The sequence below is a fragment of the Chionomys nivalis genome, chromosome X (assembly GCF_950005125.1).
Source record: "Chionomys nivalis chromosome X, mChiNiv1.1, whole genome shotgun sequence".
Taxonomy (NCBI): domain Eukaryota; kingdom Metazoa; phylum Chordata; class Mammalia; order Rodentia; family Cricetidae; genus Chionomys; species Chionomys nivalis.
This window is the reverse complement of record NC_080112.1, coordinates 77,912,685-77,984,773: the sequence shown is the minus strand read 5'-3', so window position 1 is coordinate 77,984,773 and position 72,089 is coordinate 77,912,685.

The window sequence follows — 72,089 nt, the reverse complement described above, 5'->3', positions numbered from 1 at the left end:
TTCTATTCCTGTGATTAAAATACCGTAGGCAAGGTAACTTATATTAGAAAGAGCTCAGTGTGGAACTAATGGCTTAGGAGGGCTAAATTCATGACCATCGTGGCAGGGAGCATGGCATCAGGTATACAGGCAGCCAAGGCACTGGAGCAGTTGTTGGGGCCTTATATCTTTGAGGTACTACCATGAGACAGAGAGAGCTAACTGGGAAGGGCTGGGTTTTTGAAACCTCAAAGCCCACCCTCAGTGACACATCTCCTTTAACATAGCCACACCTCTTAATCCTTTCCAAGCATTTTAAATAACTTGAAACCAAGTCAATATATAAGCCTATGTGGGTCATTCTCATTTAAACGACCACACACACTGAGAATTCAATATAGCCAGGTAGGCCAACAGATGGTGAATTGGAATGCAAATGATGCCAGAAAGACAAAGATTACAAAAGTTGGTTAAAGGGCTATAAAAACTTGAATTGAGAGAATGGACCATGGCGGGCAGGATACTGAGGCAAGTTACAAAAAAGTGGAGTACAAGATTATTTAAATGTTCTATGTACAGTTAGGGACACAGGGACACCAAAAGCAAGAATGAAGCTTGATTTGCAGGCTACCCACTTTCCTTAGCTCAACTGCAACTGTGTTATTTTTATTCTGGGGAGAAAATTTCCCAGTTTGTCTTTCCTGGAGGTTGTCAGACAGTAGTAAGTAAAAACACATGGTAATAGTACGTATGGAGGAAGAGAGGGAGTTCTGGGCCGGAGGAATTGCTGTAATGTAGCTAGAAATGGGTCCTGAATAGGAGCTCAGAGCATGTGAAGTTCCAAAGGGGAACTCATGTTCCATGACCAGAGTAAGGTTTAAGAACACTTAGCTTCTGTTACTCATGAGTGACTCGTAACCATGCCCAAGCTGCCAACATACTCAGGAGCCCTTTTCTCTTTCCTTCTATATTGAAAATTAATTTCCATTTTCTAAGGAAGCATTTCTCTACGTTTCTAGAGAGAAAACAAATGTGTGCATTTGTACCGTCCTGAATGAGGAGCACCAGCACCTGTGACAAGAATCTGCTTCTCTCTGAACTCCTGCATGATTTTTAAAGCATATTATCAATCAGCTTTAAAATATTATAGCAGTGTTTCTATTAGTTCAGTTAGTGTCACTTATGTCCCACAAAGAAATTCTTCCTAAAGCTTAAGGTTCTGATCAAATGAGAACAGTTTAAGCATCTTTTCTACACACCGAAAATTAAATGGTGTATGAATTCAACGTGTGGGAGTCATTTTAAAGGATTATAAATGCCCGCTCAGTTGGAACCTCCTGCTTGCCCTTGCATGATCTGGGAAGCCCCATTTCTCCCCCCTCCAAACCCCACCCACTGAGAGTCTCTGAACAAAGGGAAGGCACCAAAAAGCCCAGTTCTACATTCTTAGTGGCTACCGCTGCTTCCTCTTCTGAAGTTGACAGCCATCCACGTCCCTGCCTAAAGTGCTCAGCTTTTGACCATAGTTGGGCATAAACACAGCTTGTAGAGTATACATCACCACCCCTAGCCTGCAACCTATATAATCTCCCTTCATTAGTCAGGGTGGGCAGCTTCTCAGGTCTTGATCTCTGGGACTGAAGAACTTTCCCTGGGTGTTGCTCTGCTCAAATAAACCTGCTGTTATACTTTTCCAGTTTGATGTGTCTTACTGCATTGGTGGAGAAGCCTATTATCGCAGGGAGGGAGGGCAGAATACCTATTAATATCTCTGGAAAGCCATTGTACAGTTTTGTAACATTTGTTGAACTGCTATTCTGCACTTGCTGACAGGTGCCTGCCGTTCAATTTTTTAAAACTGGAACTGACTAATTAGATTTGCTCTTAAATAATGAAGGTGAGCTTTTAAAAAAAATCACTGCAGTCCCGTTGCTATTTATTGTACTAGACAAACTCTATCATCAGAAATATCAAGACACTGAGGTTTATATATGCTCACATTATTTACACGAGAATAAATCTATTTAAAACTTATTATGTTTTCTTGCATTATGTGTGTGCATTTAGCTACAAAACATGACGGAATTAATGAGATGTTAGTTGGAAGGCTAAGTGACATTTTTCCTGAGGGGCTCCTGCTGATGAGGTTTTCCATTTATTTCTTTCTGAGTACCTGAATGTTTTCATGTTTCTTATTGTTATTTCAGTGAAGAGTGTTGTTGTTGAGTACCCTGCCACTGACCTTGAGAATCAAAAGCGGCAGAAGAGATTTCTCTGTTGCTAGGAACCATAGTTTCCCAATATTTCTGAAAGGACAGTTACAGACCATTACAGTTGTCTCTACGATTTTAATTTCAGGAAAAAATATGATCAGCTTGGGAAGGGGCATGGTGAAAGAGGGCCTTGGGAGGTAAGGGTGCTGGAGTAACTGCACACTTAAATTAAGAAAGTACAGGAATATTTTTATTTATGTACTATAATTTACAGGAAAATATCACATTTTGTGACTGTTGACTAGCAACTTATCATGTTTTCTTATCATTAAAAAACTGTCACAATTATTTCTTCTGAAGACAAAAAAATATTACCCCCATTTTGTGCATGAGTTAGCCAATGTCAAACAAGGAATGTGAACTATACTAGGTATTATTTCTGTTTAATTTGGGGGGGTGATGTTTGTTTTGAGACAGGGTTTCTCTGTGTATCGATGTACATCTTGGAACTCACTCCAAAGACCAGGCTGACCTCGAACTCAGAGATCTACCTGTCTCTGTCTCCAGAGTGCTGGGATTAAAGGGATGTGCCACCACCATCAGGTCACAAACTGCCATTTTCACAGGTGAGTTTATCACTAGGCATTCAGATCTCTGATCAAAGTAATTAGTGATGACCAATATGAGCATGTGGTACTTATAAATTATCGGTGAGAGGAGGGCAGTTTATACTTGAAGCTTGAAAGCTGTGTCTCATCAGGCTTTGCCCATGCTGTTTAAAAACCTGTGAGCTTGCTTATGTCTTTACTCAGCCAGTTAGTAATAAATTATTCATATTTGATTCATAAGTTCTAAGAAGGACGTGAAGCAAAATGAGTGGCCACATCTTGTGAGGATGACTAAGGAAAAGTTGCATTTCAGTATTTGTGAGCACCATGATGACAAGAAGAGTCACTTGGAGAAAACTTGTATAACTGGGATGGGTTGGGAAGAAGAGGAATGAGACAGCTAACCCAAGGACTAAAGACTATAGTAGAAGCAATGCCCTAGATTCTGTCATTCCACTTTTCTTTATCTGTGGAATGTGGCATTAGTGGAGATGATTACCAAATTCATTCCTAGCATATCTACCATTTTTCTCTGCTATTGCCCCGGCAAGAGCATCCTCAAACAATTTAAAAAGACTTCTTACGTATGCAGATCTTTTACATTTGTACTTCATAACCAGCCTCCGTGGATGTGTTTTGGGTTATGGCAACCACTGAAATTCTTTGTGTCCTTTTGAAAATTGAAAGTACTTGGCATTTCAAAAAATACTCACGGGCTGGAGAAATGGCTCAGTGGTTAAGAGCACTGACTGCTCTTCCAGAGGTCCTGAGTTCAATTCCCAGCAGCCACATGGTGGCTCACAGCCATCTAGAATGAGACCCAGCGCCCCCTTCTGGCATTCAGGCACACATGGAAGGAATGTTGTACACATAATAAATAAATCTTAAAAAAAAATACTCACATGCTATTATCTGAATTCAGAAATGGATTAGTGAGTAAATAAGAAGCATTTTTTTTGTTTTATGCAATCCCATTTGCCCATTCTTGGTATAATTTTCTGAGCTCTTGAGTCCTTTTCAGAAAGTTCTTGTTTGTGCTTATTTACATTGAAATATATTACCATTTTCCCTCCAGCACTTCAGAGTCTTGCGTCTTGCATTAAAGTTTTTGTTCCTATTTGAATTGCTATTTTTTGTACAGATTGAGAAACATGGATGTAATTCCTTCCTTCCTTCCTCCCTCCTCTTTCTTTATCTCTCTCTCCCTCCCTCATTTCTTCCCTCTTATCTCTCTCTCTCTTGCTTGCTCTCTCTCTCATCTAACTCTAGTCTTCATTGAAAAGCTGTCTTTTCTCCAATGTGTGCTTTTTACATTTTTTTTTTTAAAAACTTGGATGGCTGTGGCAGGTGTTTTTGAATTTATTTATAACCCCAGAATTTGAAGAGCGAAAATCAGAGGGTCAGAAGGTTAAGGCCAACTTTTCTATGTGGTACACTGTTTTAAAAATGACCCCAAATTATAGTGTCTGTAGATGGTAGGTTTGTTTCTGAATCTGTTATTGTATTTCTTTGGTCTATGTGCCTACCACTCTGATTCTGGCTCTTAAATATAACCGAGATCATGCATTGTGATACTGCCAACATTGCTTTCAACTTAGAATCACTTTGGCTATTCAGAATAATTTTTTTCTTCTATATGGATTCTAGGATTTTTTCTAGCTCTTTCATGAATGTATTTGGAATTTTACTATTGTATTGAGTCTTTTGATCGCTTTGAACTCAGTTATCTTCACAATATTACTTCTATGAACATGGCAGGAATTTCTATCTTCAAGTATCCTCACTTTCTTTTTTGTTGTTGTTTTTGTTTGTTTTGTTTTGTTTCAAGACAGGGTTTGTAACAGCCTTGGTTGTCCTGAAACTCCCTCTGAGGATCAGACTGAACTCACAGAGATCTACCTGCAACTGCCTCCCAAGTTCTGAGATTAAAGTCATGTGCCACCACTACCATGCTTCACTTCCTTTCTGAGGGTTTTTTTTTTTTTTTTTTTTGACACTGTTTCTCTGTAGCTTTGGAGCCTGTCCTGGTACTAGCTCTTGTAGACTGGGCTGGCCCTGAACTCACAGAGATCTTCCTGTTTCTGCCTCCTGAGTCCTGGAATTAAAGGTGTGTGCCACCACTGCCTTAGTTTTTAAGGTTAAATTTTTTATTGTATAAATATTTCAGCTCTTTAGTTCAGTCTACTCTCAGGCACTTTTAGACTTATGTGGTGCTGGCCATAGAACTCAGGACTTTGTCCCTGCTAGGCGCTCTACCACTGTGCTGTGTTTCCATCCAGCAGCTACTGTGAATAGTGTTGTTCCCATTCTTAGAAAAGTCGTTATCACTATTCTACTATTTTTTTTTTTTTTTTTGGATTTTTCGAGACAGGGTTTCTCCGTAGCTTTTTTTGGTTCCTGTCCTGGAACTAGCTCTTGTAGACCAGGCTGGCCTCGAACCCACAGAGATCCGCCTGACTCTGCCTCCCTAGTGCTGGGATTAAAGGCGTGCGCCACCACCGCCCGGCTCTTCTATTTTTTTGCACACTGATTTTTGTTACATATTTTGCCTCATTCTCACTGACTGAAACTTAACCTGGCTGAGATGGCAAGGGAAGGAAGAAAGGACAGATACACAGACACAGGTACAGAAATTTGGGAGTAGGTAGGCTGTGCTCACTCTGCTGGATCATCACTAAATCTGCAGCAACCAGGAAGCTCAGCGTATTTATTATGTACAGCACACGGGTCAGAGTTTTGGTGAGTGGTCTCTGCAGGCAAGCAGTTTTAGCGGCCATTTCTAGTTTTGGCACACACTGGTCAATCCTCTGTAAGCCATTCGCTCTTTATACTCAAGGGTCAAGGCTTCCTCCACTCCTCCACTCCCACACTATTATTTGCTGAAGTTTCATACAGAACGGAGAGTTTTCTGGTGGAATATTTAGGGTCTTTTTTTTTTTTTTTTTTTTTTTTTTTTGGTTTTTCGAGATAGGGTTTCTCTGTGGTTTTGGAGCCTGTCCTGGAACTAGCTCTTGTAGACCAGGCTGGTCTCGAACTTACAGAGATCCGCCTGCCTCTGCCTCCCAAGTGCTGGGATTAAAGGCGTGCGCCACCACCGCCCGGCTAGGGTCTTATTTTAAGTATAAAATCATGCCAGCTGCAAATAGGGATTTTTTTTTTAATTTTCTTGTTCCTATTTGTATCCCATTTTATTTCTTCCTCGTAGCTTACTGTTCTATCTGAGATTGTGAGAACTATATTAATGGATTAAGAGTGGAAAGAGTGGACACCGTTGTATTGTGCCTGATTTTAGAGGAGCTGTTCTCGGTTTCTCCCATTTAGCATAGTGTTGGCTATAGGGTTGTCATATACAACCTTAATTATGGCTTTTTGGTTTTTTTTCAGTTTATAACTCTGAAAAACTGCTCAATTTTGTCAAAGACAAATATATATATCTATTGAGATAATCATTTGATTTTTGTCCTTATACCCATTTATGCATTCTGTTAAACTTGATGATTATACATGTTGAATCATCTTTGCATTCTTGAAGGAAACATATTTGGTCATGGTGTATGATGTTCTTAACATGTTCTCCAATTTGGTTTGCATTTTATTGAGAACTTTTGCCTCAAGCAGGGCAGTGGTGGCACATGCCTTTAATCCCGGCACTTGGGAGGTAGAGGCAGGCGGATCTCTGTGAGTTTGAGGCCAGCCTGGTCTACAATAACTAGTTCTAGGACAGAGAGAGAGAGAGAGAGAGAGAGAGAGAGAGAGAGAGAGAGAGAGAGAGAGAGAGAGAGAGAGAGAGAGAGAGAACTTTTGCCTCTATGTTAATCAGGAAATTTGGAAGGAGTGCTTTAATCATTCCTTTTGTTCAGTTTTTCTGCACTTTTGTATCAGGATATGCTAGCTTTACAGAATCAGATTGGTAGTGTTCTTTTCTTTCCTACTTTATGAATCAGCTTGAAGAACACTGCTCCGAGCCTAGCTCTTCTATAAAGATTTGGTAGAATATGGCACTGATTCTGCTCAGTCATAGGCTTTCCTTTCTTAAGAGGCTCTATTTCTACTTCAATGTCATTACATTTTGTGAATTCTGTTAAGTTTTCTATACTCTATTGACTTAATTTTTCCAAGTAACATTTCTAAGCATGTATCTATTTCTATAATATTTTCAAGTTTATTGAAAGATGAACTTTCAAAGTATTCTATAGTGATGTTCTAAAATATTACAGGTTTTCTTCTAGTTTTTGTTTTATTTGCTTTTCTTAGTTGGTTCAATGTACTGTTCTTTTATTCTTGTTTCATTAATTTCTTTCCATATCTATATCATTTTTTGCTCTCTGCTGCTTTTGTAGCTCAATTGTTTATTTAGGACCCTGAAGTTCATTCTTCAACTACTGGAAATATTTATGATTTTTAGATATGAGCATTCATAACTATAATTTTCCAATTGCAATTGCTCTTTTGGCATCTCAAAGTTTTTCGTACTATCATTTTTACTTAATTGTAAGAAAATTTTGTTCCTAATTATTCAATCACTCACCAGCCACTCAAGAATGTATTGTTTGATCTGTAAACATTTGCAAATTTTCTGTGATTTCTCTTGTTCCTTATTTTCTAATTTTATTCCACCATGATTACATAATATACAAAATTATTTCACTTCATTTCTTTCATTGCATAGATTATGACTTATTTTAGAGCAAGTTCTATGAGCTACTGAATATGCTTCACTGATGTGTGAGGTGAATGTGTGAATGAAAATAATTCCCCTTGTGAAAATGGCAAGGAAAGCCTGCTTACGAGCATCATCGTAGGAGTCAAAGAGACTCTCCCTGTAGGGAAAAGAGATTAGGCTCAACTGCAACACATCAAGAACAGATATGGACGTATAACCAAGAAGCATATTTGAATGGGTGCTGAGCTGACAATATAAGTAAGAATCACCAAGTGCAGGGGGATTCTTGTTTATCTGGCTTGCGATTTTTGCTGAATGCAGGCCAACTGTGTATCTCAAAGATAGAAAATGAAGAATTTACATAGTTATTTAGAATCAGAGATTCTCTCTTAATCATTAGATTTTTTTTTTAATAAACATGGGCTCAGCAAGCACAGATGAAACACATTTAATATATAGTCAAAAAGTCTGAGATAAATATGGCTAATGTTTGGTAAAAGAGAGACTCTCTGTCAAATATTTTAAAGACTACTTAAAGTAACAACATTTTCGTCCATATCAACTAGGTATTTCCAGTAGCTTTTAAAAATATTTAAGTGTGGAGGTGGTGGTGTATACCTTTAATTCTAGCACTCAGAGGGTAGAGACAAAAGGATCTCTGTGAGTTCGAGACCAGCTTGGTCTACAGAGTGAGTTCCAGGACAGCCAAGGCTGCAAAGAGAAATTCTGTCTTGAAAATTAAAGTAAAAAAAAAAAAAAGGTAAGAAAAAAGTTTTTTAAACTTATGGGTGTGGATGTTTTGCCAGCCTGTATGTATGTACTCCACTTTCACGCCTTGTGTACTTTGAGGTCAGAAGAGGGTGTTCAATGCTCTGGAACTGGGGTTACAAATGGGTGTGAGCCACCATGTGGGTGATGGGAAATTGAAACCATATCCTCTGGAAGAGTAGCAAGACTCCTTACCACTGAGCCATCTCTCCAGCACTATTTATTGTAGCTTTAAAAATTATTATGTGTATCATCATCATCATCATCACCATCATCATCAGGGAGGGGTGTGCCTATATGGGTGTGCCTATGGAAGTCCTGGGAAATCTTTGAGAAAGCAGCTCTCTCTTATCTTTAACACAGATTCTGAGGATCTAACTCAGAGTGTTGGAATTACACAGCAAGTGCATTTCGCGCCCACCCCCACTCTGAACCAGCTTGCTAGCTCCTCTTGTATCCTTTTTGATAACTGCTTTCTGCTGTAATACTAACTTCAATACTAACTGATGTATTGAAGGAGTTATAATTTCTAGATAAGTGGTTGGGAGGAAACTTGGTTTACTATTGATTGCAAATTCCACCTCCTACTGCTCTAACTCCTTCTTTGTTTCACATGAATATAAAGGGTAGTTGACTTCCTCCACCTGCAGTGCCTTCCAGACTGCAGAACTCTGAGCTCAGTAGCTAACAGCAAGTCCTGACAGGCTTGATTTGTCAAACTCAGGGAAGTCACCTCAGCAGAAGACCCAAGGCTCAATTAAATGTCATCACCATTCTGTCAAGGTTACAATAATACAACGCATCTCCCCACAAACAGCAAGTTAAGTAACAAAGACTGAATTATAATAGCTCATGATAAAGCTAATGTGAGCCTCAAGAAACAATGGCGTCCTTTATCCCCAGTTCATGTCGAAAACACACAATGCAGGAAGAATAGCTGGGATTTCAGTGTAAACTGAAGAGTGAAAGATCAACGCTGCCTGAAAGGGAGACATGAGGTATAGCAGATGTTGAAGTTCAGAGTCACCCCTTTCCCAAACCATGAGCCAAAGGGGATGTTTGCTCATGTTATTATTGACCAGGAAACTTAGAAACTGGCAGTCAGGTTAATGGGCAAAGATACTGCAGTTTAGACAGAAGCAAGATATGAATAATAATATAGGATGTGAGTGGAAAGCCCAAGGAATCTAATTGAATTCTGCCCACATCTGTTTGTAGATCACGACAGGGTGAAGTTAGGGACCTTAAAACATCGTGGCCACGTTGCTAACAGGAGTATCTTGATGATATTAGGGGATTCATAATGAAAGTTGTTGCATGAGCACAGATACAGATAAAGGAGTTTCTAGAATGAATCAGACCTATTGTGCTGCAAGTTAAAATTCCTACGTCATTTTACAACTTTTAATTTCATACTGCCAGATATCTGAAATCAATGATGGTGTATATCTAGGCTAAGTTAAAGTTAGACAGTGCCTCTCAAAATAAGTGTAATAAATTCAAGCCTGTTAAAGTGATTAGATTTCACTTTTTTATTTATTATGTGTGTGTGCGTTTGTGTCTATGTGCGTGTGCACATGTGTCATGACATGCATGTGGAAATCAGAAAACCACTCTCAGGAGCTAGATCTTTCCTTCCACTATGGAATCTAGGGATTGAACTCAGGTTGCCAAATTTGCACAGCCAGCAGTTTTACCCACAGCGCCATTTCATGGCTCTCAATAGGTTTCCTTTGAAATGACATTGATTTTTCCAAAACTGTTTAATCAATAATACCTATTTAGCACTAAAGAGTTCTGGATGAAGAGCTAAGAGGCCAGATTCAGGGCAGACCTTCTGCTTCTACAGTCAGTGACTTCCCAGCTCTGAGCTGAAATGTATTCATCTGTAAAGTATAGATTATAACACCTACCCCACAGAGTTGTTATGGAAAATAAAATCTGAAAACCTACGTAGTACTCAGAATATAATAAACAGTCCATAAATATCATCTTCTCCAATTCCTTTTCCTTGCCATAATTTCTCATTTGAAAACAAAATTCTTAGAATTTGTTGTGACTTTGAGGTTACATTACATTGTAGGCAATATCTTAACTCTCAGGGAATGTTGCTGCATCAACTTTACATTTTGCAACATATTGCAGTTTCATATTCTATCTGCTTGTGTCATTACTGGAACTACGCCTGACAAATCTATCTTAAGTGTGTTTAAGACTAGGGAAGTTCAAGTGAGGCATTTTGGGTGTAAATTTTAAAGATTTTTAAAGCTAACAATTGCTTTATTATAATGAACTCTCAAATAAAAACATCACACGCTAGATGCTATACAGTTCAATGTTCTCCATTCATGATCTAATTCAATGAAATTAGAATCATGATTCTCAAGTCATGGAGTCTCACCTAGAGCTTTACTCTTTCACTATCTATTACATTTTTATCTATAGTTTTATACTTTTTGAGATTGAGTACTTGAATACTGTACTTATATTGTTTCTACCCCTCATTTTCCCTTACATCTGTCCTGTGATCCCTTTTGAACCCATATCCTCTTTTATATGTATTATTATACACACACATGCATACATGCATACATGTATGCATATAACCTACTGATTCCACTTACTACTATTTAGTGTTACTCATATATGTGTGCTTAGGCATGACCACTGAGACTGAATATTCTAAAAGATGGCTTTTCCTCAGAGAAAACTGATTCTTCCTCTTTTAGCAGCCATTGATTTCCTGAAGCTCTTCAGGGGTGAGACTTGTGAAATTCCCCTTATTCATGCCTTGTGAAATTTCGCTTATTGACATTGGTTTATCAATGGGTGTTATTGTGAAGATCTTATTTAGGAAATCATATCATTGAAATTTAATGGTTGATAGCTTCCTCCTTGTCATGTCCAGAAGATACTGTCTTGCTGCAGGCATCTTGGTCATCTGACTCTTATGGTGTTTCTGCCTTTTCCTTTGAGGTGTCCCTGAACAAGAAGTGTAGGGGTTGTATTGAAGATGTACTTATTGGGACTCGGCAACCCATGCTCATTTATTCCCTGCAGTATGACTGGCTGTGGATCTTTGTAAGTGTCTTCATCTGTTGGAAAAAGAAGACTCTTTGAAGAGTATGAGGACTACACTTATTTGTGGATATAAGTATTTTAGAACACACTTAGAAATTGTATTGGTTAAGAGAAATGACAATAGGAGGCTCTCCTCGTGGATCTATGATGTCTCCAGCTACAAGTTGGCTCAGTTCAGTACCAGGTTTGAATTTCCTCCTATTGAGTGAGCCTTAAGTCCAATTGGATAGCTGTGGTTACCTCAGAGACACCAGGGAGAAAGCCAAGCACTGTGATTTGGCAATAGTTTGGCTGTCACCAAAAGAAAATAAACTTTCTGAAACCTTCTAATGGTTGTGTCTTGGGAATAATGAGACCTCCAAGGTCTGTCTGAGATTTAGAGGTTAATGGAGATGAAAAGTCCAAATAGTCAAGTTTCTACAGTTCTGTCATTTAGAAACCAAAATGTCTTTAAGAGGAATGAGGTAAAACTTTCTCTACTTACTCCCCGGTGAAGGTCCAATGAGTAAATAATTGCTGAATATAGCTATATGCCTTCCAGTAAGTCAACAAATATTTCTTGAGTCCCTGCTATATGGCATCGTCTCTGTTGTATAAAAAAGGACTAATATAGACTGAAAACATGAATCTGTAAAACCTCTGTTAATTCACCAACTACTGATTCAGAATGAAATCTCTTTTGTGACACTAAACTTAATTTTAGTTTGGGATTTGAACTTCATTATTAGTTGGTAAGTTTCTAGAGTACTTTTTACCACAAAGTTCTTTTCCAACGGTACAAGAAAAAAGAGCAATGCCTATTTACAGATATTATAAATAGTGGTAAAAGTTGCATTGGAAATCTAAATTTGTGCTTGTTATTTCTCCTCTATTTTTCTGTTCCTAGTAGCTTGAACTCTGTTTACTCAGTAATTTGATGAAGGTGTCATAGAATCCTGTCCAAGGTTGACAACCTACTAAGAGCTGTTGTCAGAGAATGAAGTGAGGAATTATTGTTTTATTGAAAACAATTAGGCCTCTATCCAGGGAAATACACTAGGGCTTCTTCAATTTCTTATAAAAAGTTCTCAAGGAAAACAAGTGAGAATAAAGATTCATTGGGATGATTGGAAAACACAGCAAGTTGAGAATAATAGAATTAGTATGCATTTGGACAGTAAGGAACCTGGGAGATTAGTTAGACCCATTTCCTTAATTTTATAGACACAGAAAGTGATCTTGAAGAAGAGAAAGTGTTGAACTAAGCACCTTCATTAAGTTAATGGAAAACTAGAAATCTAATCGCTCATACCCCATGATAGACTAATCTTCCACTAAGTTAAACAATTCTGTAACTTCAGAGCTTTAAAAATTGAATCTCAGGTACAATAAAGAAAATACGTTTAGCAGATGAACAGTTTAAAGTCACCGAGGCGAACAATGAACTTTCTGCAAGGGTCAGTGGCAGGAAATGAATAGGTTCACAAGACCCAGACTTCAGAGCTTGGAATTGCAGTCAAGGAACTGGATGATCTTCCTGTTTTATAGATGACAGCTCTTTATTATTATTATTTTTGGTTTTAAAGCCTCTGAAAAATAATCTTCAGTTTGTTCTAGGCATTGGTTTCCATCTCTAATTTGCACAAGTTTTACAGTTTAATTCACATAATATTTACATATTTTCTACCAATTTTAAGCAGATGACTAGCAACAAATTATTATTATATTAAGCAATTCATTTTAATGAAAGGGGGAGGTATTGAGATTTTCTTTCCTTCCTGGAATTGTCGAAGCCTACCAGACAGTTTCTTGCCTGTCAATGCAAGACTGACTAGAAGTTTTGGTCAACATTTACCATGCTCAGTGTGACTTGAAATATTTCTTGTCATAAAGACCAAATTACCAATTTCCTGCAGAAATTCCCATTGGTCATATGAAAATCTGGTGGCTACTTAACTAGACAGTAGGAAGTTACCTTTGTCCACTCCCTTCATTACCATAGCATTCCCTATTTGACAAAGTATAATTACTTGAAATTTCTCACTTTGCATTATTACCTATATATAATTCAACCATATTAGGGATTTGAGTTAACGTGACAAGTTTTAGAAATACAAATTTTACGAGTAATACTAGTGTTTATCCATCACTCACATCTAAGGGTTTACTCAGACTGTTTTCTTTCCAATAATTTCCTGGGATTAGCAAAGTGAAAGTATGAATAGGAGTACATTGGGGGTGAATTTGGAAGCATATTCTTGTATGAAAAATCAAGAAGAAGATATTAAGAAGATTTTCAATGTAGATGATTACATGAAGTATTGCTCAATGGTAGATGGTAGTGTTGAGACACGTATTCTGCTGAGGATGGGTACTTTTGGTATCCTAACATTCTGTGTGATCAGTATATTTTAAGACCTATTATATTGTTTCATAGTTATCTGTTTATTTCTATTTGCAACTGAACTGCAGTTCCTTGACTGCAAAACTTATGTCATATTTGTCACTTCATTGTCGGTACCTAGAATGGGTGCTGGCACATAACAGGCAGGGAGTAAATATTTGTCAAGTTAATGAATGAATGGAAAAGGAAGCTGGAAGAGTGCCAAACATTATAATTATTTAAACTTTTCCAAGGGAACTTCTAGTCAGGCAGCTGTTTTTCTAACCCTTCTTTAACACTTGACAGATCTAGATTGTATAGCTTTTTCCTATCACAATAGCAACACACACTAATCCGAAATACCATGTTTTCTATTATCTGTTCTGGAAAATAGTCTTGTCTTCATGTACGTGTGTGTGTGTGTGTGGGGGGGTGTTATAGTGAAAATATGTCTGGATCAGTGGTTACTGGATAAACAGCTTTTGTATTCATCGCTCTTCTGACACTATTGGACTGAAGTAACTTTGCAATTTAGAACCCTCCTGAAAGTAACCCATGGCAAATATCAATATCAATCAATTTCTGAGTATTTCCAGAACACCTCTGCTCCAACATGTAGCTAGATACCCTCTGTGGGGAATATGAAAATGATATCATATGAAGGACTATGCTTGGATATGTTTCATTGCCAAATTAACCTTTGACATCTCAATGGTTCAAAATAAAAAGACAAAATATGCATGTTGTTCATGTTTTATGTCCTTCCTTCTCAGCAAGTCTTCTGCCACATGATCCGTCAAAGATGTAGGCTGACGGAGGCTTTACCGTGCTGCAAAAGTACTCTCTAATGACAGCAGAAGAAATTTGATAGCATCAGACAGTGATTCTCAAGTACTTTGGCTTGGAAATTAATTTGGATTCACTGCTTATTATTGGTGATGATTAGTATCACAGTCTCACAGGATTTTCTGTGGGCTTGGAAGGGAGAACAAAGATCTTTCATGGTCACTAAATACGCACATTGTAGACCTTTCAACTCTAAATACAAAAGAGTTTCTGAGAAGGGAAATAATAATTGCATCTTTATCATAAAGCAAGGAAATGTAAAACACATTCATGATACGCCTTACATTTCCTTAAGTCCAGGAAAACCTATACATAGCTTGGAAACACTTTTCAGAGACTCCATGTTTCAAGTAACGAGAACCAGAGAAGTGCAGGTAATAGGGTTAGGGCAGCAAAGGGCAGTTAAGGTTGTTGCCACCCAGGTTAAAGCTACCACAGGAAAAGATCAAAGGTCACCAATGGTTTATTTGCTGAGGAAAATGAAGTTGAAGTCTGGCTTTGCAATAATGGATAATTCTGCTGGATAATGAGCTCTAAGAGCCAAAGTCCTTTGAGTAAATCTCGGGAATTTATGACCAGAGTGGAAGAATCATGCCCTATTCCAACAAGGTACTTGAGCAGAAAAGTAACTTAGAAGAATCTTTGGAGCAAATAATATTTTTAATAATTTTTTGAAAGTTGAAGCTATTTTAATACCTTCATTATATTTTCAAAAATATGCACTTAGAATTATAATAATTAAATCTTATCAAGCCAATAAAGTAAATAATAGAAGAACAAAAGAACACAATTATGAAAGCACAGGTAAGCGAGAGTATTAGGAAAGAACTAAACACATTTCAGTAATTCACCAAAACCCTAGATGAATAAGGAAGAAAACAAAGAACAGACTGTTTAAAACCACCAGACAAAATCCAACAAAATGACAAGAATTATTATGCTTTACAATAACATTCCAAGTGTACATGAACTTAATTGCCTAATTCAAAGATATGGAGTGGCTGTTGGATTAAAATACTGTTGTTGTTGTTTTCTTCAAGAAACCCATCTCATCAGCCAAGATATTATAAGACTGAAACTAAGGGTTGGAAAATGAAATTACAAACATATTGTATCTCAAAGTAAGAAGAAATAACCATTGGTTTCTGGCAAAATTTACTTTATACAAAAACTATTCAAAAGAGACAAAGAAGTTCACGATATAAGGCAGAAGAGAACAGTCTATCAAGAAGACATAATTATAAATGTACATTCATCAAATGTCAGTGTAAGCAGTTTCACAAAACATGCTCATTTTCTATCTTTTTGTCTCCCTAGATCTGTTCTGAGCACTTCATATGAGTGGAGTCATATATATGTTCTTTTGTGATTGAATTATGTTACTTATTGTAAAGTATTTAATATTTATTCATGTTGTATCATATGTATTTAAAATAATATATGCACACAATGTTGCCACATGGCACATTGGTACAGGTCATTGGTATCAGAGTGATAGATATCTTCTTTAGGGGGTCCAGATGAGGGAGTTGCACCTGTTTTCAAACTGGTGTACCCTGTAAAGTATCAGACCTGGTTTTCCCAGTATGATTTTGATATGATCACATGACTATATAGTCCCAGTTCACTCTACTAAGTGTAAAGGATAGAATAATTTCTACTGCTAGGCAGTGGTTATACACACCTTTAATCCCAGCACTTGGGAGGCAGAGGCAGGTAGATCTATACTGGGGACTGTGGATCCCCAGACCCTGAATTTCCTGTGACCCCCTTGCCTGCTGGAGTAAATAACTTGTTATGCTTGCAGCTACTCTGAGCAAAACAACTTGTTTTCCTGTGTTTGCAGCTGCTCTGAGCATAAGACCCTCAGGAGTTTCTGATGGGAGGGGAGTGGTTTCTGGTGGCTTGCAGCTGAAGGATCCCAAGAACTAGGGTGTGGCCATTGGTCAAGGTAGGCACTATATAAGCTGCCCTGGGACACTATAAAGCTGGAATTTTTGGGGAATTCAAGTATGACCCATGTCTCTGTCTGTCTGTGTGTCTATGTGTATTTCAATTTCCAGCCCCTTGGCCAGCTTGCGAACTGTACCATAGCACATAGAGCATAGAGCAGGTGATGCGCTATAAGCAGAAGCTACAAGTAGAGACTCCCAGCAAGATCGGGATCTAAGGACATGCTGAGAGATCATCCTCAGGAATGGTGAGGGTGGATTGAAGGTGGTATTTGTCTATATGTGTTTTTTTATCCCCAGACTCTTGCCCAATAGCAGTTCCAGGTGCAGGCACCACAGGAGGCACAGTTGAGATCAGGAACTAGAGACTCTTTCTGAGGGATGCCCTCCAGAAGACTGGCCAGCAGGAAAGTAATAAAGAGGAGGTAGGAGGATGAATTGAAGGTCTCAATGGTTTAAGAGGAAAAAAAGTAAAGTCTTTAAAGAGACAGAGTACAGGCAGTCATAGATTAAAAGGAGTAAGAAAAACAAGCCACAAAAAGATGGAATATGCACAGAAAATTTGGATTATGTGTGTGTTTTTTCATCTCCAGAGACACTCTGAGGGATGCCCTCTGGAATACTGGCCAGCAGGAAAGTAATAAAGAAGAGGTTGGAGGTGAATTGAAGGCTTTGAAAATATGGAATGTGCACAGATGTATATTATTGAGTTTTCTTTTGGTTTTTTAATTGAGAAAGATATTTGATTCTGGGAACTGCTAAGAAAAGTATCTTGACTTTAAGGATTTGTTGCTTTGGAAAAGAGGTTCTGCTTTTGTTTCCACAGAGGATGAGAACCTGTGGATTCATTCCAGGCTAATGTGGTTGGATGTGTCAAGACCCCCTGAAGGTCACAGTGAATACCTCCAAATATACTTCACCCCATAAATATCAAGAAGTAGTTTACAGAGAACGACACCCAAGTTCCCTAAATGATTGTAAATTGGAGGTTGTGGGGCTGAGGGGGATGCCCTAGGCAGCGGCGGTGCCAGGAGTTGCAGCAGAGAGTGAGGAGCATTGACAACAGCAGCAACAAGTGCTGGAGCCGAGGCAAGCAAGGCTGCTCGGACTCCACTCGGCTGCCCATCCACACATGGCATAAGGAGAAGGTGGCAGTCCCCGGCTCTGTGCGCCCAAATGTTTGTGGTGTGAGCAGCAGGCAGGCTTTCCTTCAGGCTATTGTCACTGCTGTGGCCTCCGTGGCAGCTGGAATTGCCATCAGCTAGGCTTCTGTGACTATTTTGTAGCTGGCACCAGCATTTAATATCATTCATGTTGAATGTAGAATGAGCATGTTTGCTAGGGCATTTTCCAACTTATTACTATCGTATTTGTGCCATGCCTGGGCCAGTTAAGAACATTAGTGTTAATTATATAGAAAAGAGGGAGATGTTGGGGACTATGGACCCCCAGACCCTGACTTTCCTGTGACCCCCTTGCCTGCTTGAGTAAATAACTTGTTATGCTTGCAGCTGCTCTGAGAAAAACAACTTGTTTTCCTGTGTTTGCAGCTGCTCTGAGCACAAGACCCTCAGGAGTTCCTGATGGCAGGGGAATCATTTCTGTTGGCTTACAGCTGAAGGATCCTGAGAGCTAGAACTTTGCCATTGGTCAAGGAAGGCACTATATAAGCTGCCCTGGAACACAATAAAGTTGGAATTCTTGGGGAATTCAAGAATGACCCATGTCTCTCTCTGTCTCTCTCTGTCTCTGTCTCTGTCTCTCTCTCTCTCTGTGTGTGTGTGTGTGTGTGTGTGTGTATGTTTCAATCTCCAGCCCCTTGCCTGGCTCACAAACTGTACCATAGAGGTAGGTCATTTACAGATCTCTGTGAGGTTGAGGCCAGCCTGGTCTACAGAGAAAGTTTCAGGACAGCCAGGGGTACAAGGATACACAGAGAAACTCTGTCTTACAAACTCGAAAGAAAATAAAAAAACAAGGTACCAGATGGGGACATCTCCCTGGACACCTGCGAACCCCTCTAGAGTCAAGTCTCTTGCCAACCCTAACCCTTAGTTAGGATATATACTTCGCTGCTCCCGTATCCACCCTTCCTATATCCCAACCATCCCATTCCCCCAAGCTCCTCCCATCCTCCCCTTCTCACGTTTCTCATCCATTTCCCCTTTGCCCCATGCCACCTCACCCGCAAGTTCCCAGTTTTTGCCCTGCAATCTTGTCTACTTCCCCTATCCAGGCGGCTGACTATATGATTTTCTTTGGGTTCACCTTCTTATTTAGCTTCTCTAGGATCACAAATTATATGCTCAATGTCCTTTATTTATGGCTAGAAACCGATTATGAGTGAGTACATCCCATGTTCCTCTTTTTGGGTCTGGGATACCTCACTCAGGATAGTGTTTTCTATTTCCATCCATTTGCACGCAAAATTCGAGAAGTCATTGTTTTTTACCGCTGAGTAGTACTCTAATATGTATATATTCCACACTTTCTTCATCCATTCCTCCATTGAAGGGCATCTAGGTTGTTTCCAGGTTCTGGCTATTACAAACAATGCTGCTATGAACATAGTTGAACAGATACTTTTGTCATATGATAGGGCATCTCTTGGGTATATTCCCAAGAGTGGTATTACTGGATCTTGGGGTAGGTTAATCCCAAATTTCCTGAGAAATTGCCACACTGATTTCCAAAGTGGTTGCACAAGTTTGCATTCCCACCAGCAATGGATGAGTGTGCCCCTTTCTCCACAACCTCTCCAGCAAAGGCTATCATTGGTGTTTTTGATTTTAGCCATTCTGACAGGTGTAAGATGGTATCTCAAAGTTGTTTTAATTTGCATTTCCCTTATCGCTAAGGAGGTTGAGCATGACCTTAAGTGTCTTTTGGCCATTTACCTGAAATGACCCTATCCTATACTGATGAATATCTTACATATCACCTTAGAACCTTCATCTGGCAATGGATCGAGGTAGAGACAGAGACTCAATTTGGAGCAACGGTCTGAGCTCTTAAGGTCCAAATGAGGAGCAGAAGGAGGGAGAACATGAACAAGGAAATCAGGACCACGAGGGGTGCACCCACCCACTGTGACAGTGGAACTGATCTATTGGGAGCCCACCAAGGCCAGCTCGTCTGGGACTGAATAAGCATGGGTTGAAACTGGACTCTCTGAGCATGGCGGACAATGAAGGCTGATGAGAAGCCAAAGACAAATGGCACTAGGTTTCAATCCTAATACATGAACTGGCTTTGTGGGAGCTTAGCCTGTTTAGACTCTCACCTTCCTGGACGTAGATAGAAGACCTTCGTTTTCCCGCAGGGCAGGGAATTTGGACTGCTCTTCAGTATCGAGAGGGAGGGGGAATGGTGTGGGGGTAGGAGAAGAGGAGTGGGGATAGGGGGAGGGGAGTGGGGGGAGGGGGCAATATTTGGGAGGAGGGGAGGGAAATGGGAAACGGGGAGCAGGTGGAAATCTTAATTAAAAAAGAATAAAAATAAAAATTAAAAAAAGAAAAAAAAAGAAAATAAAAAAACAAAAAACAAATCCTTTCTACTTCTTGGAATAAAACATTTATCAGTCTGTAGCATGTCTTCCTTTGAGCTCCTTCAGAGCCTGATCTGAATACCCTCCCATACTTAGTAGCCTCATATAGTATACACACACATATATTATTACATAATAATATATAGTTAAAGCTAATATTTTAATATATTTAATATTGTTTGCATCTCTAAGTATGGGTTATACTAGTTAGTTTAGTGTTTTCCAGGTCCATAGATAATTTTCCTTCATATTTCAATTTTATTTATGGTTGAATAAAATTCCATTGTGTATACATACTGTTGTTCCTTTTGGAGACAAGGCTGCACATGCACAGAGAATACAGCCTCCCAATGAACTACAAACCCCAGCTCGATGGGAAGCCACGCATGCGCAGGACATTTTCTCCCAGACGCACTTGGAGCCCCCCTTAAAAATGGGGGACGCCATAACTCGCCCCTTTTTTCCCTTTCGTCTCTTTTTTTTTTTTTTTTTTTTTTGGTTTTTCGAGACAGGGTTTCTCTGTAGCTTTGGAGCCTTTCCTGGAACTAGCTCTGTAGACCAGGCTGGTCTCGAACTCACAGAGATCCGCCTGCCTCTGCCTCCCAAGTGCTGGGATTAAAGGCGTGCGCCACCACCGCCCGGCCTCCCTTTCGTCTCTTCACCCCCGTCCCTCACCTGTCATCACCCCCCCATTAAAGTTTACCCAGGTGGGACCCTGCGTGTCTCGTGTTTTTTTTCCAACCCCACAGAAAGAACGACACATACCACTTATTCTTTACCCATCCAGCTGTTGTTGGATTTCTAGCTGATTCTATGTTCTTGATATGGACCAGTGCAGTATTACAGTATGACTTTTTCCTCTGAGAATATTTGCCTCTTTTCCATTTTAGAGATTTATTAACCATGGGCAGAGCAACACATTGATATGATTGTGGTAATGGAGCTACTGACATTCTCTGGTAGATGGAGGAGGAGAGGGTCACAGTACCCTCATGGGGGGAGTCCAGTTATTACTCCTTGATGTCCTCTCTCAACTGCAAGTGATTTAGAGAAATGCTAGAATATATAGGAAATGAAAAGTGCCTGAAAGGGAGGGACTCCATGATACAGCTTCCATGTTTTTCAGCCATGATGGAGTGGGGCTTAATGATGACAACTATTTTGGCATCATCTTATTCTAAGTTACTCTATACTGTGTAAAACAGCTGTTTTTTTTTTTCAGGCTATGCTTTTCCCTGGCAGACTCCATTTTAATAAGTAGCTTTCAACTCCGATTTGAGGGTAGAGGATGATTGAATATTTTGATAATTGTGCAGATACTCCCATCTGTCGAGCACCAGCCATGTAGCACAGATTGATAAATGACCTTCCTGGGAGTAGAAGGGGTGCTACTCTATAAAATTATTGTGGCAAATTGAGATTGTAGGATCACATTGATGTATCAAGGTCATATCAGGGAAACAAGTCCACAAACTTATCAGACATTCCAGATCAAGGAAAGGGTAGAACACTCACCAGGATTCCACAAGGTGGTCACCATTCACTGTGATGACCTGACCCTGCGGATCTGGTATCTGATGGGCAGTGTGTGTGTTTCAAAGACTGAAGCTACAACTGTCATTCTGTAACCCACACCAGAGTGTCATAAGTGATATAAGAGTTAATATCAGTAATTCGGATAAGAATAAAATAACCTGCCTTCACTGTGGCCAATTTACTAAGGTAAGGATGATCTGGCACTGCTACATTTGTAAATTTGTTGTTACTCAACAAATTCTAACACTGTGGAAGGCATTGAACATGCTTGCTCTTCTATGTTTCTAGCATAGTGTGCTCAAGACGCCTCACTCATGCTCTGTAAATAAGCCCAACAAACTCATTGGTTAGGCACATGGAACACTGCTGGAATTGGTGACTACACATTTGTTTACCTCTTCTTAGGAAAAGCTAACACAGCATGTAGCAATAATCACAAAAGTGCATGCATCTGTGGTAAGATGCAGTGTTTTTTTTTTTGACACACTGTATTTTCCTTTACTTCATCTTTATCTGGTTTTGATAGTGGGATAACACTAGCTCTGGGGAAATCACTTTGGTAGTGTTTCTTCTCTCTCCTTTAGTTCTTCTTTAAAGGTTTGGTCAAATTCAGCAGGAAATCTGTCAGGTCCTGAAATTTCCTTTTATAGGAGACACTTAGTATTTCTTCAGTGTTGTTGAATAAATGGGCAGAAGCTTTCAAGGAATTTATTATCTTCCTTTAGATTTTTCAGCATGTTTTGGAATAGAAAATTTCTAAATACTCCCTATTTGATCTCTAAAAAAGTTTGAAATCTTCTATGGAGTCCTCTTTTATATCTTCAACTTCATTAATTTTGGCTTTCCCTTTTTAAAGTCTGTCTAGTGGATACTTTGTCAATCTTGCTTCTTTTTTCAAACAATCAACTCTTCATTGATTATTTTATGTATTCTTGGATTCCCCATTTCATTACTTTCTGCTCAGACCATAGTATTTCTCTCCATCTCCTGCCTTTTTGTTTGGCTTGTTTTAGTATAGTTTGCTAAGAGTGTGAGGTAGATCATCAAGTTTTTCATTTAGCAATTGTCTGCTTTTTCCTTTTTAAAATAACTTTCTTTCTTTCCTTCTTTCCTTCCTTCCCTTTCCCTTCCCTTCCCTTCCCTTCCCTTCCCTTCCCTTTCCCTTTCCCTTTCCCTTCCCTTCCCTTTCCCTTCCCTTCCCTCCCTCCCTCCCTCCCTCCCTCCCTCCCTCCCTCCCTCCCTCCCTCCCTCCCTCCCTCCCTCCCTCCTTTTCTTTCTTTCTTTCTTTCTTTCTTTCTTTCTTTCTTTCTTTCTTTCTTTCTTTCTTTCTTTCTTTCTTTCTTTCTTTCTTTCTTTTACAGTCTGGCCCCTCCCTCCTTTCTTCCCAGTCTCCCCACCCGACCCTATTCTGTTTCTACCCCTCCTCCCACTCCATTCCTCCTGTATTTCTGTTCAGGAAAGGGCAGATTTTCCATGGGTATCAACAAAACATGGCATATCAAGTTGTTGTAAGACTAAACACCTCACTTTATTTTAAAACTGGGTAAGGTGACCCATTATGATGAGTAGGGTCCCAAAGCCCGTAAAAGAGTCAAAGACAGCCCCCCTGCTCCCACTATTAGAAATTCCAGAAGAGGATCAAGTTTCACAACTGTAATATATATGCAGAGGGCCTAGGTCAGTCCCATGCAGGCTCCCTGGTTGTCCGTTCAGTCTCTATGAACCCCTATGAGCCCAGGTTAGCTGATTGTGTGAGCTTTCTTCCAATGTTCTTGACTCCCTGACTTCTTTAGGATTCCTTAGGCTCCACCCAATGTTTGGCTGTGGGTCTGCTTTTTTAATATGAGCACACACGGCAATGAACTTTCCTCTTAAGACTGCCCTAGCTCTAGCCAATAGTTTTCAGTAATTTGTTGTTTCATTTTCATTTAGTTGTAGAAATTTTTACATTTATTTTGTTTTTTTAATCACGTGTTTGTATTCAGCAGTGCTTTCTGTCTTCAAGTGTTCAACTATTTTCTCTAATTTGTCTTACCATTGATTCAAGTTTATTATTGTTGTATAATACAAAGTAAATTATTTCATCTTCTGTATTTGTTAAGATTTGTTTTGTGCACTACAATTTGATGCATTTTGGAGAAGATTCCAGGGGCTGCTGAAAAGAATGTATATTCCTATATTTTTCAATGGAATTTTCTATGTATACCCATTAAGTCCATTTGACATGTGCTGTAATTTAATTCTGAAATTAATTGCTGATGTGTAGTATAGATTACCTATCTAAAACTGATATTTTGGTGTTAAAGTCACCTGTTATCGTTGTACTAGATATTCCCTGAAATTTTGTGCCCATTTTTACCTCCAAAGTTTTTTTTTTTTATTCTGACTCTTATTCCATTTCACTGGGTCACAAGTAGGCTACAGTTTCTAGACTGTCATCATATCCAGGAGTCTCAAGATGACCTAATTTTTTAATCATCCAAACAAATCAACTTTACTTTAAAAATGGTTTGCATTAATTTTATTAACTTATATTCCTTTCCTTTGTTTTTACCTTGATAATAACTAGTCTGACCTTATCTCACTTCTTTCTGCATAAATTTAGAGAATTATTTTTAATCTTTTAAATTTCTGAGCACTTAATACTATAGATTTTCCATTTTACAATTACTCGCTTGTATATACAAATTTGAATAACCTATGTTCAGTTAAAAATACTTGTTTATTTAGGAAATCAATGTCTAATTTAAGAATATTTTAAACTTCCCAGGGGAGGAGAGCTCAATAAAAACAATAAAAAAGAAAAACCAAAAAAGATTATTTTAGACTACCCTAGATATTTTACTCATTTTTAGTCCCATAACATTTATATAACATACTCTGTATAATTTCATCTGTATATTTTTATTTTGGAGTGGGTTTTAAGCCAATGTCTAAGTGTGAAAAACTTACCATCCTCTGCCTCTGCTTCCTGAGGGCTTGAGTCGTTATGATGTCCTGATAAACTAAGTTGTTCAGTAATGAAACAACCTTAAAAATACTTTGGCAATACTCCTTGTCTTAAAGCCTATTTCTTTGACCCCAGTAAAAATATGCTAGCTTTCTTATGTTTCCATTTTCTACCCATTTTCACTCTTTAGAAAAGTTTATGTGTGTTGCTATGCTTAGCTGAGATTAAACTCACTTTTTTAAAACCAAGGTTAAAGTATTCACTCTTTGCGGTGTATTTCTTATACCATGAAATAGCTTCTTTGTCGGGGCTGTGTAGTTAAGTATGATGCTTTTGTTCTCAGAGTGGATAACAGTAATGTTTAATAAAGCTCTAGGATTTTATAATTTGAGGAAATTATAAGCAACATCTTCATAAGATATTTTCTCCTACTTTACCCTTGTATGCCTATAACTTATAGTGTATTATATCTCATATATCACTTCTCTGTCTTGATATGTTTATTCATTTTTTATCCTCAATCAGTAATCTTATCATCTCCCTTTTTAAAAAGTTGATTTTTGAATATCCATATTGGTCCTACCACTGAACATTACTGCACTAGGGACCATGCATGCAATATGTAAGTCTACAGGAGACATTTTAGAATAAACCCACAAAATAATATAAATATATTGTAGAAAATAAATATAAATATAAATGAAATATTAATGTCATTTCTTTTCAGTTTCATGTTGCTGTAATTGAGCGCTGACAGTAGTATTGACTTAGATATATTTGCCTTACCATTAATCCATTCAGTCTAGCTCTGTGGTGTTTATTTAGAACAACCTGCAAAGGTAACATTTAAAATGTATTTTTTCCCTCTGATTAACTTCAAGATGTTTCCAGCACATTTAGTGAGCTGTTTCTAGTACTATGGGACATAGTTTTTGTAGGTAAAGGCTAGGAATCCTTTTTGAAGTAGGGTAATTCTTAAGACATTACTGATATATTTCAGAAGTGTTGGGAAATAATCTTCGACAAAATGAATGTAAGAGAGACACAGAGTCCTATACCTATAGTTCCCCAATGAACTAATCCTACACTAATTGGTATTTCCTTCCCAATACTAAAACTTCCTGTCTTCATATCCTGCCTTAATCTAGGTTGTGAGCAACCAGTACCTAAAGTGTTCTAGACTCGATTGTCTTCTTATCATCAATTATCATTTCTGGTTCATGAGCTACTCCTTTTTAAAATAATACAGCCGAGTAGGCATGCATTCTCAAGTTTATCTGCAAATAGTTTTCTTGTTACATAGCAGCAAATAAATGCATATTGAGTGACTAAATGAGTAAGGAAACAGAACCATATACTGTAGTTCTGAAAAAATTTCTGGGTAGATCTGATAGTTCAGTTGTGTGCATTTTATACATAAGAAAATACAATTTAGAAAAAGGTAGTGAATTTCCTATAATCATCTTTGGATTTGATAGGAGAGTGATGTTGAGAACCTGGAGTTTCTCATCTTCAATGCTACATTTTTTGACACCCTCTTTTACCTCTCTTGGTATTATGTGCACCTGGAGAAAATAGGGATCTCTAAGAAGGCAATATAAAAGCAAATAAGTGGAGTAGCATATGCAACTACTTTTTATGTTGAGACTTAAAATGGTTTCACAAAAATGTGAGGTGATTTTGTGTTATTTGTATATGTCTGTCTCCGTTGTTTTCTGTGCTATATCATATGTCAGAGCCTGGAGATGGGCCACATGGTCACTTTTACAATGATTTTGAATGAACATTTAGATGAAACTAAATGAATACCGTCTGCTGTTTCCATGCTTGATATCCATATTATTTACATATGTCTTCTCAGTAGATTAATTAACATTTTTTTGGCCTGATGACAAAGCAAAAATGGTATAGCCACTTCAGAAAACAACTGGCAGTTCTCAAAAAAACTAAATGAAAAAATATAAAAATCTTTTTAAACAAAAACAAGGAAGCAAAAAGAAAAAGAATTACCATATTGCCTGGAAATAATGCCAAAGAAAAGAGAAAATGTGTGTCCACACAAAACCTTGAAAATAATTATTTTAACTTATTATACACAAAAGATTAGCTAATAGAAATGTCCATAAGCTGATTAATGATAAATATGATCTTTCCATACAATGGAACAATGCAATAAATCTAAAATGAAATGATGTCATGGGTCTTTTCTTCAAGTTCATACGCTAATCATATCTTATAATCCTCCCTTTTTCCAATAAACATACTAAATTAACAGCACTATACATACTAAAATAGTTTTGTAAGAACTCTATTAACTACTTAAGGAGATATGGCAGCCAAGTGAACACCTAACTAAAAAAGTTGCACTCAACATTGAAGAAAATGTCATAGTGGTTTGCTCAACTTTGCCGTAATTCCTCCTTAGTATAGCAAGGCACTGTTGGGAGCCTCAATTTTTTAAGTCCTTCCTCAGGATAAAAAGGAAAGAGTAGAATTCACTCTAAATTCCTGGCAACACTCTTGACTTGTCTGGGAACTGCTAGAGGAACTGGACTCTGTCTAGCTTAACCTTGAGTGCTGATTAGGACAGTTGTAAATACTATCTGCCAGGCTAGAGGCTGCTGAAAGAAATGGCAGACACTCCTGCACAAGAGCAAACTTCTGGAAAGCTGTAGACCTGATACAGACAGAAGGATGCAACAGAAAAAGACAGGAAATGCGTAAATAAAAATGTTCAAAAGATCCCTGTTCAAGAGGGAAATGATAAAACACTATGGAATCAAGCAAGATGAAACCCTGGGAAAACTTTGAGATGCCCTTGCACCTTTATCTCTGGCTGATTAGTAATGGCATTTCTGTGCCTTACATCAGTACACAAAAACTGGGAGAGTCACTATTTTATCAGGTGCCAAATTCTCAAGTAGAGATAAGAATGCCTACAGCAATAGGGAAATGTCCCATTCAAATCAACAAAATGAATCTCCAGAGACAGAAACTAAAGAAACAGGGCTGAGAATTACTTCTCAAAGACTATAAAATAACAGTCAAATATTTTCAGTGCACTAAAGGAGAGCATAAAGAGGCAAGTAAACAAAATCAATACAACTGCATATGAACCCAGTGAGAAAACCACAGAGAAGATACAACTTATATAAAAGAACCAGAGTCTCTGTGAAGGTTACAATGTCTAAGTGAAAAGCTTTACTGGAGGGTATAGCAGACTTGGTCAGGCAAACAAGATAAGAAAAAAAGAATACAGGTCTCTGGCAATTCTAAAACCCAAAGCACCAACGGGTATCATTATCAAACAGACCACTATGTCCCGCATAGGCCTTCTAGGATAAAGAGAAAGTGAATGTTCACTTATCAGAAGAAATATAGCGGACTATTTCCCTAATTTAAGTAAGATATAAACAGAAATACAAGAATCTCAGTGAACTCTAAGTGAGATGAATTTAAAGAGATTAATGTTGAGAAAAATAATAATTAGACTGTAGAAAATCAAAACCAATGAAAATGTTCTGAAGCTGACAAGAGTAAATTAAGTATGCTTAGCCTTTATTAACAACAGATTTCTTAACAAACAAGAAGGTGGTAGGGATTTGCATAATTAAAATGCCAAAAGAAGGTAAACTGTTCATTTGAAATTAGGAAACAAAATTAAGGGGAAATTAAGATGTTTCCAGATTTAAAAAATATGATGATATCTACTTACTCATAAGTGGATTTTAGACATAAAGCAAAGAAAAACCAGCCTATAGCCCACAATCCCAAAGAGTCTAAACAACAAAGAGAACCCTAAGAAAGACATACATGGATCTACATAGGAAGGGGAAAATGACAAAATCTTCTGAGTATTGGTAGTGTAGGGGGCATGAGAGAGGGTACAAGGGAAGAGAGAGGGGAGGAGCGGATTGGAGAAATATGTATAGTTCAATAAAAACAATAAAAAATCTGATGAATTTAATTATTTCTCAAAGAGAAGAGATAAGTGGAGACCCTAAAATTGATGCTAAGTTTCCAGAGAGTAAACCAAAAAGAGATGAAACAAACTCCTTTAGCAAAATTAGCAATATGGAAAAAGATAAAAATCTAAATTATTATAATTTGAGTCAGAAATCCACTTTTATGTTTAAATAAAATTTAAAATAAAATAACTATACATGATGTTCTTTCATATATAATATATAAAGCTGTAATGAACTGACATCAAAACTATAGAATGTAAGGCTACAAAGGATTATAGGCTTTGTAAACAATTTCATCTAATGTATTATCAGTTTTTAAACACATAAGATTATAATTTCAGGAGAGTTTGTTCAAACCAAAAAGGAATAGAACATGCATAAAAGGAAATAAAAAATAACTTAACATGTTGCCACATAAAACTTTGTAAACACCAAGATGCTTATAAGGCACTAAAGAAATTAAATAAGAGATAATAATATAAAAAACAGAAAGGATCTGGAGATATGATTCTGCAGTTAAAACCATGTGATTCTTTGCTCTTACAGAAGACCCTAGTTCAGTTCCTAGCACCCACATCACGTGAAGCACAACCACCGGTCACTATAGCTCCAGAGATTTCTATGCCTCTGGCCATGTGTAGACACACAAAGCAGTACATAATTAAAAATGATAAAAACAAGTCTTTAAAAAACCAAAGTAAACAATTAACAAAATGTTCATAGGTTAATTCTTCCTTATCATGTATTACTTAAATATATGAGTATTAAGTTCCTGTCTTAATATATTTAAACTCTTATAAAGTATTATACGATACGTAGCTAACTGCAGCATGAATCTACTTCTCACAGTTCTGGGACTAGTAGTCCACCATTAAGACTAGACAGTAGCAGACTCATTGTCTGGCAAAGATCCGCTTTCTGATTCCCAGAAGGCAATGGTAAGGAAACGGAGGCTTTGAATAATGATATTGGCCATCAACAGTAGCATATACATTATCCTCAAGTACATGTGACACACTCTCTACATATTACCATATATTGACACAAAACAAGTTTAACGAGTGAGGAAACATTGAGATCATGTGACATATCTTTTATATTCAGAATGGAATATAATTAGAGCTAATGACACAGGAATAACTAAAATTCACATGTAAGTTAAAAATTTAATGACAAAATTTTAGCCAATGTATCAATAAATACATTGAAATGGAAACTAGAAATAAAACTAGACAAAATTGCAATATATTAAAACATATGAAATGTAGTAATTCAATTTTAGAAGGGAAATTCACATATATGAATTATATATTTACTTAATAAGAAAAAAACTTAAAATTTGTGTGTGTGTTTATATGTGCATCTGTGTGCACATTTGTGTGCAAATGCATGTGGAGGCCAGAGGCTGACATGAGGTGACTTCTTCAATCTCTACTCTACCTTAAATTTTGAGGGGGGGTCTGTCACTGAACCTAGCGTTCACTGTTTTGTCTATATTGATTTGTTGGTGAGTCTGTCATCACTTTCCTAGCCATGAGTTAGAGATGGGTGTAATGTCACAGCAGCCTTTTGTGTGGGTTTTGGGGATCTGGAGTCAGATTCTCACACTTGCAGAGCAGCCATTTGTACTCACTCACTGAGCCATTTTCTCATCAGCCCTAAAATAACAAATCATTTTAAGTAATTGATCCAAATTTCTATTTTAGTCAGTCTAAGTTGTAAGTAGTTATTACAACTTGTTTGATAGGAGAAAGGATTATAAAGTAATACTCTTAATTTTATATGTCATCATATTCAGTAATCTAAGTAAGAACAATGGATTTCTTTTTTTTTTATTGAAAAAAAATTTCCGCTTCCTCCCCGCCTCCCATTTCCCTCCCCCTCCTCCTGCCCCTCTCCCCCTCCCCCCACTCCTCTTCTCCTCCCTCTCCAGTCCCAAGAGCAGTCAGGGTTCCCTGCTCTGTGGAAAGTCCAAGGTCCTCCCCCCTCTATCCAGGTCTAGGAAGGTGAACATCCAAACTGTCTAGGCTCCCACAAAGCCAGAACACAAAGTAGGATCAAAACCCCGTGCCATTGTCCTTGGCCTCTCGTCAGCTCTCATTGTCCACCATGTTCAGAGAGTCCGGTTTTATCCCATGCTTTTTCAGTCACAGTCCAGCTGGCCTTGGTGAGCTCCCAATAGATTGGCCCCACTGTCTCAGTGTGTGGGTGCACCCCTCGTGGTCCTGACTTCCTTGTTCATGTTCTCTCTCCTTCTGCTCCTCATTAGGACCTTGGTAGCTCAGTCCGGTGCTCCAGTGTGGGTCTCTGTCTCTATCTCCATCCATCGCTAGATGAAGGTTCTATGGTGATATGCAACCTGAAATGAACCTATCCTATAGCCATACTGATGAATATCTTGCATATCACCATAGAACCTTCATCTAGAACAATGGATTTCTACAAAAAATACACTATGGATAAATTGTGAAGTAGAAATTACAGACTCATAATTAGCAGAAACTTTGGGTCAGTGTCCTTGTTAAGTTGACACAACCCAGAGTCATCTGAGAAGAGAACCATCATTGATGAACTGCCTAGGTCATATTGGCAGTGTCTTCAGGGGATTGTTCTATCAATTATTTCATGAGTGCCCAGCTCACTGTGGGTAGCCCCATCCCTAGGCTGTATAAGAAAGTTGGCTAAGCATGAGTGAGTAAGCCAAAGATCCGGTCGACATGCAGCTTCCCTCCGTGGTTCCTGACTTCAAATTTTGCCTTGAGTTCCTGCCCCGACTTTCTTCAATAATGAATTATACCCTAGAAGTGTAAGCTACATTAACCCATTCCCTTACCAAGTTGCTTTCACTCAGAGTATTTCATTAAAGCAACAGAATAGACCCAGCAATTTAAACTTCTGAAGAAAGGGGCACCAAGGACAGGCCACTTTAATTTATTAATCCTACCAAGCCTTTAAAGAAGAATCCCACTGATCTTAAACAAAACCTTCCAAATGTTGAAGAAGACTATGCTTTGATATGGGTTCTATTACCAGGGTGGCATTGTTAGGAGATTGTTATATTTGCGGGAAGTTCTTAGATTCCTAGAATTGTGTCTTCATAGAGGATTCAGAGGCCCCAGCCGTATTCTTATTTTCTATCCTGACTTATGAGGCAAGCCTTTTGATGTGCCACGCATGTCTGCCATTCTTTTCTGCCCATCAGAAGTACAAACCAATGAGCTCAGAGGGTCTTGGACTGTAAACTTCAGAAACTTGGGCTAAATGACATTTTTATTTTTACAACAATCAGATCAAGAATTTCATAGTAGAATGAAGATACAAATGCAAAGAAAGAATACTCCTGAATGAATTCTTTGGAGTCAAAATAACACTGATAGGAAATCCCAAGAAAGTTGCTATACAGCCAAAGAATGGACAAAGTAAATGCATTACATTTACACAATTGATGGAGGAAGGTCATTGGTTAATTAATAAAAAAACTGCTTGGCCTCATAGGTTACAACATAGGTGGGTGGAGTAAACAGAGCAGAATGCTGGGAGGAAGAGGAAGTGAGCTCAGATTCGATAGCTCTCCTCTCTGGGGCAGACACAATGAAGCAAGCCGCCAGGTCAGACATGCTGAATCTTTCCCGGTAAGACTAGTGCTACACAGATTATTAGAGATGGGTTGATCGGGATATGAGAATTAGCCAGTAAGGGCTAGAGCTAATGGGCCAAGCAGTGTTTAAAAGAATACAGTTTGTGTGTTGTTATTTTGGGGCATAAGCTAGCCAGGTGACCGGGAGCTGGGTGGCAGGAAGTGGCCCGCAGCTCCCACAACACACAATGGAGTATTATTCAGCTGTAAGAAGTAATGACATCATGAAATTTGCAGAGAAATGGATGGAACTAGAAAAAAATATCCTGAATGAGGTAACCTAGACTCAGAAAGACAAACACAGTATGTACTTACTCATAAGTGGGTATTAGATGTAACGCAAAGGATAACCAGGCTACAATCCATAGCTCCAGAGAAGCTAGGTAACAAGGAGGACCTTAAGAGGAATGCATGGATCACCCTGGGAAGTGGAAATAGATGAGACCCCCCTGGGTAAAATGGGGAATGGAATGGTAACATGAGGGAATGGGGTGGTCAAGTTGGGGGAGGGATGGAGATGGAGAGAATGAAAGAGATCTCTTGATAGAGGGAGCCATTATGGGGTTAGTAAGAAACTTGGTGTTAGGAAATTCCCAGGAATCCACAAGGATGACCCCAGCTAAGACTCTTAACAATACTAGAGAAGGTACCTGAACTGGTCTTCCCCTGTATTCAGCATGGTGACTACCCTGACTGTCATCATAGATCCTTCATCCAGTAACTGATGGAAGCAGATGCAGAGATTCACACAGTCAAGCACCAGGTAGAGCTGCAGGAGTCCAGTCAAAGAGAGGGAGGAGGGATCATATGAGCAAGTGGGGGGTCAAGATCATGATGGGGAAACCCACAGAGACAGCTGACCCAAGGTCATGGGAGGTCATTGACTCTAGACTGACAGCTGAGGAGCCTGCATAGGATCTAACTAGGCCCTCTGAATATAGGTGACAGATGTGTAACTTGGTCTGTTTAAGGGGCTCCTCCCAGTGTGATCAGGATTTGTCCCCAGTGCATGAGCAGACTTTTTGGAGCTCATTCCCTGTAGTGGGATGCCTTGCTTAGTCTTGATGCAAGGAAGAAGGACTTGGTCCTGCCTCAACTTAATGTGCCAGTCTTTGTTGACTCCCCATGGGAGGGCCCTACCCTTTCTGAGGAGTGGATAGGGTGGTGGGTTGTGGGGACAATAGAAGGAAGTGGGAAAAGGGGAGAGAGTGAGAACTGTGGTTGGTATGTAAAATGAATAAAAATTTAAATAAAAAAGAAAACTATAAAAGAACAATATCCTCGATGAGTGCTGATGCAAAAATACACACAAGCAAGTCCACTTGATCAACACACTGACAAAGCCAAACTGAATTTTAAAAGATTTATCAACTTTAACCACATTGTTACACCATTTATATTCCGTTTTCTGTTTATGCAGAGCTCCATTTGGTCCCTAAAATATACTATGCTTGTGTGTGTGTGTGTGCATGTGTGTGTGTATCTGTGTGGGTTCAAGCATGCATGTGTGGTATTTGTTATGTGTTTTGTGTATGCTGCATTCACATAATTGTATTGGCATGCATGTCCATGTGTATAAGTATGGAGGGCAGAGTATATCATGAAGTATTTTCCTTTATTGCTTTCCATTTTATTGTAAAAGAGGAAGCAGAGAGACTGTAAGAGGTGATAGATGACTTCAAGGAAACAGTGTCCGCCAGACATAACAGGACTAATGCACATATGAACTCATAGACAGTAGCAGCATGTACAGGACCTGCACAAGGTCCCACAGGGTTCCAGCACTGAGAAAGGCAAGGGATGTGAGCTTCCACCCCTAACCTAGAAGCTATCTGCAAATGGTACTCCCTTGGAAAGGAAAATTTAGTCTTCCCCAATAAAGTCCAATGGGTATTTTAACTACACTTCAGGGTAAGCCCCATGCCTAGGAATATATGACCAACACAAAAATAAGTCAATGGTATTTTTATATACTTTTTGTCTCATATAGCTTTGTTTGGACATTTTTTGTCTTATTCTTTTGCATGTATATTTTGGTTTCTGATTTAGTGTTATTGTGTGTGTTTCTTGTTTTTGTTTTGTTTGCTTGCTTGTTTGTTTTTTAAAGAGAGAAAAAAAGCCCATGGAGTTGGGTGGGTGAGGAGGTGGGGAACACCTGGAACAATTTAGGAAAGGTAAAAAGCTTGATCTGAATATATTTTATGAAAATATTTTCCAATTAAAAGAAATTATTAATCTGGTTTTCTGATTCTGTGTAATTCCTCCATTTTTACAAGTGATAAATTTCCCCTCAAGTCCTGTCTATTTCTAAAAGTTTTTTTTTGCCTGCCTATCTTCTTGAATAATTGAAGTTGAGAAGTCATTTTTATTATCCTAGAGATATTATATGAGGAAGATTGACTATACATTTAATTAATATTGCAGATAATTATCAATGACACTATATATATATGTGTGTGTGTGTGTTATTATTATTGCGAAATTCAAAGGATTATGCAGGCTAAGGTCCACTTGTCCTCATCAGATGGCAAGAACATAACTTGGAAGCTGATTTTCTAGTGGTGAGGCTACCCATTAAATGTTCAATCAACAAATTTAACATCTAGGTGTGTGCATGGGAAGTCTCTGCTTATGGCACTGAAAGCTCTGCTTCCTACTCAGTTTCTCTGTCTCAGAAATTCAGCACATTTGTCCATCCTCCTGGTAAATGAGTGTTGATGTTAGCACTACTACAATAGCTAAAATTCTCTTGTCTCTCAACAGTTTTGGTTATTGTTATCTAGTGCTTTTAGATTATGTAAATAGTCATAAATGAGTTTTACAAATTCTTATTCATTCATGTATTTATTAAATTTTGGGTTAAAGTATACAGAAATGGGTTTCATCATAGCATGAATCATTTACATCTCATCCTTAAATCAGAAGTTTTTGAATCGTTATTAATCACATATTTAATCTTTCTTGGTTTCACATTACACAATTTACATATCACTGTTAGAGAAAACGCAAAGTGTTTGGAGGAGAATAGTTAAGAATTTTTCTTGAAACACATGTGAGGATGTTCAATGTAAGACTAGAGGAGATTCATCAATAAGACTTTGAAACAAGTATGTTAACTATTTTGTTGAATAAAATTAGGTGATGACGAGATTTTAAATATTTCTAAATGAGGCAATACGGTTTTTAAAATCAGGTGGAAAAGTAGTTTATATCAATGAAAGACAAAAGCTATGTTATGTTCTCTTAGAAAGATTCTATATCAAGAAGAAGAGAAAGAAGGAGGAGGAGAAGGAGGAGGGCGAGGAGGAAGAGAAGAAGGAAGAGAAGAAAAAAAAACAGAACAAAATGGCATGGTACAGAAGCAAAATACATGGCATCCTCAGACAATGAATCCATTAGTGTCTTGTTTACTGACTAGTTTATAAACATCATATTTATTAACAACAATAATGTTGTTTATAAACTAATTAGTATAATGTAATTTTGTGATAGATGTCTCGAAAGACCGAGACATAACTTTTAACGTGAGAAGGGGAGGATGGGAGGAGCTTGAGGGATTGGGATGGTTAGGATATAGGAAGGATGGATACGGGAGCAGCGAAGTATATATCCTAACTAAGGGAGCCATCTTAGGGTTGGCAAGAGACTTGACTCTAGAGGGGTTTGCAGGTGTCCAGGGAGATGTCCCCAGCTGGTACCTTGGGCAACTGAGGAGAGGGAACCTGAAATGATCCTATCCTATACTGATGAATATCTTAGATATCACCTTAGAACCTGCACCTGGCGATGGATCGAGATAGAGACAGAGACTCAATTTGGAGCAACGGTCTGAGCTCTTAAGGTCCAAATGAGGAGCAGAAGGAGGGAGAACATGAGCAAGGAAGTCAGGACCACGAGGGGTGCACCCACCCACTGTGACATTGGAACTGATTTATTGGGAGCTCTCCAAGGCCAGCTGGACTGGGACTGAATAAGCATGGGTTGAAACTAGACTCTCTGAGCATGGCGGACAATGAAGGCTGATGAGAAGCCAAGGACAATGGCACTAGGTTTCAATCCTAATACATGAACTGGCTTTGTGGGAGCTTAGCCTGTTTGGACGATCACCTTCCTGGACCTAGACAGAAGTGGGAAGACCTTGGTCTTCCCGCAGGGCAGGGAATTTGGACTGCTCTTCAGTATCGAGAGGGAGGGGGAATGGAGTGGGGGGAGGAGAAGAGGAGTGGGGATAGGGAAAGGGGAGTGGGGGGAGGGGCAATATTTGGGAGGAGGGGGAGGGAAATGGGGAACGGGGACAGGTGGAAATTTTAATTAAAAAAGAATAAAAATAATTTAAAAAAAGAATATTACTCATACACATTCCATAGCCACTCTTAAACTTCCAGTGTTTCAGCTTTGTCTTCCAATGTAACAAGAGTAGCACTTTAAATTCCCATCTACAATGAGGTTTTACTTATCCATCTCCTTGTCAGTGTTGTGGATCTGTGTCTGTATTTTGCCATTCTAATAACTATGCTCTACAATCTTATGGTTATTTTAATTGGTATTGCTCCGCTGACAAGAAGTGGAACGTTTATTATGTGTTTCCTTGTTGTCTATGTATTATTTTGTTGAGATGTCTGATATTTGTCCATTTAAAAAGCATATTGCCTTAAAACATTTTAAACTTAAATCATGCTTATGCTTAGGGCAATGGACTTTTATTCAATACATTGATTTTGTTAGTGTGCAACATGATGTGTTTCATTATGAGATTTTCATTCACAAGTCAATGTAACATAGGCATATTCTATTCCCTTACTATTATCATGTATTGGTCCTTGTGAACCTCTTTTCATCTATTCTCCACAGATGTGTGTGTGTGTGTGTGTGTGTGTGTGTGTGTGTGAGAGAGAGAGAGAGAGAGAGAGAGAGAGAGAAAAGGAGGAAGGGAGGGAAGATATTTGTCTTTCTGAGTAAGGTGTGTTTCTAATGATGATGTCTGGTTCCATAGATTTTCCTGCAACTGACATAATTTCTTTCTTTTTAAAGCTTTATCAACTCCTATCTATCTATCTATCTATCTATCTATCTATCTATCTATCTATCTATCTATCATCTATCTATCTATTCTTTATCCATTCACCTTTTGATAGTCATCTAAACTTGTTCCATTCTTTGACAATAGTGAATAGTGGAGGAATAAATATAGATGTCAAATCATCTCTGTTTTATGCTGATACATATTCTTTACATGGCAGTTCTATTTTTAGTTTTATGATGACTGTGCACAATGGTTTCCATAGTAGTTGCACTGGTTCATATTCTCACAAACAGTGTATGACAATTACTCTCTCTTCACATCTTCACCAACACTTGTCATCAGTATTTTTTGATGGCCATTCTGACTGCAGTCAGCTTGAACTTCCATGTTGGTTTAATTTGATATTACCTGATCTCTAGGGGACAGTAATATTTAAAATTTATCTCTCGGCTAGCAAATGCTCATTTAGAAGTGGTATTTTGTATCTACTTATACAGGAGCATTCTCCAAGACCAACTGCCACCATTTTTATGAGCTCAGTTCTGCCCACTTGTCAAAGATCACAGCAGCTGGGCTTGCTGACTACTGATATTCTCTTACAGAAGGAGGAACACGGGCAACCGTAGGACCCCTACCTAAATCTACAATCATTTCTCCCAAGCAGGTATATGTAGTTCTGTACTAATTGCATGCGATTTCTAGGAAGGGTTATAAGCCCATAGACGAATACTTGGGAAGAAGATGGGAACCAGCAAGAGTGGAGAAGGAGGGATAAGAAAAGGTGCTGAGAAATAGTAGAATATGTCCTATTCATGCGCATAATTATCATAAATAAATAAATATGAAAAAAGAAACTTGATTTTAGCATACCTAGACTGTAGACCTTTGAGAAATGCGTTGCTTTTGCATATAACCTACTGAGTCCAAGGCATTTTGTTAGAGCAGCCTAAATAGACAAAAACACTTGATAGATAATCTGAGTAGACTTCTTGTGGTTTTTTTTTTTTTTTAAGATTTATCTTTTTCTAGGTTTTTCAACGTAGTGCTTTCTGTATCCCTGGCTGTCCTGGAACTTACTCTGTAGATCAGGCTGGCCTCAGACTCACAGAGTTCCACCTGCCTCTGCCTCCTGAGTGCTGGGATTAAAGTTTTGTACCACCACCACCGGTGGCATTCATTTTATTTATGGATTTAATTATGTATTTATTGACAACTGGATAAAAAGAGAAGTTATGTTGCAAACAGATGTGCTATTGGTACTGCCATGGGAGCCTGAAGGAGTGGGGAATTAAGGAAACCAAGATGTTTTGTGCCAGGTACTAAAATAACGAGGATAATAACTGGATTTTAAATAAACATTACTGTTAATTCGAACTTGTTTGATGGAATGGGACATTGCCACAGTCCCAAAAGAGTTTGCTGTTAATTTAACCTACATTTGAATGGGACATAGGATTTAATTTTTTTGTAACATCCTCCAAAAATCCCTTAGGAAGTTGCATTGGCTTCTGAATTCTACTACTCATAAGAAAAAGTTTGCATCATAATTGGAGGCTTAAAATGTTGTAAAGGATATTTCTATTTAGAAATAAAAAATAAAATTGACGAATAAACATTTCTGCCTTCAAAAGGAATACAAAGGACCCTACACTGGAGTTTACTTCAAAAGCATTATTACTCTTTATATACCAAGACAATCAGTTGTCTTCTGCTAAAGAAAAAAATACTTTAATTACACACAATTTTATATAAAACATCCCTAGTACTAGAATGACAGAGAATACAGAGATGACAGAAACGGGATTTCTTTCATAGTTAGGCTCTGTAGAAGTGAATGTGTAGCATTTACACTGGATTATGGGAATATAGAAAAGGAACTTTTTCTTTTTTTGAAAATACAGAGTTTAGAATATTTTCAAGGAGAAAGTGGCCATTGATAATTCTCAAAATGGATAGCTGCTGTCTAAACTACTAAAGAGGAAGAGAAACTCTGAGAAGGCTAAAACTATCCTTTGGGATCTTATGGTGTAATTAGGAGTCATAGAAGGATTTTCCTTTTACCCAGTACTGTAAATCCTGAACAAGGCAATGTATACAGTGGAACACACATGTATCTGGACATGTCTGGATGCCCATAGCTTTATTTTAGGAATGCAAGACTAGGAGCATAAGATGTGAAGAAAGCCTCAGACTGCAGGGATTCTTCATGTCAAAGCTCCTATGGTGGTCTTTCAACATTATAGCTTTCTATATTTAAAAGAAGAATAAATCTGGGGGTTAAGTTTTTGATGACAGAGGTGATAATATAATGCCACATTAGCACAACTACACTGTATATATACATATACATATATATATATATCTTTAATAAAATTGGTACTAATACTAAATATTTTTTCAAATTTTTTCCCTTCATCCTTCAAACTACCATTCTAGAAATGAATTAAGCTCTTATGAGAAATAGAAAAAAATGAATACAAGTATTTATTCTCTATCTTGTTGTGTGGTTCTGGAATTATAAAGTAAAATTAACATAATCAGAACTAAATTTTACATCTCTGTATTTCTGAGTAGTGAATCCTTGAATAGACAATGCTAGAATTTCATAGACTAAAATTGAGCCTATAATTTAACTTTCTCATGATTTTGAATTAGCCTCCAGAACACCATAATATTTTAACAATATGTAATATGTTCTTTTGTTTGGTTCGTGTCTATGGTGCTGATCCAGTTGCACACATGTATAGTTTTACATTTGGAGCCATTTCTAAGAGCTGATTTAAAAAAGCAAGAGATAGAAATAGGCAGGCAGACAGACATATGCACAGACAGAAAACTGCCTCTCAATTCACAATGTTCCTTTAGAATACCCAAATCGCCAGTGAAACCATCCTTTAGATAGCTTCTTTCCACAAAGGTTTCATGAATACTAATGTAAATGGTTAGTTCAGGAGATAAAAACTCTTTCAATTGCTGGGAGGGGACCTGCAGGTTGTTAAAGTGATTATTTTCATTAGAATTTCTATAACCTCTTTTTTAAATCAAGGATCACAAAATCTGAATGTTATTACATTTTTGAATTTTTATTAAGTAAGGCTTTCACCAAAGCTTTTTATACGAGAAAGAAACTATTAGAAAACAAAATTACTCTCTTAGTGTTGAATATTTTAAAAAGTCAGGTTAGGAGTTCACCATCTCAAAGATAAGGTTTATCAACAGTAATGATACTGGGAATTACAGATGAGAAGCATATAACCTCCTAAAATTATCAAATTGAAAAATGTGAGAACTAGAATGAATATTAGTCATTATATGGACACGCCTTTCAGGAATATTTGAATTTTAAAAGAGAAAGGGTTTCATGATGATTCAAAGACCCTCAGGCCCTGTAGGAGTGCATTCACAATGCCTGGCAGAGATATTCAAATGTTGAAAGTAGCTACTTTTACTGCTGATCTTCCAAAGCAAAGAAGAACAAGGAAGAAAATGTTTCCATAGCATATGAAGAAAAAAATTCCTAAAGTCTTTTTTATCTCCTGAACAAATTGCACATGGGAAAGAGGGTGTAAAAGTGCAGAAGAGGAATGTGCACAGCTCATTCAGGGACCTGTGAATAACCACATTTGGCTATTAAAATGAAAGTGTTTTAAGTTTGAACACTCAGTAAGAACATGTTAAAAATATAGAGGGAGCATGGAGTAGTTAAATTATTGGTGTGACATTGCAACGGTGTCTATACATTATTATCCATTTGCCCAACTAAAATGTACAATACTAGGAGAGAATTGTAATGCAAATCACAACACTTGCGTGATGATGATGTGTTAGGATAACTTCTCCAATTATAAGTAATGGTTTTCCTAATAAAGCAGGATATTTATTTGTACAGATAGAGTATATACGTGAGATATTTGTAATTCCAGTTCAAAATAGTGTGTTACATTAATTTGCTCCTTAATACTGCAACAAAATAAATCTGGGTAGTTTATTTATTTATTTTTTTAAGAAAAGAACCTTATCTAGCTGTCATCCTGGAGTTTCAAAGGCACAATGCAATCATCAGCTTGGGTCAGGTGAAGTTCTTGTGGTAAGTGGTATCATATTGGCAAGGACATATATAAGAAAGGAATCACATCACAAGACATGATGGCTTTGAATAACTGGGATTTTCTAATTTCTTTAGTGGACATGCCTCCCTTTAACCCAAGGATCTCCTACTGAGCTCTGCCTCTTGAGGGATGTGGAGACCCTGGGTACTAGCATCAACAGAAAAATCCGTGAGGGAAAACCCGCATCCGAAAGATGGCATCTGCTAAGTTTTCTTGCTTTTCTTTAGATTGTTTATCTTTACAGCAACTTCAAACAGTTAATTTAAAATGAAAAGTGCCAATATATGCTTTAACTTTAAGGATTCCTTTCTTGCTTGTCAGACATTTTAGAGTGCTTATTTGACCGTCTTTGGAATTTATGATTATATTCTGCAGTCCTGCTTTAATGCATCTAATAAAAATCTATGATGAATAAATGAAGGCTTGAACATATAAGAAAAATGAACAGAAATGCCCAGTTCTGTGGAAAATCACCAGGAAGTCAAAATAAGTGTTACTTCCAACAATTGTAACATCAAAGCAATTACCCCACTACTCATTGGTTGCTTATTTCCTCATAGGAAGGTTACACAGATGATGAAAGAAAACTTCGGTGCACTGTGAAAGACTTTATAGATAGGTAACTCTCTGATTACCTTGAGGAGAATCTTGTTTGTGTGCAAGCAGCAGCATGTCTGAAGTTCAAAGAAACAAGTTGAATTTTTGAAAACTTATTTTTTTTCAGAGGACTGGAAAAATTCTTATTTTTTAAATTTCATTTATTTATTTATTTGTACGTGTGTGGGTAGTTTGCCTGCATGGATGCGCATGTTGCCCTCAGATCCTAGAAGAAGACATTGAGTCCCCTGGAGTTGGAGTTACAGACTCATGTAGGCTGCTATGTGGGTGTGGGGAATTGCACCCAGGTATTTAGGAAGAGTAGCCAGTGTCCTTAACCACTTAGCCACCTCTTCATCCTTGTAGGTTTAATTTTAATCACAAAGTAAGAAGGCAGAATCTAAGAGTGGATGATGGTGTTTATATTTTATATACTTCTGTGAGATTTTTGGTTTTCCTGTGTGACCACAACATAGCTATTGTATGTCTTCACAACATGTCTGTATTGAAGTGAAAAAAATGTGGAAAAATGAGTTTGAGTTGAATTACTATTTTATTAGAAAACAGAAAAAAAAACTTATATTCAACTATACTAGGGCTTATTATATTTCATTGTGGAGTACTGGGTTTCATGGCTTGCTTTAGCTTTAAGGGAGGCTGAGAAAATCCTAAACTATATAACCTCTGTGGTGACAAGGAATAACCCAGAAGTGGGTTGCCATGGCTTTTCACAAGTTAATTGACAGAGGTCTTTCTTGGAGATGAACAGAAATAGAAATATAGGATAAAATCTGGAAAAATAAGATATCAAGCGACAGTTGTTATGGAGCATAGACTTGAATTCTTAGATTGGATTTTTTTTTAACTGCTAAATAATGTGAAGCCACAGATTTGATAAGACAGAAGAACAGAGGGAAAGCAAGGAGGGAACAAGGAAAAAGGAATAATCTATAATTTACAAAGAGTAGTAATTTCTTTAAATCCAGAAGTTCTACACATGCCAATTTAGTCAGTGATAAGAAAAATATTTTAAAATTTTCATTTCTACTGAATATGTACAGACTCATTATTTTAAATATTATACCATAAAACCATTTCTGTATTATTTACATTGTTTTAGGTATTATAAGTACTCTATAGATGGTTTAAAGCATACAAGAAAACGTATAAAAGTTAGATTACATACTATGCGATTTTATGTAAATGATTTAAACATCCTCGACCTTGGTACCTAGAGGGGTCCTGGCACCAATGTTTCAAGGATACTAAGGAGCAATTATATCATAAGTTTGCTTTGATTTATCTGCATTTCTGACTTCCTGTCTGTCTGTCAGTGTGTCTGTCTACCTATCTATTTGTGCGTGCATGTGTGTATGTGTGTATGCGTGTGCATGAGAGAGAGAGAGAGAGAGAGAGAGAGAGACAGAGACAGAGAGAGAGAGAGAGAGAGAGACAGAGACAGAGAGAGAGAGAGAGAGGAAAATTTATGGGTGTGGTACCCTGTATGTGTGGAAGTTGTAAACCTTTGTGCAGTGTGTTCTTGCCTTCTCTCATGTGGGTTCTCGGGATCAAACTCAGGTCATTAGGCATGGTAGCAAGTCCCACAACCTGATGAACCATTTCAATAACCCTAATTGCTATGTTCTTTACATGGATTATTTTCTTTGATAAAATATGTACTGTCACCATTTTTAAGTGAGATAACTGTAAGTGAAAAGGCCCAAGTATTTTCACAGAGAGAGCTACATGATTAGTGTTTGCTTTGTAACAAAAGCATTCTATTGAGGTCTAGCTGGCATATGTAGATCTGTAAACATTTAATTCACACTCCTGACAAATGTGGAAATAAGAGCATCATGAAGGCATCACTCCTATTAAGGCTATAAACATGTATATTGCACAGAAAGATTCTTCTTGCCACATTTATTATATTACTACATAATTTTTTATGGTAAAAACTAACATAATATGTTCCTCATAGCAAATTGGTATACAATATGTATTACCAATATTATTATATATTATACAATATATAATAAAACAGAATGATGTTTTATTATAGATATCCAGAACTTATTTATCCTGCATTACAGAAAATTTGTGCGTTGAAAACATCATCTATCCATTTTCTCCTCTCCTTAGGCCTTGAGAACTATCATTCTACTCTCAGTTCTTATGAGCTGGAGTATTTTAGGGTCCAAATATAGTGAGATCGTATAGTATTTATATTCTTGTGTCTTGTTTATTTTATTCTAAGTACACTCATATTGTTTAAAGTGGTAAAACTTTCTTCATTTGTAAGGTTGAATGATAGTCCATTGTATGTCTCTTCCATGTATATGTCCATACGGTGCATGAATATGCTGATGGTTCTTGGCAAGGCAATTCATAGATATCTTCATTTCTTTGAGGTCATCCGACAGATGTTTATTTTGTGTCTTAAGCCATAGTTCTTCTGTTGTTTATGTTCTTTCAATCCTTGTATTCTTATCTTATAACTTTTTGTATAATCATTCCTTTCCTGAATGACTTCTCATAGGGAAAGACATTTACCATTGAGCCTGGCTAGATATTACTTGGGCCACTCAGTGCTTTGCTAAGATTTTTTTCTGCTCTTCTCTTGTCACTGTTTCATAAATGAGGGGAGCCTTACAATTCAGTAGCCTTTTCTCAGTCCCGTAGAACATCAGTCCTCATGTTGAAGAAATTCTATTTATTTTTCCTAGAACAGTACCCTGGAATGTTCAAGGTGTGTGCTTCCTGTTCTCCCAGTACTGCTCAGGTTAGCTGCTTAAGTTTTCACCTGTCACAGAGATATATGTCCTTAATGCAAGAGCCTCCTCAATCCATTTGTGTCGGGGATATATGGGGTAATATCTCTTCACAGCCTATGAGTTGATTGGTGGAATCTGCAGTTGCCTTCTGCAGTACATGATCTCATGAATGCTCTTTTTGATTTGCTGGCATGTTAGCCCCTCTTAGCTGAACTCTGCTGTTCCCACGCAGGTATTACAATGCACATGTTGTTGCAAAAATATTGTTTCTGTGGAAGAATAAAAATGGAAACTCCTGTCATCTTATTGACATCATTCTGTTTTGCACATTATATTAATAAGCTCTTCATGCCAATTGTGTTGCCCTGCATGCAGACTTCTTAACCTTGCTTCTAATTGTCTACTCTGGGGTCCTAATTGCTGTTTTTCATCTATACTACTATTATTTTTCCATGAATGTAACAATTATAATAATTGTAATATTTAATACTTCTTGATTAATTGCTATGAGGCACATACTATGGTAAGGACTTTTGATTATTCTTCACAATAATTCTACTAGGTAGCCACCATTGCTATCTTAATTTTACAGGTAAAATATTTGAAATTTGAACTCCTCCCCTGAGCTTCATAATCTGTCCCACAACCCCAGAAGCTTTACTGGAGACCAGGCTGGTCCTAGGCACTCCAGGTATGACACTACCTTCTAAAACTTCTTTAACCCGCTCAATAACCCCAGACTATACTCCTTGGATCCATATTCCTCCTACAAGTTCAGAAGAAGACTTAGGCTTTACTGGAGGCCAGGGTGGATCTAGGGACCCAAAGCCCCCACAATTCCAGCCAAGATAAAATACTGGACCTGAATACTCACCAGACACCAGAACCCTTGAACACTTAATATCAGAGAGGAAAAAGAAAACAAAGAAATAAAACACCCACCCAACAACAACAAATGCCAGAATCAACATATAGACCTATAATTATTACAAATTCAGATGCCTAAACACTAGTGTAGGAAAACAATGAGTAACAGAAAGGTTAATACGGCACCACTAGAACCCAGTGATGCTACAACAACAAGATCTGAACATTTCAATGAGGCTGAAGCACAAGAAAACCTTAAAAATAACTTTATGACGATGATAGAGGTCTTTAAAGAGAAAATAAAAAAAAATCCTTAAAGGAATTGAGGACAAAGCAAACAAAAAATTGAAGGAAATCAATAAATCCCTTAAAGAATGCCAAAAAAGCCAAGAAGAAACAAACAGACGGGTGAAGGAAATGGTTCCTGACCTGAAAATGGAAATAGAAGCAATAAAGAAAACTCAAACTGAGAGAATTCTGGGAATGGAAAATCTGGGTAAGTGGACAGGAACTGCAGATGTAAACATCACCAGCAGAATACAAGAGATGGAAGTGGAATCTCATGCATTGAAGACAGGATGGAGGAAACAGATTCATCAGCCAAGGAAAATCTTATATCCTATAAATTCTTAACACAAAACATCCAGGAAATCTGGGACACTATGAAAAGACCAAACCTAAACGTGATGGGAATAGAAGAAGGAGAAGAATCCCAGCTCAAAGGATCAGAGAATATATTCAACAAAATCACAGGAGAAAAATTTTCACAACCTAACAAGGGCATGCCTATAAAGGTACAAGAAGCTTACAGAACACCAAATAGACTAGACCAAAAAAATTGTCCCCTTGCCACATAATAATAAAAACACAAAATATACAGAACAAAGAAAGAATATTAAAATCTACATGGGGATCAAGGCCAAGTAACATATAAAGACAGACCTATCAGAATTAAACTTGACTTTTCAACGGAGTCTCTGAAAGCTAGAAGGGCCTGGACAGATGTCTTGCAGACTCTAAAAGATCACGGATACCAGAAAGACTAATATACCCAGACTTTCAACCAGAATAGACAGAGAAAACAAGATATTTCAAGACAAAGTCAAATTTAAACAGTATCTATCCACAAATCCAGTCCTATAGAAGGTACTAAAAGGAAAACTTCCACCCAAGGAAGTTAGCTACATCCATGAAAACACAGGCAATAGATAATCTCACACCAGAAAAACCCAAAGAAGGGAAACACAGACACACATATGCTCATACACACACACACACACACATACACACACATACACACACACACACACACTGCCACCACCAAAAAACTAACAGGAATTAACAATCACTGGTCATTAATATCCCCTGATATCCATGAACTCACTTCACCAATAAAATGACACAGACTAACAGAAGGGATATAAAAACAGGATCATTTTTCTGCTGCATATAAAAACTACCCTTCAACACTCAAGTGTGATTCTTAAAAAATGGATACATGAGATGGGGCTTAGGGGAGAGGTCCTCGCCAGAGATGTGACAGTTTGTGCTCTTCAAACATTAGGATTTTGAAATAGGTGGTAGACGCAGATGGCACCCACCCCTCCAGACTTTTGGGTATGCAGGGCCCACAATCATTCATGAGTCCTCCTGGCACCTCTGACACCAAACAATCAGGTACCATCATACCAAATAACTTCCCGAGGTCTCTAGGTCTGGGTACAGGAGAATGGAAAGACAGCAGCTCTTCTTGTAGCTGGGACGGGCAGTACTCAACGAAGTGACACCTGTGACCCAGCCAAGAGCTCTGGTGCTGGGTGGGTGGGTACTGCTGTGGTGAGAGAGTACAGGGTGGGGAGGAAGAAGAGAGGGAGAAGCAGAATGGTTTGTGGGCTGGGGAAACAGGTGGATCCGGAAAGGTCAGTGTCATGAGAAACAGGCTGAAGTGAATGACCAGCTGGCTACCCAAGTCCAGGGAGTTGTCTGGGCCTGCGTTATGACCAAGTGTCAGGTCTTGATCAGGGAACTGGAGCAACTGAAAGGGCCCATGTTGATGTCTGTGGCTCCTGTCACTGCAAGTGAGCCTGCAGTTTAGGCTGCTACTTGGGGCCATGGTGACAATCTGGCCCGGGCTGCTGCTGAGGACCAAGATCTGGGTGTGTGGTCTTGCTGTAGCTGGGGTCTGTGTTGATGTCACTGACCCATGTTGCACCAAACATTGATGCAACTGGTGGCCATGAGGGCGTCCGAGGACCATGCTACCACCAGGGACACCCTGGCCTGTGCTTGTTAGCTGGGCTAGGGGTACTGCAGAGGGCCATGTCTGGGTCTGCGGCCCTACAGCAGTCAAGGGTCTAAGTTGATTTCTGGGGCTCCTGTGCTCACAGAGGACCATGAGGATTTCTGGGGTCTGGTCAGCCACCTCAGACCATGTCCATGCCTGAGGACCATGCTGTGCCCAGGGCCACTCCAATCTGAATGGCCCATGCTGCCACCTGGAGCCATGTGATGTCTGGCCTCAGGACTCTTCCTAGGGCCATGTCTGGGCCTCCGGCCCTACAGAGGCTGGGGTCTGAAGTGGGGTCTGTGGCTCTAGTTTCCACCGAGGATTCTATGGATGGCATATTGGGGCCCAGGGGCTATGCCACCTCCAAGGCTGTGCTAATCTGAGGGGCCTGGTATTGCCACTGGGGCTGTGGTGGCATCCAGGCCTGAGCTGCTGTGGAGGGCCTTGTCTGGGTCGATGGTCTTGCTGTTCCTGGTGGTGAAATCCAAGGTCCATATTAGCATTAATCATTGGAACCATGCTTGCTGAGCCAGCCCCACCCTTCACTGGTCCTACCCCTTGCTGGATATCACAAGCTGGCCTGCCCCTCAGGGAAGAGCTTGCCTCTGCGCTGGGGAAAGACGGCTCCACCCCTCACCATAGGTGTGTGCCTGACCTGAGAAACTCGCTGGAGCTGACCCTGTGGTCCAGGATGCAGGTAAGTTGACCTTGAGTGGAAGAGAGTAGGAGAGCTGACCCCACCCCCGTCATCTGCCGTGTGCTGACATGAATGAGGGAAAGATGCCTTCCCCCCTTCTCTATTACTACTGAGGGCAGGCTCTGGCCCCGGGGTCACAAGAGAAGGAGAGCTAGTCCTGCCCCTCTCTGGTTGCAGTGTATGAGAAAGCAGCCTCTGCTTCCCATCTGGGCAGCACACTACAGCTGACCCTGTAGTTAGGGATGCAGGAGAGCCAGCCCTGCGGGTGTGAGACCAATAGAGCTGACCGCACCCCACCTCATCTATCCCCTACAACAGCGAGAGAGAGAGAGAGAGAGAGAGAGAGAGAGAGAGAGAGAGAGAGAGAGAGAGACCTAGTGACACCTTGCCTTGGTGAAAAAGTAAGGCTGGCCCTGGCAATACGAGTGGGGGAGACTGGGATCTGAGGGCCCTAGGGCAGGGGAACTGGCATGCCCACTCTTTGCTGCGGCTGCATTGGGTGACCTAGCCTAGGCAGTGCTGGAAAGCTCATTTGGGTAGTGACAATAAGGGAAATCTAGTGAGCAGCTACCACCCAGGCCCAGAACAAGGACTACGAGATAGCCCACCCCAGCATCCACTGAACCTATGAACTGTTGGAGCATCTGAAGGGGACGAATCTGCAGTTCCAAAACAGCAGGATCTCCATTACACATGACGGCAACAGGATATCTAAGAGGAACCCAGTGAGAGCCCATTACTGGTGGTGTGGTAGAAACCAGAGGCCTCAAGCCAGACCAAGGACTCTTGGCAATGAATACTTGCAGGTAAAGATGAAAACACTAAAGGGTAACCTGTGTGTCTCAGAGAGCCAGATTGTAACTTCCATGACAACATTCTTCTTCTCTTTTGTTTTTGTTTTACTTTGTTTCTTTGTTCTGCTTGGTTTTTTATTTTTCTTTTAAATTTGGTTTTATTTTGGAGGGAGGTTGCAAGGGCAGATGGCAGATGCGAGGGAACAGGGAGATGAGTGGGATCAGAATGCATGATGCGAAATCCACAAAGAATCAACAAAAGTGAAAAAAAAAGAAACACCCTTCATCAACATCAAAGATAGATATTTCCTCAGAGTAAAGGGTTAGAAAAGGATTTTCCAATCAAGTGAACCTAAGACGAAAGCTGGTACAGCTATCCTCATATCTAACAAAATAGACTCCAAACCAAAATTAATCAAAAGAGAGAAGGACATTTCATACTTACCAAAGGAAAAAACCAACAAGATGATGTTTCACTTCTGAACATCCATGTCTCAAATGCAAGAGCACCGACATTTATAAAAGAAACAGTACTAAAGCTTAAATCACACAGTAAACTCCACACCTTAATAGTGGGAAACTTCAACCCCCCACTCTCCATAATGGACAAGTCATCCCAGCAGAAACTAAACAGAAGAATAATGGTGAGAATGGACATAATGAACCAAATGGACCCAACAGATATTTACAGAACACTTCACCCAAACATAGAATAATATACTTCTCAACACCTCACAGAACCCTCTCCAAAATTGACTATATAGTTGGTCAAAAAGCAAGTCTCAATAGATACAAAAAAAATGAAATAACCCCCTGTATCTTATCAGACCACCACGGATTAAATCTGAATTTCAACAACAAGAACTATGGAAAGTCAACAACTAATGGAAAGTGAACAACTCTCGGCTTATTTGCCACCAGGTTAAGGAAGAAATAAAGAAGGAAAGTAAACATTTCCTAGAATTCAATGACAATGAATACACAACATACCCAGACTCATGGGACACTGTAAAAACAGTTCATACCACTAAGTGCCAGCATAAAGAATTTGGAGAGATCTCATGCTAGTGACTTAATAGTACACTTGATGGCTCTAGAACAAAAAGAAAGGAACACACCCAGGAGGAGTAGATGGCAGGGAATAATCAAACTGAGGGTTGAAATCAACAAGATAGAAACAAAGAGAACAATACAATGAGATAGAAACAATGAGAACAATACAAAGAATCAGTTAAACAGAGTTGGTTTTTTGAAAAAAGTCAACCAGATAGACAAACCCTTATCCAAACTAGAAGGCAGAGAGAGAATCTCCAAATTAACAAAATGACAAATACAAAGACAAACAACAACCAACATCAAATTAAATGGAGAGAAACTCAAAGCAATTCCACTAATATCAGGGACAAGACAAGGCTGTCCACTCTCTCCATATCTATTCAGTATAGGACTTGAATTTCTAGCTAGTATGATAAGACAACTAAAGGAGATCAAGGGAATAAAAACTGGAAAGGAAGAAGTAAAAGTACCATTATTTCCAGGTGACTTGATAATCATGTGACAATCCACAGACAAGGAGAACTCAAGAGTGAATGCTAATATTGCCCTGAGAAAGGGAAAGAGAAAGATTTCATGGGTGGATCGGGGGCGGGTAAGGATGGGATCATGAGGGATTAGGTTGTGGGGTCGATAGAGGGGAGAATACTGAACGAAACAACTGGAAAGGGGATGGCATTTCAGAGTCAGTTAGAAACTTGGTGCAAGGGAAACTCCCAGGAATCTACAAGGAGGACCCCAGTAAAACTCCTAGCAATATGGGATTCATAGTTTGAACTGGCCATCCCCTGTGACCAGGCAAGGCTTCTAGTGGAAGGACTGGGACACCAACCCAGCCACATGACCTTTGACCTACAGTCTGTCCTGCCTATGGGATGTGCTGGGGTACTGGTGGTGCAGAGATTGTGGAAGTGGCCAACCAATGACCAGCCTGAACCGCATGCTTCTGAGAGTGAGTCCACCCCTGACTCTGTCTGGAGTGCTAGGACTCAGAGGCAGGATGGCCCGGAGACCTAGGATAGAACAAAACACGACTAGAGAAAAAAATGTCAGTGTAATGGATACCTAATGATATTCTGCTATACTCATAGGTTGGTGCCTAACCTAATTGTCATTAGAGAGGTTTCACCCAGTAACTGATAGAAACAGACGTAGAGACCCACAACCAAAAATTAGGCCAGGCTCAGGGAATCTTGCTGAAGAAAGGGAGGAAGGATTGTGGGAGCCAGAGGAGTCAAGGACATCACAAGAAAATCCACAGAATTAACTACCCTGGGATCATAGCAGCTCACAGACACTGGACCAATAGCTAAGGAGCGTTCATGGGACTGACCAAGGCCATCTACATATATGTGACAGTGTGTAGCTTGGTCTACTTGTGGGACTCCTAACAGTGGGAACAGGGGCTGTCCCTAAACATTTTGACTGACTTTTGGGAACCTATTTCTCATAATGAGTTGCCTTTCCCAGTCTTAATACAAGCATGGGGGAGCTTAGTCTTACCTCAGCTTGATATACCACGCTTTGTTTATACCTATTGGAAGTCTGCCTCTTTCTGAACAGAAATGGAGGAGGAGGAGTGGATTGGGGGAGGGAAAAGGGGAGGTGGGAAGAGGGGATTGAAGGAGAGGAGAGAGGGGAAATTCGCCTGGATATAAAATAAATAGATTTAATTAATTAAAATTTGAGATTCATAGAGCTTCACTAATCTTCCCTAGTAATGCTGATAATAAATAGTGATTTTAACCTAAAGAAAAATGACACTGTGAAAGCTGAAGGTGACAGAATGGATTTGGGAACTGTCATTTTTCCTTTACGTCAGAGTCTTTAAGTAAACCTACAACATCTCTTCAGAAAAATAATTAGAAATTTACTTAACTCTACACTGTGAAAATCTGAAACTCGAATGGATTTTAATAAAGTTCACAAATGTTGAACAGATGAAATAGAACCTTAACTCGTGTTTTCTGAACTTGAACTATATTTTTTTCTGTTAATGCATTAATGAATAGTGCATAATTTGTCAATAAAATCCCTGCTTTGGAGTCTCCACAACTATTTACATTTTATTTCTGTGCTCGTTTTTTGAATAATTTCCTTTGTCATGGGTCAATAAATCTAATATTTACTTTGCTTTGAGCCAGAAAGAAAAAAGTATCTATCTAATCCATATCATTTAATCAGTCGTTACCGCTAAGATTTATAGCAGTATCATATATGTTAAGAATTCATACATAAAAGCAATTGATTAAGAGGAAACAATTCATCCATTCATTCCATAATCATTTAATAGGATGGTTTGTTTTGCTTTACATTTGAGGGAATTGTGTTTCACTGTGTAGGAGAAGTTCTACTAGGAGGAGTGATAGGCATCTGGTCACACTTTATCCACAGTAAGCAAGCAGGGAGAGATGAATCCTGGTACTGCGTTCTCATTCTCCTTGTTTTTCAGACGAGGACCCCAGCACAGAGAACAGTGGGTCTTCCTACCGCAGTCAAACCTCTCTGGAAACACCCTCCCAGACAATGGACAAATAAGACCTTGTAAAACTAAAACAACTTCTGTCCAGCACAGGAAGCAATCAGTTGAGGGAAGAGGAAGCTCACGGAGTGGAAGATAATCTTTGCCAGCTGTATATCTATGAGATGGTTAATAGCCAGAATATAAAAAAAACTCGAAAACAAATAAAACAAAGAAATAAATTAACTCAATTTAAAAATGAGCCCTGTTTCTATCCAATGTATCTTGATCATAGTTAACCCTTACTTCTCACTTCAACTTCTCCCAAGAGTTCTAGCTCATCTCACTGCCAAGTTCATGCCACCCTTTTATGAATTATTTTATTTGTTTCTTTATTCAAACCAGCTGAGTTTAATTAATTCAGGCTATGTTAGAATGGGCACAGGGTTGTGCACTGACTGGGGCATAGGGAACATAGCAGTGGCCACACTCCTAAAGAAAACTAACTTTCTTCTCCCTATTCTTCGACCCTCCCTTCTCCCTCCACCTAATTTTCTCAGGAGGTCTTGTCTGTTTCCCCTTATCTGTTTCTCCTTCCCAGGGGAATCCACGCATGTCTCTCTTAGGGTTCAGGATACTCAAGAAGGGGGAAGGACAGTGAGGGAAAGAAAGAAAAGAGATGACTTGATTGAGGGATCCATTAAAGGGCTAGCTAGAAACATGGAACTAGGGAAATTCCCAGGAATTCACAAGAATGATGCTAGCTAAGACTCTAAACAGTGGAGGGGACACCTAAACTGGTCTTCCCCTGTAATCAGATCGATGACTATCTTAATTGCCATCATAGAACCTTCAGCCAGCAACTGACTGAAGCAGATGCAGAGATCAACAGCTCAACACTGGGTCAATCTACCAGAGACCAGAGACCTGCCCAAGAGAGGGAGGAGTGATAATATGAGCAAGGGGGTCAAGATCCACAAAAACAGCTGACCTGAGCTAGTGAGAGCTCGCTGACTCCTGGCTGATAACAGGGGAACCTGCATAGGGCCAAACTAGGCCCACTGAATGTGGGGGACAGTTGTGAGGCTTGGGTAGTCTGTGGGGCCACTGGCCGTGGGAGCAGAATTTATCCCTAGTGCTGGAACTGGCATCTAAGAGCACAGTATATTTGGAGGAGTACCTTGCTCAGCCTAGATATAGGGGGGAGGGCCTTGGTCTTGCCTTGAAGCGAAGTGTCAGACTTGGGACACCTTACCCTTTCTGAGAAGTGAATGGTGGTAGGGTTGGGGGTAAGGGTGAAGTATGAGGAGGAGAGAGAGTGGCAACAGGGATAGCTATACAAAATGAGAAAAGATTGTATTAAAAAAATCTTAATAGAAAAAAGAAAACTGACTCTTCCTCCGTCTGCAGCCATCAAAGGCCAACAGCTCCTCAACTAGGGGTGGGGCCGCAGGAACTTGCCCCCTCCCTGTGCTTGAGTTTTTAACTAGCTTGATCTTGTACAGGTTACAAATCAGGCTGTCTGTCTTGGAGTCCCAGTTGCATTGTTTGCGTTGTGTTAATCAAACGTATTTTGTCTTTGTGAATATTAGAAATAAAGTAGAAATAATACCTATTCTTTGTCATTGTTATTGGAAGAAGCAAATCAACTGTGGTGGCTTGAATGAAAGTGCCCACATAGACTCATAGGGAGTGGCACTATTAGGAGATGTCGCCCTGTTGGAGTAAGGGTGGCCTTGGAAGAAGTGTGCCAAGCCCAGTGTCTCTCTCTTCCTGCTGTCTACAGATCCAGATGTCGAACTCTCAGCTACCTCTCCAGCACCAGGTCTGCCTGCATGTTGTCATGCTGCTCACCATGTTAATAATGGACTAAACCTCTGAGACAGACCCAAGTAAATGCTTTTCCTTTATAACTGTAGTCACAGTCATAGTATCTCTTCACAGCAGTAGAATCCCTAAGTAAGACACCAACTAAAGTTGAAAACACACTTCAAACAGGACCCAGCTATCATGCACACACAAAGTATAATACCTATTAGCGTTATTGTAATACACCAGAAAGGTAATGTAAACTCTCTGGAGATCTAATCTCTTCTTTCCTGTGATATTGGGGTCTTGGGTTAAGGAATTCTTCTGTAAAGACCAAATCAGAGCCGGGCGGTGGTGGTGCACGCCTTTAATCCCAGCACTCGGGAGGCAGAGGCAGGCGGATCTCTGTGAGTTCGAGTCCAGCCTGGTCTACAAGAGCTAGTTCCAGGACAGGAACCAAAAGCTACGGAGAAACCCTGTCTCGAAAATACAAAGAAAAAAAAAATCAGAACTGTCCTATAGAAAACTGGTCTGACAATAGCAGAATGGTTCTACTTGGAGAGAAAACTACAGTTAAGGGTACTTTATGAAGTATTTTTTATGGCCACTTAAGAGTCTTCGTGGCTCTAAGGTGTCACCATGGGGTAGATATAAGTTTATAAAGTGTAAAAAAGTATAGTGATAGATACCTCTTTTCTTAGTCATAAATTGGCCCTTTCCCCAGATAGTCAGAACCTCACACACTTAGCCTGCATTCTACTCTGATTCCTTGACCCAATCTTCTCTTCTCTTTTTGGATTACTCATGTTGTTTGAGTCGCTGGTCCACTTATATTTGGGAATAAAAAAGAGAACCATCTCTTATATCACTGATAGTTTGTGCCTGATACGTGATAGGTGTCCTGAAGAAATATTAATGTCAGAATGGGTACGGCTAGTCTGGGAGTAGCCTCTGCGGTGGAAAGGAGGGTGAGCTGTGATGAGTTGTGGCAGTTGTTTGGGCACCAGGCTGTATTTCCTAGAACGGACTCCTTCCAAATGGCCTTGCAAATTCTCAGCGAAGACAGATAGGTATAAGTGTATGAGTAAAGGCAGCAGTTACTGTGTGGACTGAGAGGCAGATACTATTTTTCAGACCAGAAACACAGTCCACACGTGCTATCTTGGGAGCAGGTAAATCACAGTTCAAGCACCATTAGAAACTCGGGCACTGGGTCTTTTCGTTCTGTTCAGTGGGGTTCCCTGGAAATGCTGCTTTCACTATTCTACTAAAATCATAGTCTCTGTAAATGGGAGAACTGTATGGATTGCTTTTAAAAATGGATACTTTTTTTAATTATCTGTTGTGTCTTTTTAGTCCAGAGACGTTTACTATATAAGGATCAGTTTGTGCCAGGAAAGCTAAGAGGTCTGTAGGAAAACATTCCTGCATTTTTAATTTGTAACAATCTTACCATTACTACATATTCAGTCTTGCAAAATCTACAGAATAGAAAAGTCCAACTTAAATCAATATTTAAATTCTCAACCAAGCTCGAGCCAGTTTTTCAGCTTTCAAGACAATTCATTATCATTTTGTCTATTCAGTAATTATTTAACTATGTGTGTCTTAAATTTGACTTTTGTTATCTAGTTAATGTAATAGAATTCTGAGAAAGTATTTAATGATCTTTATTTAACCATTCTGTATTTTAATCTTCTCAGAGAATACATTTCAAGAGTTAATTTAACAAGTTGTTTTTTCCTGAGTGGTAACTGTGGAAATAGGAAATTTTATTGTTGGAAAAAGAGACTGTGAGGTTCTGTAATTTAAAATTATCTATAGAAAGTATACTAACTATTTAGAATGATAATTAAAAAATAGAGGGATTGTGATGAAGACAGATATTATTTATTTATTTTCTGGAATCTGAGTCACTATGTCCAATAGAAACGCAAGTGCAGTGATACAGTTTCCATATGTCCGACCAGACTATATACAGATGCTATCAACTCCTGGGGAATGTGATTTATAAAAAACAAACAACAAAAAGATGAAAGTCCTTCATATGGAGCTTTTGAAAAAGTACCAAGAACTTCAAAAAACACAGAAAACACAAGTTTGAGAATTGAAGTTCCAGACTTTCAAAAGATCCCTAGCATTTTCAAGCATCTGAAAACAAAGCATACTGCAGCTCTGTTCCAGCCATCCTGGGTCCAGCCAAGGTCAAGGATAGGTAAATGAATTCCAATCGTCTGGTTCACAATCCTCAATTTGAAGCAGCCAGGAAAAGAAGAGCCAGAAAGCAACTGCAGATTGAATGTTTAGTCCTAAGGAATAACCCAGAGTTCATACAAGGAACTATGGGAAAGAGTAAATAGAAGAGAAAGATCAAATGAGGCAGAAACTTGGCAGGATTAGAATAATGAATGGCTGCACGGTCAAGTTTGAAATAAAACCAAGGTGTATTGATAAAGCAAATAAATACTAGGGACAGACTTGGAGCAAGTTCATGGAGTTCCAGGCTAAAAAGCTATAGTTTGGTAGCCAAATATGACTAAAAGGGAGTATCTTCTAAAGTACTTTAAAGGAGTTCTACTCCACAATAAACTGCAACATTTTCCTAAGTTCTGTTTCCACACACCTGGAGCTTTTCACTCCCTACTTCAATGCCCTCAAGTTTCTCAGTTTCTTAGATTTAGAGTATATCTCAAGTATTGCTTAGGATATATTGACACTTAAAGTTTTTAATATTTTTCTCTTCAAATTCAATGACAACTCTCTTTTAAGTATCTGTATTGATCATACATGTATATGTGTACTTAAGTGTGATGTACACTTGTATGTACATATGTATGTATGCGTGTGTATGTGTGTATGTATGTATGTGTGTGTCTATGCATGTGTGTGTGTGTACGTATGTATGTATGTGTATGTATTTTTCCCATCTGAATGTAGTTACCACTCTTGTTACTTATTGTGTAAGAACTGATCTTCAACCTTTTAGATTTCTTCTATAACCAAAAATCCTCTATATTTCTCTGTTCCTTTTTCTGTTCGCAACTTATTGCGTTTGTTTTATTTTATTTTATTTTATTTTATTTTAGTGTGTGTGTGTGTGTGTGTGCACGCACATACCACAGAGCACATGTGGAGGTCAGAGGACAACCTGCAGAAGTTGGTCTTCTTCAACCATGTGGGTTCCATGAACTGAATATATGTCTGAATATGAGAGAACTGGATACAGGGGTCTTTATCTTCTGAGTAATCTCACCATCCCCTATTAAAACAATGGTTTGTAAACCATTATATAATTTTCTGGATACCATTGAACAAAGTGCTCTCTTTCCCCCTATCTCCCTAAACCCCTTGGTATCCCTGTTTTACACCGGTATCTTCCCCTCCCAGATTATTTTCCTTTTTAATACTCCATGTATCCTTTTGCTCACTTGCATCCTTTCTCATCATCTAGTATTTCCCTCTCTTGGTCTTGTTTTTATACTTGACTCACATTTACACCCAGTTACATATATACATCTATGCATTGTACTCTAGGATGCATATATGAACGAGAATATGTGGTTCTTTTCTTTCTGAGCTTGGGTCACTTCACTTAATATTATACTTTGTGGATCCATTTATTTTTCTGCAAATTTCAAGATTTCCTTTTCTTCACAGCTGGCTTGGTTACATTTCCTAGCTATTGTGTATAGAGCACCAATAAACATGGATATGTGAGTAGCTTTGCAGTAGCTTTTTGAGTAAAATACCTGTCCAAGAGTAGTATAGTTGGGTCACATGGTGATTCTAGTTTTAATTGTTTAGGTAGCTTCCACACTGATTTCCATAATGGCTATATGAATTTTCCAGAAACAATGAACAGTCAATACTATTTTCTCCAACATTTGCTGTCATATTTTTTGATGATAGACATTCTGATTGGTCACCCCCTCCTTTTTACAGTTACAGGATTTCTTAGCAACCAGCTAGTACAAAATGTTCCTTAGAATCTAAGAATATGAGAAAACCCAAGTTGAGAAGGAGAGAAAGGAAGATTAAAAACTAGCATTTCAATACATAGTCATCATATCACTGAAATTTAATAGTTGAGGACTGGAAAAATGCATGTTGACAGACTATTTTAGTTGTGACCTCTCAACTCCCAACTAAATTATCTTGAGATCTAGTTTTATGTCTCGAACTGTAAAAAGAAGACTTAATCTAGTTCTACAAATCAGAAGACTTACTGTCATCAGAAAAGGCTATTTCAAATCCTTGGGCCTCCAGTTCCTTATGAATAAAGTGTGGATAGAATGAAAGAGAGAGCAAAGATAGGGACCAGCAGGACTCTCTTACATCTCTGTGATTAGCAAAGCAAACGTGCCAGGTGTGACTCCAAAAGGTAGTGAGGCATGAAAGAGAGGCATGACGGATTGCAGATCAAAGGACTAGAAATGTCTCAATGACATACAGAAATATTGAATGCTAGATTTATAAGTGAAACAGTGCACTTTAACCCTACCAAGGAAGGAGAAATCTGCTCCCCCTTCCCCATCCTGAAAACAAAAGGGAAAAGGAAAAATCTTTGGAAGCAAAGAGTGTGAAAACCAAAATTATGGAGGACCTATGAGTTACATGAAGCAGATACTGGGAAATTATCCAGTGCTGACTGTGTAGTGTCACTATCTAGAAAAGCTGAGGCAAAGTGAGAACAGATGTTGAGAGAAACTGCAATCAACCCACCCCATCAGGATGAGGCCAGGGAACAGTGAAAAGGCTGTCCTATTGCGTTTTCAGACGCCAAAGGCTGACTCTATTCCCTAAGAGCACAACAGCCACACAAACATCCCATGTTAGCTGACCTGAACTGCAACTCAGTAGGGCAAACTTGCTCAGGTCAAGGCTAGGGACGGTGACAAATAGGCAGCCTGAGTAGATGCAGCAAAAATGTAAAGAAGTGTGGGCATCCCCTAATGTAGTGGTCTCAACCTTCCTAATACTTCAGTCTTTTAATACAGTTTCTCACATTGTGCTGACCCCTAGTCATAAAATTAGTTTCATTGCTACTTCATAACTCTAATTTTGCTACTGTTATGAATCATAATGTAAATATCTGTGTTATTCAGTGGTGATCCCTGTGAAAAGGTAGTTTGACCTCCAAAGGGGTTGAGGCCCATTGGTTGAGAAGCACTGCCCTTAATGACATATGTTTCCATGTTGTTCTTTGATTGATGAACAATGACCTTTAGGTTTCTATAACATAGATAAGTTCTATTTCCCATAATCCTTGAATCTCATTTTATTTTTACTAAATCATATGTAATATATTTTACAAAGGCTTTAAAACTCTGTATAAGTGAATTTTATTTTAATAAATAAAATGTGTTTAATGATTTTATGTGGAAAAAGAACCAGATTGGGCAAAGACACACCAGGTCCTTGGGCATTGAATTAATGTAGGGGAAGGTGACAATTCATAACACTTGGAAAATAGGTGGTGCAGAGACGCAAAAGCAGAGCTCCTTACTGAAGGCTGAAAACTCCTAAGGGAGGCCTGACACCTACTGATGCCTGGGCAGAAATTCACCCCAACAAGTAATCCGGTAAAACTACCCTGAGACACGCTACACGACAATGTAGTTGAACAGGTTTGGTTTGGACATAGGAACAGCAGAAGTTTGTTACATAAAACATCTCAGGAAGATGAGTGAGCCAATATCCGGCCCAGCAAGGAAGAGATATTGATCCTACAATATCTGTATTTGGTTTTTATGTTAAATTGGCTTTGGGATTTTAGCCTTTTAAAAATTATTTGATTGAAAAATTTTTCATGCAATATATTCTGATCTACCAACTTTCACAGATTCTCCTAATCTCCCCAACTACATGTCCTTTCTTTCTCTCTTTAGAGAAAAAAAATCAGGTAAATAAACAAACAGAAAACCCTAAACAAATCAAAAACCTCAAATAAACAATGAAACACACACACGTACATGCCATGAAAATACAGACTTAGAAACCATAATATACAAGCAAAACACCAATAAGACCAAAAAATGTCCAAAACAAAGCACTATAAGTAGTCTTTAATATGTATAAAAGCAACAGTCAGATTTGATTTGTTTTAGATGTGTATATTGCTCAGCTATTTACAATTGCTCTCTCTGTTTCTGTACCTATGTTATTGTGTTCTCTCTTTCTCACAACATATGTACTTTCCTTCTCACTCTCATTTCATTATCTTGTTATCACATCCTGTGCCTTCCTCTTTTTGTTTTTTATTACAAGTTTGTACACCTTTCGAAGTCTCTAAACTCCGCATACCTTAACAATATGTCAGCTGCCCATTTCTATTTATGTTCCTTCCCCCCAGTTTCTCTGTTGCTAAAGTACTAATACACAGTCATAATTTATTTTCCTTTCAGTCTTGTTCTCAGTTATCAATATCTTATTTCACACTATATTATCCTTGTACTTTTATCCCCCCCCCCACAGACAAATGATCAGAGTTAAAGGGATTATTGTTTTGAATTGGCTGATAATGTACCTTTATAGCAAGCGTATAAATCATTTGCATTTGCTACATCAGAGTTTGCACTCTATTCTCAGAGTGTTCCTGGAGATTGTGTCTAGTATCCTGAGCATGTGGACTCCTCGAGTGGAGAGTTACTGAGCTCTACTCCTAGTCCAGTGGAGATGAATTATACCTCAGCCATACAGTAAAATAGTTAACACTCAAACATTGTCAGTACGTCACCTGAAAGAATACAGTCATAAAATTTTTATCCACTCAGCTACCTTATATGTACAAATGCCAACACAGAAATACAAGAAATGTGAAAAGTATAAAAGTATCACATCCCCAAAGTTTACCAATTTCATAATGATATAGTCTAATGAGTTTAAAAGTGATAAGGTCTAAAAGAATTTTAAAAGGTCAATCAAAAATTCCCACAACAAATTAGTGTAGCAAAAAATTGGTTCTTTAACAAGATAAACAGGATTGACAAAACCTTAGCCAAACACACACACACACACACACACACACACACACACAGAGAGAGGGGGGGGAACCCAAATTAATAAAATTAGGGACCTAAATGGAGGATTCACTTGGTAACTAATGAAACGGAAGAGGTTCATTATGACTTTCTTTGAAAATTTATAATAAAGTTTAAAAATGTAACCGCAGTTGATGAATAAGAATAAAATGCTCCCCTCCAACAAAAACAACAAATTTTCAAAATGTAACTGAAGTAGATGAATGAGAATAAAATGTTTCCCTCCAACAAAATAACAATAACAACAACAATAATACTAAAACTGAATAAAAAACACAGCAAAGAAAGAAAACTATGGAGCAAGTTTCCCAATGAACATAACTTTAACAATTATATTTCAGCTTATATTTTACGTTTAATTTTTAAATATTTATTTTGCTTTAAGCATATGGATGGTTTGCCTACAGACATCTATGTGCAATACGTGTGTAAGCCCCTCGTGCTACACGAGTGGCCAGGCCCCTCTCCTGAGGACCTCTAACTGCCAGGTTCCACTCAGTATACTCTAACTGCCCTAACTGCTGGACTCTGCCCCCATCCTACAGAGTAAAAGTCCCAATCTCTGGATATGAAATCCCACCAATCTCCACGCTGGAAAGCTCCACCCTGAAAAAGAAACTCTATATGAGCTCCCTATCCTGTTCACTTTGCTACTGTTTCTTACAAGAGACAGTCACCATCCTGGTTTTTTCCCTCCTAATAAGTCTCTTGTGTGAGGTTTGTCATTCTGTGTGACTTTGTGGTATTCCTTGGCTTCCAGCTGCCAGGATACGTTTCCATCAGAGCTGCAATGCTTGCAATGTGCGTGACTGTTGGATCCCCTGGAATTAGGTGTTTGAGAGCAACCATGTGGGTGCTGGTAATCAAACTGGGTCCTCTGCAAGAGTAGCAAGTGCTCTTAACCACCGAGTCATCTCTACAGTCCTAATGTAAAAGTTCTTTAGAAATGTAGGCAAATCAAACTCAACAAAACATCAAAAAGATTATTCACCATAATAAAATTAGTTTCACTCTATAGTTTCTAGAATGTCTAGATATATACAAAACAGAACATATAATATATCAACTAAATAAGCTAAAGGACAAAAATCACAAGATCATTTCAACAGATGTAGAAAAAGACATTGATAAGCCAATGGCGAGGAAAGTCATAAGCTCTAAAACCTCCTTCTGTTATTGTGCTAAATGATCATGCTGTCAAAGTGCCTTCTAAATATTTATATTTATGCCAATAGACCTGATATGCTCTCAGCCTTTGTCATGGAAACTTATTATTATTATTATTATTTTTGCAGTGGGCAAAAATCAATGTAGAGATTTGTAACTTGCCCAAGTTATGACAATAAGAGACTGAGGATTCAGCCTTGAAAAGGACATCTATATCATTGCCACCCTCACAAACACTAAGGCTCAAGAAACAGTGAAGAGGAGGAGGCAGAAAGAATGGATGGATGGAAAAGAATGCTGCAAAAGTGTCTTCTGGACATGACATGCATGCCACACTCGTGAACTCCTAGCAGCTGTGGTTTACCCACATATGATCTGCACAAGATCAGGACAGCCCAAATCTTGGCATATTCAGCGTACACAATCTCTGCCTCCACCCCATCTTACTGAGGAACTACATTGGCAGTGGATAGTTACTGGAGGAGGAAGAATCAGTCTTATTAAAGGATAACCAGTAATAGGATTCCAGTGCTCCAGTGGATAGGCCTACACTCATGCACATATGTATAACACTAACGGGATTTGGATTATAGGAAAAGAACATGAATTAGGGAGGGAGGATTTGTTGAGAAGGATATCGGAGGATTTGGAGGGAGTAAGTGGGGGATATTTAATTGTATGTGGACAAGAAATTCTAAAAAATAAAAGTAAAAAAAGATTTTGATAAAGTCTATTATCTCTTCATGTTAAAAACTTTGAAGAAATTAAACAGAGAAAAATACATTAATAGAATAAAAAGTATATTTGACAACAAAGCTATAGCATCATTGTACTAAGTAGGAGTGAGGAAAAGGTGCTGATTTTTCCTGTTATTCAACATGGTGCTTGAAGTCTTAGCTAGAGAAATAAAATAAGAAAGGAAATCAAATAGGAAAGAAGTCAAAGTATCCTTATTTGCAAAGGATGTGATCCTATATGTCAAAGGCCCTAAAGGCTCTACCAGAAAACCCTTAGAACTATAAATATTTTGACAAAGTAGTAGAATACAAAATCAGCACACAAAACTCAGAGCCCTATATATTATTAACAATCAGCCTAAGCAAGAAATCAGGAAATATAGTGCCATTCGCAATACTCTAATAATTCCTTGGAACTGAAGTTAAAGATTCCTACAATGAATAAAGATAAATACTAAAGAAACAAATTGAAGCAGACATTAGAAGATGAAAAGACCTCCCATGCTCATGGATTGTCAGAATTAAATTGTGAATTGACAAATTCAATCCACAGATTCAATCCAATCTTCATCAAAATTCCAATGCCATTCTTCACAGAAGTAGACATAAATAATTTAAAAATTCTTACTGAAGCACAAAAGAACCGGAGTAGCCACGTCAATTCTGAGCAAAAAGAATCGTGCTGGAGATACCACTATTCCTGATTTCAAGTTGTACTATAGAGATAAAATAAAACCAGCGTAGTGCTGGCATGAAGACAGATGCGAAGATCCAAGAGCTAGAATAGGGTGCCCAGAAAACATTGCACATATCTAAAACTACTTGATTTTCAGCAATAGTGTCAGAAATACGCTTTGGAGAAGTGAATGTCTTTTCAATAAATTGTGGTGGGGAGATTGTGTAATGGATGGAGGTCAATATGGGGAAACACTGCAAGAAACAGCTGTAGTCAGGGTCTTCCTGAAAAGGACCCAAGGAACTCAGAAAATAAAACCAAGAATTAACAAATGTGATTTACAAAGTTAATTCTCTATACATCAAAAGGAAAACGAGTCAAGAGACAGCCAACAGAATTAAAGAAAAATTTGCACTAACTACATCGGGCAGTTGATCAAAGCCTAGAACTAAATAAACAACAACTCTCAAGAAAGCAAACAACTTGATAGGTAAGTCGGTTCGTTACATGAGCAGGCAGTTCTCAGAGATGAACTACAAGTGACCAATAAACACGTGAAAATATGCTCAAGATTCCTAGGCATCAGAGAAAGTTCAACTAAATACACATTGAGAGACTATCACACTCTGGTCAAACTGGCTTTCATTAAGAGAACAAGTCATTCGCCCGTCACTGCCTGTGGCAGGAGGGAGCTGGCCCTGAGGTCATGAGAGCTGGACACCTGGTTTTGCCTCTAGGGACACCTGAGAGTGGGCGTTGCACCTCACCTGGGCAGCTCAGGGGATCTGACCCTGTTGTCAGGAGTGTGCTTACTCTGGTCCTGAAGGTGTGAGATTGGGAAGAGCTGGACCCTCTCCTCTCCCTCAGCCACACAGTGGCGGCGTGGGCAAGGGAAAGATGCCCTGCTCCCGTTTCACTGCCCGCAGCAGGCGGGAGAGCAAACCTGTTATGAGAGGAGGCAGTTCATAAGAACAGGAGATGTGTCCCTGCACCTCACTAGCTGCAGCAGTTAGAAGAGTGGACCCTGTGCCATGCCTGGGCAGCACAGTAGAGCTGGCTCTGGTGTTGTGGGTGCTCATGAGCCACCAGAGGGCGTGAAACAGGAGAACTGGCCTGCCCCTTGTGGCCAGTGACACTGAGCGAGCTAGCTGGCGCAGTGCCGGAGTGCTCGCCCTGCTGGTGAGGATGAGAGAGAGAGCTGGCAGGCTGACCAACCCTGCCCAGAACAACGGCTATGAATTGGTTTACCCCAACATCCACCCTGTCTATGAACTGCTGGAGCACTTGAAGGGGCCGGTTCTGCAGATCCAAAGCTACAAGATCTCCACAACACAGGGCAACAAGAGAATATCCAAGAGGGACGAATCCCATTGAGGGCCCAGTATGGAGGGTGTAGCAGAAGCCAGAGACCTCGAACCAGACCAATGACTCATTGTAATCGACACTTGCAAGTAAAAGAAGTAAAAGATGTGTGGACTAAAGAGTACACTGTATGACACACTACAGCTTCGACGACAAGATTTTTTTTTGTCTTTTTATTTTATTTTACTGGGGAGAATAGCAAGACCAGAGGGCAGACATGAAGGGGTGGGGATGAGTGTGGTTGGGGTACATGATGTGAAAGCCACAAAAGAATCAATAAAAAGTTTAAAAAATAAAACAAGTCATAAGAAATCCTGGATAAGAAGTAAAGAACGATGTCCCCTTATATACTTTTGGTGGCACTATAGATTTGTTCAAGCAATGTGGAAATCAGTATTATGGTTCCTCAAAAATTAAAAATACGACTATTTATGTGATCTAACTATACAACATCTAGGTATATACTTGAAGAATTCTACATCAATAGACCACAGAGACACTTGTATATCTATGTCTGTTGAAGCACTATTCACAATAGCTAAGAAGTGGAATGAGTTTAGATGTTTTCAAACAGATGAGAAGATACAGAAAATGTGGCATACACACGAAACTAAGTTTTATTCAGCTCAGAAGAGCAAAATTATGCTTTTTGCAACAAAATAGATAGCCCTGGAGATCATCACATTGAACAAAATAAGTCAGATACAAAAAGATAAATATCTCAGGATTTCTTCCGTTTGTGTATCCTTGATTTTATAGACACCTAAAATGATGTGTGTACATATGCCATGAACGTAGAAGCAAAACTGCTTAATGTAACAATGAATACTAATGGCCAGGGGCAGTGGGGAGAATGAGGAGGAAATGCTGTTGAATACAATCAAAATAAGTGCTTTATTTGTATGATAATACCTTTATGAAATCCATTACTATGTATAATGACAATATGCCAAAAGAAACTGCCAATTTCTGAAATAATAATATGAACTCTTACTATACGTAGTAAATGTTGTGTTAAAAGACTGAATAATTAACAGGGATGCAGTTCAGTGTTAGAGCATTTGCCTGTTCTGTACGAGACGTGATTTGAGCCCCTAACTCTTGAAAAATTATTTAAAATATGAACAATAATAAAAGTAAAGATATCAAGGGTACCTCCTTTGAAATGTTTGTTACCATGAAATAACTGTGCAAGATATGTAGTACTTGCTAACATATCTAGAAATTATACAGTGTACACATTAGGAAGCACCGAAGAAGTCCTGCTTTGGGTCTCTCTAAGAACACAGACATTACATGACAGAAAGGTGGTAGAGGGTGAAGGATTATGGAATCACTAAGGCCTCAGATAGTGGGTACTTTTGACAGCAGAAGTTACCCATGAACAATCTAGAAGCTCCATGATCATTGTTGAGGTTTCTGGGTCTTAGAAAATAAGTATTATTAAATCATATTGGAACTGTAGAAGAAAGCCAACTTGCATATCACCCAGAAAATGGCTTTATTAAAAAATTCCATGAATGAGAAAACTTCAAACAAATGTTCTTACTTGGAAAATAAGGAAGGAATGTTCTGCCAAGCTTTGGAAGAAGGGTGTAATTGACTTTCAACAGAGCGCTTGAATAGGACATCTAACTACAGATATTATCAAAGCAGAGGGATATTTTGAAGATTAAAAGTCATTATTATTAAATTTATTAATATTATTTATTAAATTTATTGTGTACATGCATCTATGCACACACATACCAGGATGCATGTGTGGAGGCCAGAGGAAATAATGTCTGAGCAGAATAGCTTTATAGAGTCCCTTAATTACTACTCCAGTGAAATGGGACCTTCATCACTAGAGAATATAATTTCCCAAAGGAGGAAATTTGAAGTTTCAAAATACCTTTACTATTGTCAAATTAATTGATTCTTAGATAGGAAAATATTTAGCTTGCCAGAATATGGGTAAATAATAGTAAGGATATTGTCATGAATTTTCAGGTGGCAGAAGCAAAGATTCTAAAATTTTTTGCTTCTGTGGACATTCTCCTTCATTGCAGCACAAAGATTATAGATTTGACGATGGGATGTGTATGGACCAGGGAAATCCTCTGTCATGTAGTTTCCCTTATCCACTGTTAAAATATTTCTCTATTTTTTTCTTTTTTTGACAGGCTTCATTTTATTCCAAGCAAATTGTGGTTACAAATAATCTCCCCTGGTATTCCTTTCTTCTTCTTTAAAAAAATAAATGATACTTAGTGACTTTTAAAATTAATTGAACATAAGCAAAAAAAAATTCAATCATCCTACCAAGGAAGATGAGAACCACTACTGGTGTATTTTCTTGCAAGCTACTTGTAGTGAGTTGTATATATTTGATGTTCTCTGGCACAGCTGGTTTATAAAAGGAGGCTGCGCTGTGCATATCAACCGTACTCCAGGAAGCCTTCATGCTCAGGTATACGTGTCCAATGTGAATCAGACTCCATGATTTCTTCTCTTTTTTTTCAGTGTGTATGTGTGTGTGTGTATGTGTGTCTGTGTGCGAACACAGACATATAGTTTTCTGCTTGTTTGTTTTGTTTTTTAAGAGATAGTAAGAATACGAAGTTTGATAGATATTGGGGAGCTGGGAAAATGAAAGAGTATAATAAAAATAAATATGTTGTATACAATTTTCAAAAAATAACAACAAAAAATAGGTAGTCCTTTCGAGTATTTCAATAATAAACTACCCTGGAACTCATCCTACCTATATAAAATGTTTTATTCCCTTCTGTGACAGGAATCAGCACCCAAGAAAATGTTTATCAGTAAAAGTAAGGCTTTAGTCTTGCTAATTACTGTCTCAGAAAGAGAAAACCCCCAAACCCATTTCCTCCACCTCCATTTGTTCAACTTTGACTGCCATTACAACTGCTACCACGAGGTGGCAGTAATGCAATCAAGCAGGTGGACCCTGAAAATAGTCACTATAAGTCCTCTTATTTATGGTGTCTTGCGCATACTATGTCACAAAGACTTAGCAACTTGGAAGCCATGTAAAACCCATGAAAACTAAGGGAGATGTTACTGCCACTATATCATGTCACTCCTGTGGCAGGAGACACTATAAGGTACAGAGAGAAGGGAGAGTTTTTTTTTTTGTTGTTGTTGTTATTTTTGCTGTTGTTTTCATTGTATTAAGTTTTGCCCTCTTTCCCAAACATGATTTTTGCAAGTAGTACTCCAACTTATTTTTTTAGAGATGGAGCCTCCTTCCTTGCTTCTTTGTTAAGTAAAATAACGTGGAGTTTGTTACCGAAGAGTCACATCTTTTTTATAACACCTAAAGGTGACTAAATTGCAACGTGGCTCTTAGCTGTGGCTGAGAGAGTTTATGAACATAGAAACAGAATACGGAAAGAGCAAGCTTTCTGAAAATCAGATTTCGACATCATTTCCAAATAATAAAATCTACTTCCTTAAGTAAACAGTTGAGTATTTTTTTTGTGTATTCACACAGGTATACCAGCATCACCAGAATCTAATTTTAAAACATTCTTATCATCCTCTAAACAAACATTATAGCCATTAGCAGTCAGTCTCTATTTGCTCCCAAACTACTCAGCTCCAGGCAACCACTAAAGTATTTTCTGTATCTAGATGCACATATAATGACATTTCACATAAATGGAGTAATATAATATTTAGTCTTCTGTCATTTGGTTCTTTGAATTAGCATATTTTCAGTATTTATCACAAAAACAACATGTTTCAGCACTTCATTCTTTTACATTATATAATAATAATTCACATGAAAGAAAAAAATCTTATTTGAAAACCTAGAGAAGTAATGAGAGGAAAAGCGAAACTTATTTATTAATTCATCATTTCATGGACATTTGGGCTATTACCATTTGGGTTATTATAAATGATACTGTGAAGAATGTTTGTTTATAATATGTTGAATGCATATCTTAATTTTTCCTAAATGTAAAATTCTGGTTCTAGGCTTGGAGAGTTGGCTCAGCAGTAAAGAGCAGTCACTGCTCTCTCAGTGGACTTGGATTTGGTTTCTAGCACCCACATTGTAGCTCACAACCATGTATAACTCAAGATCCAGGGGAGCTGATACTCTCTTCTGGTCTCCATGGGCAGCAGGCACACATGTAGTGCACAGACACACACACAGGTAAAACACTAGTACACATAAAATTTTAAAAGAATTCTCATTCATATTCTAGCTCTTTAAAGAATTACCATACATATTGGATTTGGCTGCACACTATTATTGTTACCAACAACAATTTTTCTAATTATTGCACTTTTTTGTCAATTCATGTTATCTATATTTGGAATGTTGTTATCCTAGTGAATATGAAGTGGTATTTTATTGTAGTTATAATTTGCATTTACTAAATGACTAATAATGTTATATGTTTTTATGTACTTATTGGTAATGTGCATATTTCATTTAATTTGGAGAAATGCATATTTATATTATTGGTATATTTGAATAATTGGATTATATTTTAATTGAGCTATATAAATTATTTACATCATAACATATGCAAGTCAAAGGAATCTCCAGCTTCAGTGCAATCTCAATAAAAAGTTGAGAGAATTAACTCTTCAATATAAACAGAAAAAACAATCTTAAAATTAATATAGAAGGGCCAGTTTAATGGCTCACCAAGGAAAGACACCCTAAGTTTAATATTCAAAATTCACATAGCGGAAGGAGACAACTGACACCTTTACTTTGTCCCTGGAACATGTGCACATGTGCACACACAATACACACACACACCACAAACATAAACACACAAATAAATGAGCATAATGAAATAACTCATATAGAAATACAAAAGATCCCACATAGTAAAAGCAAACCTAATAAAAAAGATTATTACTATACTTGATTTCAAAATATAATACAGAACTATAGTCATAAAAAGAGCATGATCACCGGCACAAAACCGGTGATTAATGACACAGAATAGAGACTTAGATATAAGGACACAGAGATAAAGTCATCTGATTTTTGACAAATATTACTTCAAGATTCTATGTCACCCAGTCAGAATGGTTATCATCTTGAATACAAATGATGAGAAATGTTGGTAAGGATGTTGAAAAAGGAGAACCGTTATTCACTGTTGGTGGAGCGTAAACAAGTACAGACACTATGGAAATTAGGAGGAAGGTTTCTCAAAAAGCTAAAACTATGAAAACCCATACATGCCACTTCTGAGTATATATTAGATGAGATCCATACCCTATGGCAGGGGTTTTGTGGGGGGCTTCAGAAGTCACAGTCCCTGGGGGGAATTTATGACTGATGTTTGGTTAATGGACATGAAAACAAACAGCTTTTTATATTTTGTTTATACATACAAACTGATGCTTCTCTCAACACTGGTCAGATACACTTTGTTTTGCTGTTGGTCATAAGAACCCAGAGGCTAATAACTGGTTGAAATACTGAGAATAATTGATTGCCAAATGCTTAGTCATGAACAGAACATCGTTATCAACCCCTCCAAAGGCCAAAGAACCTTGTAAATAAAGAATAGAAAAAGCTGGGCCGTGCTGGCGCACGCCTTTAATCTCAGCACTCGGGAGGCAGAGGCAGGCGGATCTCTGTGAGTTCGAGGCCAGCCTGGTCTACAAAGGGAGTTCCAGGACAGGCTCCAAAGCTACAGAGAAACCCTGTCTCGAAAAACCAAAAAAAAAAAAAAAAGAATAGAAAGATTTGTAAGAGCTCCCAAGGTCCAAATGAGGAGCAAAAGGCAGAGAACATGAACAAGGAAGTCAGGACCACGAGGGGTGCACCCACCCACTGAGACGATGGGGCTGATCTAATGGGAGCTCACCAAGGCCAGCTGGACTGGGACTGATGGAGCATGTGATCAAACCGGACTCTCTGAATGTGGCTGACAATGAGTGATGATTGAGAAGCCAAGGACAATGGCACTGGGTTTTGTTTTTTTTATTTTTATTTTTTTATTTTTTTTTATTAATTAATTAATTTAATTATTAAAGATTTCTGCCTCTTCCCCGCCACCACCTCCCATTCCCTCCCCCTCCCCCAATCAAGTCTTCCTTCCTCCTCAGCCCAAAGAGCAAGCAGGTTTCTCTGCCCTGTGGGAGGTCCAAGGACCACCCACCTCCATCCAGGTCTATTAAGGTGAGCATCCAAACTACCTGGGCTCCCACAAAGCCATTATGTGCAATAGGATCAAGAACCCATTGCCATTGTTCTTCAGTTCTCAGTAGTCCTCATTGTCCATTATGTTCAGCGAGACCGGTTTTGTCCCATGCTTTTTCAGACCCCGGCCAGCTGGCCTTGGTGAGTTCCCGATAGATCATCCCCATTGCCTCAGTGTGTGGGTGACCCCCTCGCAGTCCTGAGTTCCTTGCTCGTGCTCACTCTCCTTCTGCTCCTCCTTTGGATCGTGAGACTTCAGTCCGGCACTGGGTTTTGATTCTATTCCATGTTCTGGCTTTGTGGGAGCCTAGCCTGTTTGGACGCTCACCTTCCTATACC